This window comes from Protomyctophum parallelum (genome assembly GCF_964188405.1).
Source record: "Protomyctophum parallelum genome assembly, chromosome: 7".
NCBI lineage: Eukaryota > Metazoa > Chordata > Actinopteri > Myctophiformes > Myctophidae > Protomyctophum > Protomyctophum parallelum.
The window spans coordinates 18,921,820-18,993,908 of record NC_139705.1 but is presented as its reverse complement, the minus strand read 5'-3'; the positions used below and the strand labels follow the sequence as shown (position 1 = coordinate 18,993,908).

Genomic DNA, 72,089 nt, shown 5'->3' with positions numbered 1-72,089 from the left:
CTTCACCAGTAGAAATGACCGTGACCAGTATATGACTGTGACCAGTATACATGACCTTCATGAGACTAGTAAATGACCTTGACCAGTATAAATGACCTTTATAAGACTAGTAAATGATCTTCACCAGTATAAATGACCTTGACCAGTATGCGGTCCGTGACCATGGACTATAGCCTTTTGCTTTTCCTTGATTTTCACCTTTAAAAAATCCTCAACAATGATGAAGAATCGCGCACTATAGCGCGCCGCTCAATGACCTGAGACCATGGACCAATGAATGAAATACAACACATTGAGCAGGGCACTGCAGGGAGTTGAACCCCGTTCCGGTAAACCAGAAGTCCGACACCAGTGCCTTAGTTTTTGTGTTGTTGTTCATTTAAAGGTCCAGGTGTGCATACGCATGTGCGCCTGTGCGTGTGTAGGTGCATGTGTGCATGTGTGTGTGCACGCTTCAATGACCACTGTTGGACCCAATGGCGATCAAGGACCTCAGGGAGCCACCCATAATTCACAACGGTCACAGCAAACTGTTGCATCACAACTGGTGGCCAACAGTCGTAACCAACACCGCCGCCGACCCACAGGAGAATACCATCGCACAGTGGTATCAGACCAACCACAATCAGCCAGCCCTCAAACCAAACCATTCGACCTAGAAGAACTCGAAACCCGGAAAAGCAGCAGGGATTGATGACATACTGGCAAAAATTATACAGCACCTGGAACCTAACGCAAAGACCTGGCTCGTGGGGATGCTGAACACATGCATGGCACAGAAAACCATCCCTTCTGTCTGGAGAAAGGTCAAAGTGGTTGCAATCCCCAAACCTGGCAAAGACCCATCATCCTCAAAGAGCTACCGACCCATTTCCCTCCTCTGCATCACCTACAAGAGAGGCTGCTACTCCAACGCCTCATACCACTCATAGACACCAAGCTGACTAAAGACCAAGCTGGTTTCCGTCCCGTCCTGTGCTGGACAGAGCTCAACCTCACCCAACACATTGAGGATGGGTTTGAGGGAAAACAAATAACTGGAGCAGCAACTGGAGGGCGAAGCAAGCACGCAGGCAGCTTGTGCCTGCCTGCGTGCCTGCCTGCCTTCCTTTCTCATGTGGAAACTGCATAGTTGACTTTGTGTGTGTCTTTCTTTTTCTGTCTGTCTTTCTTAGGATGAAGATCAAGGTAGACGCCGTTGGAAGGCTCAACACAAGCCGATGCCCCTAGAGATCCATCCCAAAGCTTCCCTCAGGGAGCCCAGCAAGCCAGCTAGCCAGCAAGCCTGCCCAGTCAGCCAACGCAGCCAGCCAGCTCCGCCAGTCAGCCAGTGTAGAAAGTCAGGCTGACAAGCCAGAGCATATCAGCCCTTGCAGTCCGCCATTGCAGCCATACCAGCCTTGCTCAGTCAGCTCAGCCAGGCCTCTCTCGAGGCCTGGCTCTCTGTCTGCCTGGCCCGGTCTGCCCTGCCCTGCCTTGCAGCAACAGAACCAGCCTTGCTAGCAAGCCAGCCAGCTCAGAATACGAGCTCAGCAAGCCAACGCAGCTGGCAAGCACGCAGTTAGTCTAAACCAGTTTCAGACAGGCAGGCCAAGGCAGACAGACAGGAAGACCGAGGCGCCTAGGCAGGCAGACAGGCCAGGAAGGCAACAAAGTGCAGGCAGGGGGACTATCCGGCCTAAGGCTGCGCTGCAAGGGTTGGAGCCTGGCCAGCTCCTGCTGGTCTTGGCTGAGTGGCTGTGGCTGCACAGTAAGGCTGCGGTAACCTAGTCTGGGCTTGCTGCTGCACTGGCTTGCTCAGCTCGCATTCTGAGCTGGCTGGCTTGCCAGAAAGGCTGGTTCTGTTGCTGCAAGGCAGGGCAGGGCAGACCGGGCCAGGCAGACAGAGAGCCAGGCCTCGAGAGAGGCCTGGCTGAGCTGACTGAGCAAGGCTGGTATGGCTGCAGTGGCTGACTGCAACGGCTGATATGCTCTGGCTTGGCAGCCTGACTTTCTACACTGGCTGACTGGCGGAGCCGACTGGCTGCGTTCGCTGACTGGGCAGGGTTGCTGGCTAGCTGGCTTGCTGAACTCCCTGAGGGAAGCTTTGGGATGGATCTCTAGGGGCATCGGCTTGTGTTGAGCCTTCCAACGGCGTCTACCTTGATCTCCGTCCTAAGAAAGAAAGACAGAAAAAGAAAGACACACACAAACCCAACTATGCAGCTTGCACCTGAGGAACCGAGACGCGAAAAACCGCCACCGACCCACAGGAGAATACCATCGCACAGTGGTATCAGACCAACCTCAATCAGCCAGCCCTCAAACCAAACCCTTCGACCTAGAAGAACTCGAAACTGCAAAGTTGAAACCCGGAAAAGCAGCAGGGATTGATGACATACTGGCAGAAATGATACAGCACCTGGGACCTAACGCAAAGACCTGGCTCGTGGGGATACTGAATACATGCATGGCACAGAAAACCATCCCTTCTGTCTGGAGAAAGGCCAAAGTGGTTGCAATCCCCAAACCTGGCAAAGACCCATCATCCCCAAAGAGCTACCGACCCATTTCCCTCCTCTGCATCACCTACAAGAGAGGCTGCTACTCCTGTTTACATTCGAGGGTTGCCGGTCCTCTCGAACGGAACAGTTTAACGTCATGCCCAGGACGAAAAGATATAGAGAACACCAACATGACAAATAACAGCAGGAAGGCATGAGCCACAATCCACCGTCTTGGCAAAGACCACACCACCCATAATTCACAACGGTCACAGCAAACTCTGTTGCATCACAACTGGTGTAGGTATTGGATGGAGCCCGCACATCACAGGTGTAAAAAAAACGTTCTGTATTGAAATACTGACAACGTTTCGATCTATTTGATCTTCATCAGGTCATGTGTACACAAAACATACACTTTTATACTAAGGGAGTGCCCCCATCAACCAATCAAAACACCACATTTTGGTGCCCCTCCCACCACTGCAGGTGTGACACGTCAACCCTGAGTGAGTATGTGGGGACCCAGACATATTGATGTAAATATAGTCTGTTCAGAAATGTTAGTGCCTCTCATAGAGCTTGTAGGTGATGCAGAGGAAGGAAATGGGTCGGTAGCTCTTCGGGGATAATGGGTCTTTGCCAGGTTTAGGGATTGCAACCACTTTGGCCTTTCTCCAGACAGAAGGGATGGTTTCTGTGCCATGCACGTGTTCAGCATCCCCACAAGCCAGGTCTTTGCGCTAGGTCCCAGGTGCTGTATCATTTCTTCCAGCATGTCATCAATCCCTGCTGCTTTTCCGGGTTTCAACTTTCCCATTGCAGTTTCAAGTTCTTCTAGGTCGAAGGGTTTGGTTTGAGGACTGGCTGATTGTGGTTGGTCTGATACCACTGTACGATGGTATTCTATGTGGGTCGGTGGCGGTGTTGGTTACGACTGTTGGCCACCAGTTGTGACCAACACCGCCACCGACCCACAGGAGAATACCATCACACAGTGGTATCAGACCAACCTCAATCAGCCAGCCCTCAAACCAAACCCTTCGACCTAGAAGAACTCGAAACTGCAATGGGAAAGTTGAAACCCGGAAAAGCAGCAGGGATTGATGACATACTGGCAGAAATGATACAGCACCTGGGACCTAACGCAAAGACCTGGCTCGTGGGGATACTGAATAAATGCATGGCACAGAAAACCATCCCTTCTGTCTGGAGAAAGGCCAAAGTGGTTGCAATCCCCAAACCTGGCAAAGACCCATCACCCCCAAAGAGCTACCGACCCATTTCCCTCCTCTGCATCACCTACAAGAGAGGCTGCTACTCCAACGCCTCATACCACTCATAGACACCAAGCTGACTAAAGACCAAGCTGGTTTCCGTCCCGTCCTGTGCTGGACAGAGCTCAACCTCACCCAACACATTGAGGATGGGTTTGAGGGAAAACAAATAACTGGAGCAGCATTCAGAGATCTCTCTGCTGCCTACGACACTGTCCAACACCGCACAATGGTCAGGAAAAGCCTCCTCAACAACAGGCGCTTCTATGTCCAGTTAAATGACCAGAGGAGTAAATGGAAAGCCCAAAAGAACGGCCTACCACAAGGTAGCCTGCTCGCCCCCTCCTTTTCAATATCTACACAAACGTCCAGCCACTACCCAAAGTAGTAGTACTGGAATGAAATGATAGAACACCTCACACTGTCACACACACATAGTTTCCTTTCGTGGCTGTTTACATTCGAGGGTCGCCGGTCCTCTCGAACGGAACAGTTTAACGTCATGCCCAGGACGAAAAGATATAGAGAACACCAACATGACAAATAACAGCAGGAAGGCATGGGCCACAATCCACCGTCTTGGCAAAGACCACACCACCCATAATTCACAACGGTCACAGCAAACTCTATTGCATCACAACTGGTGTAGTTATTGGATGGAGCCCGCACACCACCAAAAAAAGAAAAACAACATACTATAGTATGCCCTCCGTGACCATGGACTTTAGCCTTTCGCTTTTCTGCGATTTAACCTTTTTTCAAATCCTCAACAATGATGAAGAATCGTGCACTATAGCGTGCCACTTAATGACCTTGACCAATATCAATGACCTTGAGCAGTATAAATTACCTTCAATAAGACTAGTAAATTACCTTGACCAGTATAAATGACCTTGACAAGTACAAATGACCTTGACCAGTATAAATGACCTTCACCAGTAGAAATGACCGTGACCAGTATATGACTGTGACCAGTATACATGACCTTCATGAGACTAGTAAATGACCGTGACCAGTATAAATGACCTTTATAAGACTAGTAAATGATCTTCACCAGTATAAATGACCTTGACCAGTATGCGGTCCGTGACCATGGACTATAGCCTTTTGCTTTTCCTTGATTTTCACCTTTAAAAAATCCTCAACAATGATGAAGAATCGCGCACTATAGCGCGCCGCTCAATGACCTGAGACCATGGACCAATGAATGAAATACAACACATTGAGCAGGGCACTGCAGGGAGTTGAACCCCGTTCCGGTAAACCAGAAGTCCGACACCAGTGCCTTAGTTTTTGTGTTGTTGTTCATTTAAAGGTCCAGGTGTGCATACGCATGTGCGCCTGTGCGTGTGTAGGTGCATGTGTGCATGTGTGTGTGCACGCTTCAATGACCACTGTTGGACCCAATGGCGATCAAGGACCTCAGGGAGCCACCCATAATTCACAACGGTCACAGCAAACTGTTGCATCACAACTGGTGGCCAACAGTCGTAACCAACACCGCCGCCGACCCACAGGAGAATACCATCGCACAGTGGTATCAGACCAACCACAATCAGCCAGCCCTCAAACCAAACCATTCGACCTAGAAGAACTCGAAACCCGGAAAAGCAGCAGGGATTGATGACATACTGGCAAAAATTATACAGCACCTGGAACCTAACGCAAAGACCTGGCTCGTGGGGATGCTGAACACATGCATGGCACAGAAAACCATCCCTTCTGTCTGGAGAAAGGTCAAAGTGGTTGCAATCCCCAAACCTGGCAAAGACCCATCATCCTCAAAGAGCTACCGACCCATTTCCCTCCTCTGCATCACCTACAAGAGAGGCTGCTACTCCAACGCCTCATACCACTCATAGACACCAAGCTGACTAAAGACCAAGCTGGTTTCCGTCCCGTCCTGTGCTGGACAGAGCTCAACCTCACCCAACACATTGAGGATGGGTTTGAGGGAAAACAAATAACTGGAGCAGCAACTGGAGGGCGAAGCAAGCACGCAGGCAGCTTGTGCCTGCCTGCGTGCCTGCCTGCCTTCCTGCCTGCCTTCCTCATGTGGAAACTGCATAGTTGACTTTGTGTGTGTCTTTCTTTTTCTGTCTGTCTTTCTTAGGATGAAGATCAAGGTAGACGCCGTTGGAAGGCTCAACACAAGCCGATGCCCCTAGAGATCCATCCCAAAGCTTCCCTCAGGGAGCCCAGCAAGCCAGCTAGCCAGCAAGCCCGCCCAGTCAGCCAACGCAGCCAGCCAGCTCCGCCAGTCAGCCAGTGTAGAAAGTCAGGCTGACAAGCCAGAGCATATCAGCCCTTGCAGTCCGCCATTGCAGCCATACCAGCCTTGCTCAGTCAGCTCAGCCAGGCCTCTCTCGAGGCCTGGCTCTCTGTCTGCCTGGCCCGGTCTGCCCTGCCCTGCCTTGCAGCAACAGAACCAGCCTTGCTAGCAAGCCAGCCAGCTCAGAATACGAGCTCAGCAAGCCAACGCAGCTGGCAAGCACGCAGTTAGTCTAAACCAGTTTCAGACAGGCAGGCCAAGGCAGACAGACAGGAAGACCGAGGCGCCTAGGCAGGCAGACAGGCCAGGAAGGCAACAAAGTGCAGGCAGGGGGACTATCCGGCCTAAGGCTGCGCTGCAAGGGTTGGAGCCTGGCCAGCTCCTGCTGGTCTTGGCTGAGTGGCTGTGGCTGCACAGTAAGGCTGCGGTAACCTAGTCTGGGCTTGCTGCTGCACTGGCTTGCTCAGCTCGCATTCTGAGCTGGCTGGCTTGCCAGAAAGGCTGGTTCTGTTGCTGCAAGGCAGGGCAGGGCAGACCGGGCCAGGCAGACAGAGAGCCAGGCCTCGAGAGAGGCCTGGCTGAGCTGACTGAGCAAGGCTGGTATGGCTGCAGTGGCTGACTGCAACGGCTGATATGCTCTGGCTTGGCAGCCTGACTTTCTACACTGGCTGACTGGCGGAGCCGACTGGCTGCGTTCGCTGACTGGGCAGGGTTGCTGGCTAGCTGGCTTGCTGAACTCCCTGAGGGAAGCTTTGGGATGGATCTCTAGGGGCATCGGCTTGTGTTGAGCCTTCCAACGGCGTCTACCTTGATCTCCGTCCTAAGAAAGAAAGACAGAAAAAGAAAGACACACACAAACCCAACTATGCAGCTTGCACCTGAGGAACCGAGACGCGAAAAACCGCCACCGACCCACAGGAGAATACCATCGCACAGTGGTATCAGACCAACCTCAATCAGCCAGCCCTCAAACCAAACCCTTCGACCTAGAAGAACTCGAAACTGCAATGGGAAAGTTGAAACCCGGAAAAGCAGCAGGGATTGATGACATACTGGCAGAAATGATACAGCACCTGGGACCTAACGCAAAGACCTGGCTCGTGGGGATACTGAATACATGCATGGCACAGAAAACCATCCCTTCTGTCTGGAGAAAGGCCAAAGTGGTTGCAATCCCCAAACCTGGCAAAGACCCATCATCCCCAAAGAGCTACCGACCCATTTCCCTCCTCTGCATCACCTACAAGAGAGGCTGCTACTCCTGTTTACATTCGAGGGTTGCCGGTCCTCTCGAACGGAACAGTTTAACGTCATGCCCAGGACGAAAAGATATAGAGAACACCAACATGACAAATAACAGCAGGAAGGCATGAGCCACAATCCACCGTCTTGGCAAAGACCACACCACCCATAATTCACAACGGTCACAGCAAACTCTGTTGCATCACAACTGGTGTAGGTATTGGATGGAGCCCGCACATCACAGGTGTAAAAAAAACGTTCTGTATTGAAATACTGACAACGTTTCGATCTATTTGATCTTCATCAGGTCATGTGTACACAAAACATACACTTTTATACTAAGGGAGTGCCCCCATCAACCAATCAAAACACCACATTTTGGTGCCCCTCCCACCACTGCAGGTGTGACACGTCAACCCTGAGTGAGTATGTGGGGACCCAGACATATTGATGTAAATATAGTCTGTTCAGAAATGTTAGTGCCTCTCATAGAGCTTGTAGGTGATGCAGAGGAAGGAAATGGGTCGGTAGCTCTTCGGGGATAATGGGTCTTTGCCAGGTTTAGGGATTGCAACCACTTTGGCCTTTCTCCAGACAGAAGGGATGGTTTTCTGTGCCATGCACGTGTTCAGCATCCCCACAAGCCAGGTCTTTGCGCTAGGTCCCAGGTGCTGTATCATTTCTTCCAGCATGTCATCAATCCCTGCTGCTTTTCCGGGTTTCAACTTTCCCATTGAAGTTTCAAGTTCTTCTAGGTCGAAGGGTTTGGTTTGAGGACTGGCTGATTGTGGTTGGTCTGATACCACTGTACGATGGTATTCTATGTGGGTCGGTGGCGGTGTTGGTTACGACTGTTGGCCACCAGTTGTGACCAACACCGCCACCGACCCACAGGAGAATACCATCACACAGTGGTATCAGACCAACCTCAATCAGCCAGCCCTCAAACCAAACCCTTCGACCTAGAAGAACTCGAAACTGCAATGGGAAAGTTGAAACCCGGAAAAGCAGCAGGGATTGATGACATACTGGCAGAAATGATACAGCACCTGGGACCTAACGCAAAGACCTGGCTCGTGGGGATACTGAATAAATGCATGGCACAGAAAACCATCCCTTCTGTCTGGAGAAAGGCCAAAGTGGTTGCAATCCCCAAACCTGGCAAAGACCCATCACCCCCAAAGAGCTACCGACCCATTTCCCTCCTCTGCATCACCTACAAGAGAGGCTGCTACTCCAACGCCTCATACCACTCATAGACACCAAGCTGACTAAAGACCAAGCTGGTTTCCGTCCCGTCCTGTGCTGGACAGAGCTCAACCTCACCCAACACATTGAGGATGGGTTTGAGGGAAAACAAATAACTGGAGCAGCATTCAGAGATCTCTCTGCTGCCTACGACACTGTCCAACACCGCACAATGGTCAGGAAAAGCCTCCTCAACAACAGGCGCTTCTATGTCCAGTTAAATGACCAGAGGAGTAAATGGAAAGCCCAAAAGAACGGCCTACCACAAGGTAGCCTGCTCGCCCCCTCCTTTTCAATATCTACACAAACGTCCAGCCACTACCCAAAGTAGTAGTACTGGAATGAAATGATAGAACACCTCACACACACATAGTTTCCTTTCGTGGCTGTTTACATTCGAGGGTCGCCGGTCCTCTCGAACGGAACAGTTTAACGTCATGCCCAGGACGAAAAGATATAGAGAACACCAACATGACAAATAACAGCAGGAAGGCATGGGCCACAATCCACCGTCTTGGCAAAGACCACACCACCCATAATTCACAACGGTCACAGCAAACACTATTGCATCACAACTGGTGTAGTTATTGGATGGAGCCCGCACACCACCAAAAAAAGAAAAACAACATACTATAGTATGCCCTCCGTGACCATGGACTTTAGCCTTTCGCTTTTCTGCGATTTAACCTTTTTTCAAATCCTCAACAATGATGAAGAATCGTGCACTATAGCGTGCCACTTAATGACCTTGACCAATATCAATGACCTTGAGCAGTATAAATTACCTTCAATAAGACTAGTAAATGACCTTGACCAGTATAAATGACCTTGACAAGTACAAATGACCTTGACCAGTATAAATGACCTTCACCAGTAGAAATGACCGTGACCAGTATAAATGACCTTTATAAGACTAGTAAATGATCTTCACCAGTATAAATGACCTTGACCAGTATGCGGTCCGTGACCATGGACTATAGCCTTTTGCTTTTCCTTGATTTTCACCTTTAAAAAATCCTCAACAATGATGAAGAATCGCGCACTATAGCGCGCCGCTCAATGACCTGAGACCATGGACCAATGAATGAAATACAACACATTGAGCAGGGCACTGCAGGGAGTTGAACCCCGTTCCGGTAAACCAGAAGTCCGACACCAGTGCCTTAGTTTTTGTGTTGTTGTTCATTTAAAGGTCCAGGTGTGCATACGCATGTGCGCCTGTGCGTGTGTAGGTGCATGTGTGCGTGCACGCTTCAATGACCACTGTTGGACCCAATGGCGATCAAGGACCTCAGGGAGCCACCCATAATTCACAACGGTCACAGCAAACTGTTGCATCACAACTGGTGGCCAACAGTCGTAACCAACACCACCGCCGACCCACAGGAGAATACCATCGCACAGTGGTATCAGACCAACCACAATCAGCCAGCCCTCAAACCAAACCATTCGACCTAGAAGAACTCGAAACCCGGAAAAGCAGCAGGGATTGATGACATACTGGCAAATATTATACAGCACCTGGAACCTAACGCAAAGACCTGGCTCGTGGGGATGCTGAACACATGCATGGCACAGAAAACCATCCCTTCTGTCTGGAGAAAGGTCAAAGTGGTTGCAATCCCCAAACCTGGCAAAGACCCATCATCCTCAAAGAGCTACCGACCCATTTCCCTCCTCTGCATCACCTACAAGAGAGGCTGCTACTCCAACGCCTCATACCACTCATAGACACCAAGCTGACTAAAGACCAAGCTGGTTTCCGTCCCGTCCTGTGCTGGACAGAGCTCAACCTCACCCAACACATTGAGGATGGGTTTGAGGGAAAACAAATAACTGGAGCAGCAACTGGAGGGCGAAGCAAGCACGCAGGCAGCTTGTGCCTGCCTGCGTGCCTGCCTGCCTTCCTGCCTGCCTTCCTCATGTGGAAACTGCATAGTTGACTTTGTGTGTGTCTTTCTTTTTCTGTCTGTCTTTCTTAGGATGAAGATCAAGGTAGACGCCGTTGGAAGGCTCAACACAAGCCGATGCCCCTAGAGATCCATCCCAAAGCTTCCCTCAGGGAGCCCAGCAAGCCAGCTAGCCAGCAAGCCCGCCCAGTCAGCCAACGCAGCCAGCCAGCTCCGCCAATCAGCCAGTGTAGAAAGTCAGGCTGACAAGCCAGAGCATATCAGCCCTTGCAGTCCGCCATTGCAGCCATACCAGCCTTGCTCAGTCAGCTCAGCCAGGCCTCTCTCGAGGCCTGGCTCTCTGTCTGCCTGGCCCGGTCTGCCCTGCCCTGCCTTGCAGCAACAGAACCAGCCTTGCTAGCAAGCCAGCCAGCTCAGAATACGAGCTCAGCAAGCCAACGCAGCTGGCAAGCACGCAGTTAGTCTAAACCAGTTTCAGACAGGCAGGCCAAGGCAGACAGACAGGAAGACCGAGGCGCCTAGGCAGGCAGACAGGCCAGGAAGGCAACAAAGTGCAGGCAGGGGGACTATCCGGCCTAAGGCTGCGCTGCAAGGGTTGGAGCCTGGCCAGCTCCTGCTGGTCTTGGCTGAGTGGCTGTGGCTGCACAGTAAGGCTGCGGTAACCTAGTCTGGGCTTGCTGCTGCACTGGCTTGCTCAGCTCGCATTCTGAGCTGGCTGGCTTGCCAGAAAGGCTGGTTCTGTTGCTGCAAGGCAGGGCAGGGCAGACCGGGCCAGGCAGACAGAGAGCCAGGCCTCGAGAGAGGCCTGGCTGAGCTGACTGAGCAAGGCTGGTATGGCTGCAGTGGCTGACTGCAACGGCTGATATGCTCTGGCTTGGCAGCCTGACTTTCTACACTGGCTGACTGGCGGAGCCGACTGGCTGCGTTCGCTGACTGGGCAGGCTTGTTGGCTAGCTGGCTTGCTGAACTCCCTGAGGGAAGCTTTGGGATGTATCTCTAGGGGCATCGGCTTGTGTTGAGCCTTCCAACGGCGTCTACCTTGATCTCCGTCCTAAGAAAGAAAGACAGAAAAAGAAAGACACACACAAACCCAACTATGCAGCTTGCACCTGAGGAACCGAGACGCGAAAAACCGCCACCGACCCACAGGAGAATACCATCGCACAGTGGTATCAGACCAACCTCAATCAGCCAGCCCTCAAACCAAACCCTTCGACCTAGAAGAACTCGAAACTGCAATGGGAAAGTTGAAACCCGGAAAAGCAGCAGGGATTGATGACATACTGGCAGAAATGATACAGCACCTGGGACCTAACGCAAAGACCTGGCTCGTGGGGATACTGAATACATGCATGGCACAGAAAACCATCCCTTCTGTCTGGAGAAAGGCCAAAGTGGTTGCAATCCCCAAACCTGGCAAAGACCCATCATCCCCAAAGAGCTACCGACCCATTTCCCTCCTCTGCATCACCTACAAGAGAGGCTGCTACTCCTGTTTACATTCGAGGGTTGCCGGTCCTCTCGAACGGAACAGTTTAACGTCATGCCCAGGACGAAAAGATATAGAGAACACCAACATGACAAATAACAGCAGGAAGGCATGAGCCACAATCCACCGTCTTGGCAAAGACCACACCACCCATAATTCACAACGGTCACAGCAAACTCTGTTGCATCACAACTGGTGTAGGTATTGGATGGAGCCCGCACATCACAGGTGTAAAAAAAACGTTCTGTATTGAAATACTGACAACGTTTCGATCTATTTGATCTTCATCAGGTCATGTGTACACAAAACATACACTTTTATACTAAGGGAGTGCCCCCATCAACCAATCAAAACACCACATTTTGGTGCCCCTCCCACCACTGCAGGTGTGACACGTCAACCCTGAGTGAGTATGTGGGGACCCAGACATATTGATGTAAATATAGTCTGTTCAGAAATGTTAGTGCCTCTCATAGAGCTTGTAGGTGATGCAGAGGAAGGAAATGGGTCGGTAGCTCTTCGGGGATAATGGGTCTTTGCCAGGTTTAGGGATTGCAACCACTTTGGCCTTTCTCCAGACAGAAGGGATGGTTTTCTGTGCCATGCACGTGTTCAGCATCCCCACAAGCCAGGTCTTTGCGCTAGGTCCCAGGTGCTGTATCATTTCTTCCAGCATGTCATCAATCCCTGCTGCTTTTCCGGGTTTCAACTTTCCCATTGCAGTTTCAAGTTCTTCTAGGTCGAAGGGTTTGGTTTGAGGACTGGCTGATTGTGGTTGGTCTGATACCACTGTACGATGGTATTCTATGTGGGTCGGTGGCGGTGTTGGTTACGACTGTTGGCCACCAGTTGTGACCAACACCGCCACCGACCCACAGGAGAATACCATCACACAGTGGTATCAGACCAACCTCAATCAGCCAGCCCTCAAACCAAACCCTTCGACCTAGAAGAACTCGAAACTGCAATGGGAAAGTTGAAACCCGGAAAAGCAGCAGGGATTGATGACATACTGGCAGAAATGATACAGCACCTGGGACCTAACGCAAAGACCTGGCTCGTGGGGATACTGAATAAATGCATGGCACAGAAAACCATCCCTTCTGTCTGGAGAAAGGCCAAAGTGGTTGCAATCCCCAAACCTGGCAAAGACCCATCACCCCCAAAGAGCTACCGACCCATTTCCCTCCTCTGCATCACCTACAAGAGAGGCTGCTACTCCAACGCCTCATACCACTCACAGACACCAAGCTGACTAAAGACCAAGCTGGTTTCCGTCCTGGCCGCTCCTGTGCTGGACAGAGCTCAACCTCACCCAACACATGGAGGATGGGTTTGAGGGAAAACAAATAACTGGAGCAGCATTCAGAGATCTCTCTGCTGCCTATGACACTGTCCAACACCGCACAATGGTCGGGAAAAGCCTCCTCAACAACAGGCGCTTCTATGTCCAGTTAAATGACCAGAGGAGTAAATGGAAAGCCCAAAAGAACGGCCTACCACAAGGTAGCCTGCTCGCCCCCTCCTTTTCAATATCTACACAAACGTCCAGCCACTACCCAAAGTAGTAGTACTGGAATGAAATGATAGAACACCTCACACACACATAGTTTCCTTTCGTGGCTGTTTACATTCGAGGGTCGCCGGTCCTCTCGAACGGAACAGTTTAACGTCATGCCCAGGACGAAAAGATATAGAGAACACAAACATGACAAATAACAGCAGGAAGGCATGGGCCACAATCCACCGTCTTGGGGGGGAAAAAATAGCTGATCAATAAGCCCCAAACGCGTTGCACTGTGACCCGTTTTGAGCTTGTACATCGGCTATTTTTGCTACAACAGCAATATGCAACGTGGCCCTCTGGAGTGAGAGTGGAAATATAGTGGAAATATAGTCTCCATCGTCAAAGTTGCCCACCCCCATTCTAAACACTACAACATGCAGAGGAGAAGTCATAACAGAACCATCTAAACACTACAACATGCAGAGGAGAAGTCATAACAGAACCATCTAAACACTACAGCATGCAGAAGAGAAGTCATAACAGAACCATCTAAACACTACAACATGCAGAGGAGAAGTCATAACAGAACCATCTAAACACTACAGCATGCAGAGGAGAAGTCATAACAGAACCATCTAAACACTACAACATGCAGAGGAGAAGTCATAACAGAACCATCTAAACACTACAACATGCAGAGGAGAAGTCATAACAGAACCATCTAAACACTACAGCATGCAGACGAGAAGTCATAACAGAACCATCTAAACACTACAGCATGCAGAGGAGAAGTCATAACAGAACCATCTAAACACTACAACATGCAGAGGAGAAGTCATAGCAGAACCACCTAAACACTACAGCATGCAGAGGAGAAGTCATAACAGAACCATCTAAATACTACGACATGCAGTGGAGAAGTCATAACAGAACCATCTAAATACTACAACATGCAGTCATAACAGAACCATCTAAACACTACAGCATGCAGAGGAGAAGTCATAACAGAACCATCTAAACACTACAGCATGCAGAGGGGAAGTCATAACAGAACCATCTAAACACTACAACATGCAGAGGAGAAGTCATAACAGAACCATCTAAACCCTACAACATGCAGAGGAGAAGTCATAACAGAACCATCTAAACACTACAGCATGCAGAAGAGAAGTCATAACAGAACCATCTAAACACTACAACATGCAGAGGAGAAGTCATAACAGAACCATCTAAACACTACAGCATGCAGAGGAGAAGTCATAACAGAACCATCTAAACACTACAGCATGCAGAGGAGAAGTCATAACAGAACCATCTAAACACTACAGCAAGCAGAGGAGAAGTCATAACAGAACCATCTATTCACTACAGCATGCAGAGGGGAAGTCATAACAGAACTATCTAAACACTACAGCATGCAGAGGAGAAGTCATAACAGAACCATCTAAACACTACAGCATGCAGAGGATAAGTCATAACAGAACCATCTAAACACTACAGCATGCAGAGGGGAAGTCATAACAGAACCATCTAAACACTACAACATGCAGAGGAGAAGTCATAACAGAACCATCTAAATACTACAACATGCAGTCATAACAGAACCATCTAAACACTACAGCATGCAGTCATAACAGAACCATCTAAACACTACTCTGTTCACCTCTAGTCGATTATTTATTCAGCCACGGACCACCATTTGAGGCCATTTAGCCTCTCAGACCCATTTGAGCCACTGACCACCATTGTGAGCATAGAGTATATTATGAATAGAGAAAAGGCACCCAGAGGAAACCCTGAGGCCAAATGGACATAGTGGCCGAATGAAGGTATTGCAGCCTGGCCCCAAACACATGAACGCGCTGGTCCGTTGACTATCATTGTGCACGTACACGACGGCAGCACGCTAGCTTGCTAACGAACACGCTAGTTCGTTAGCTAGCTAGCGTGCTGCCGTCGTGAACCAGAATGCTCTGTTCCTACTGTGTTGTGTTCATATATGTTACTAACTACATTATAATACCATGATCCAGTAGCCCAATGGATACCGTCGATGGTCATAATGTGAACAACCGGGCCCGGGTTCACTTCCCAGTCGATGACCGAGTTTATTTTCTTCTTAACAAACACAACTATTTGTTTGCATCAAGTCGAGGTCCTTTATTCATTCGGTATCTGAGCCACGGGACCACCATTTTTAGGCTCAAATACTGAATGAATAATGGACCTCGACGAGAAAAGCTAAAACAATTGTGTTAGAAATGAAGCTAAACTCTCAGTCCTCGATGGGGACTCGAACCCGGGCCCTGGCCGTTGTCTACTAGGCGCCGACGGTAACCATTCGGCTATTGGAACAGGGTTTTACAGAGTGGCACGAACATAATATATAAACATCACAACAAAGTTATCATATAAAGCGATCACAGATGTTTGAACAACAACAACGTTAAGTATTAAATAACATTTAACGTACCTGCTTGCTGCGGACACGACGACGCCACGGCGGACATGGTGACGTGGCAAAATCAAAACAACACTGAGCAAAACCCCCCTCCACGCGTCTCTTCCGTATTTGAGGGGTTGGCGTCACTTCCTTCCGGGTGTGACGTGAGGCCACGCCCGCGAGTCTTTTGCCGCGTTTGTCTTGTAGTCATATATTATTGTAGTCCTCCTACGTTACATCCGGATCCCGTCTGCTTCTATAGCTACATATTATTATGATTCTGAACGCGTGAATCTTTTTATTTTTTACAATAACGTTATTTTTCAGAAAGGAAGCCATTGAGGGTTAAAATGTGTCTTAATGCTTCCAACTCGAGTATAATTATTATTAATGTAAACTGTAAAGTGTCCACGACAAAGAAAATGTATGACGTGGAGCTTTCTTGAGTAAGACCCGGAAGCGGGTTACGTCACGGCTTAAATAGTCAATACAGACATGAGTCCCTTTCCTGGCAGCGTCCTCAGTGGTCTAGCGGTCTAGACGCCCGACTTCTTAATACAACTTTATAGAACTTCACGGGTTCAAACCCCTTTGATGTTTTTCTCAATCATTGATTCACAATATACCAGAATGCACGTTTAATCATAATACATAAAGCAGACAGCCCTGTGATTAAACCTTCAGCATTACATTACACTGCAACCCCACTGTGGCTAATACCTTTTTATTCACAATGCCAAGTTATTGTACTCCTAATAATATATCATGGTGTAGTCTAGCTCTGGTTTGATTGATTGATTTAAATATTTTATTAATAGTTTGTAGAATTACAGTACATTTCAAGCACAAACTCAATACAAAGACTGTTAACTGTGAGTGGACGACCCAATTAAGCATTACACTTGTTTTAGAGGGTCCACATTGTTCAATTCATCAAAAGTCCACATTGTTCAATTCATCAAAAAACAACATTGTTACAAACCTACATTATGTGGGATCCTTTAGCTTACAAACGGAGTGACATTTCTGGCCACAACGTGGGTGTCGCTGGGCTGTGGCGCTGCCAACTGACTTTTGTGTTTCCCTCTGTATGATCACCTTTTAGTTCCTTTATTACAGCGAATCAAAGGTGTGTGAAATACTTCTGTAATTAATGACTTGCTGACTATCTCGCGATTTTAGCCTGGATTTAGTGTTCACGCCACATAGGCTATACATTGAAGACCACATAGGCTATAGCCTACATGAAGACCCGACTCCAGCAGCAGAACTGACAGGTAGACTACAGTAGCCTACCAAAAAAAAGCCCTATCTTGACCACAGAAACGCCCCTAAAAGACACGGTATCCTACCGTCGGTATAGACCGATTCCGTACCGGTTTCATGGTCGCAGCCTACGTATTTCCTGTAGGCGGACTCGACGTAGCTGCGGGGGTAAAACCCTCACCAGGCGCACCTCTTCCACTACAGTGAACGCGGCAGAGTGACTGATGTTAGTTTGCCTCAAACTTTACTCCTTTACCTGCTTTTTTACTAACACTAACATTACAAAGATGCCCAGAACATCGAGATGAACCTGTGTAGTTTATGGCTGCTCCAACAGTAGTGGCAACATAACAAATAAAATAAAACGGAATGTCTAATATCCACCGCGATGGCTGAGACCAGAGCCATTGAGTAATGGTTGAGACAAAGCAGTGAAGAATCCTGCAAGATACATAATTTCAGTCTTACCCAATACCCAATCTTTCTGTTTTATGAACACAAGGCTGCTGTATTTTATACCTCATACTAAGCATTTAAAGTATGAGGTATAAAGTACAGCAGCCTTGTGTTAATAAAACAGAAATATTTGGTATTGGGTAAGACTGGCGTTATGTATCTTTCACTGCTTTGTCTCAACCATTACTCAATGGCTCTGGTCTCCGCCATCGCGGTGGATATTAGACATTCCGTTTTTATTTTATTTGTTATGTTGCCACTACTGTTGGAGCAGCCATAAACTACAAAGGTTCATCTCGATGTTCTGGCCATCTTTGTAATGTTAGTGTTAGTAAAAAATCAGGTAAAGGAGTAAAGTTTGAGGCAAACTAACATCAGTCACTCTGCCGTTCACTGTAGTGGAAGAGGTGCGCCTGGTGAGGGTTTTGCTCCCGCAGCTATGTCGAGTCCGCCTACAGGAAACACGTAGGCTGCGACCATGAAACCGGTACGGAATCGGTCTATACGTGTAACATAGTGTGTATAAATTGGCAGATTTTATTTTTTATTTTGCACGTCACTTTCTGACTTTCCAAAGGAAACGTTTTAATGCCTTATTGCTGTGTTGTTGGTGATTTGTGGATTCGTTTTAGATCAATCAGGGATCTGTTAATAACTTAATACTGTAGGCCTACTGCAGTCTGCAGTTGTTCCCAAATCCACATTTGTTGAGCCCCCATTAGACCCCCATTAGACACTACTTGATATGTATCAAACAAATTTGGCTAATAATAAATTAATTAACATAATTTCAAACATTAAACCATTTAAACTTCTTCACCTGAACTGACCAGCTCGGTGAAATAACTCAGTACTCAAAACATGTTAATTTATATCAATTTTATTTATAACTGCCAATGTCATGTAAATGTACAACGCACAAAATGTATGTCACCATAACCAAACATGTATTTCTACTTGATAAACCTTATTTATTGGAAGACGGAGCACTTGCAGCATGTATAGATTTTGAGTCTATAATTTTGTTCTAAATACCTGCAAATTGACAAATTGTACATAACTCCTGTACTGGACGCTTTATCGTATAAAGTAAAGAAAATAAAGAACCAGACCACGTGATTAGACAAAAAGTCTCTGCAAAAAAAAAACTGTTTCTTACCCAAACTTACAAGTGAAACTTCAGTAGTATTTAACCCATTCTGACCTGAGATCAGATTCATACGAGGTTTCCACATGGACACACACTGGTCTGATTAACCCATTCTGACCTGAGATCAGATTCATACGAGGTTTCCACATGGACACACACTGGTCTGATTAACACGGTTCTGAATGTGAAAATCTGACATAACATTTCTATGTTCCGCATCTAGAGCCATACTGTAAAATAGATTCCAGCCTCACAAGAACTATGCATACATTTCACCTGGGCTGGTGGTGATTCACATTAAATGCCGGCAAAGCCATCCATCCTTTAATCACTTGAAACATGTGAAATTATCCTTTACAAATGTTCAAAAACAGCCTCACAATGCTGTGTTGTGAGTTTGTAGATCAGCCATTTTTACAATTGAACATTGTTGTGCGACTAAGTGTATATATTATGTAGGACTTAAGAGGTTAATTACAAAATGATGTAACAATAACTGAACGACTTCTACAAACATCTGTCAAAGGCATCACAAATTTTTAAAAATTGCAGAGTGTGGTTGCCGCAGTGGCTTACATATGCCCCTCCCACTAGTATTGCCAGCCAATTACAATTTCAAGTCACGCCTTAGATCATGCGTAAGTAATTCGGAGGGGATTTAACCCCCGAAATTCATGTTTTTGCGACAAACGGTTACATTTCTCGCATTTGCGGCGCCCCCTATGGATGAAAATGGTTGATTGAACCACCCCGGACATGTGATTGAAATGTGGGATGGATTGGACATTCCGTTCGTGATTTATGGCATTTTTTGTGATATAACCTACTAACTTCGGAAGACGATTACGGCCGAACGATACGCACTTTCAAAATTCTGCAGTTCAGTTCATATTTTTTATTTTACGACCTATGGTTCAAGAGTTATAAGCCAAAAGGTAAAGTGGGCTGTTATAGCGCCACCATGAGGCCGACCGATAAAAATTTAAGGTTAAATAATTTTAGGGATAATGTTGAATTATCCCTAAAAGTTTTGTAACTATAGTGATTACAGTCTCCGAGGAACAAATACTTGAATGTGAATTTTTGCCTTTTCCCATTCATGTCAATGGGGAAATTTAATTCACTAATAAATTCATATCAATTAAACTATACAACATTTCTCTTAACAAAATACAAGCACACGATTCCCGATTTTTCCGGTCAATTTGACATATGGCTCAAGTGCGTACAGCGTACAGTGTGGGAGGTATAAAGCGTCAAAATAAAGACTACTCCAGTGAAATAATAAAGTGTCACAGTTACAAGAGTCTGGTTGCCCATTCGGTCAACCACACTAACTAAAAGTGAAGTAATACACACAAACCCTTAGATTAACACATTTTCTATCAAAAATGTAATGTCCATGCACCAATTGGATGGAATTTAAAGCGCAGTTCATCAGAGTACTTGCATTTCTCATCCTCTCTCTCCTGACTCTATTTTGTGGTTCTCTTCATCTGGGTTGGTCTCAAGCTCTCAATCCCTTTCTCTATTTCTTCCTCTCCACATCTGTCTGAATTTAAATCTACTCTCTTTACCGCCTCTATCCATCTCTACTCTCCCTCTGCTTCAGATATATTGCAGACACACTGTCGCCCCCTGCCATGTATTTTTCTCATCTATGCTCTTACCACCAACACCAACCAATCACTCACAAGTCAAGTAGCCTAGGCTTATAGACTTGATTTCAGAAAATGTGCTTATTTAAAGTGCTGAAGGCAAATTGTGTTAATTTATTACATACATGTTTTCTAGGGGTATTAAGGGCTGCTGCACGCACGCACGCACGCACGGACACACACACACACACACACACACACACACACACACACACACACACACACACACACACACACACACACACACACACACACACACACACACACACACACACACACACACACACACACACACACACACACACACACAGTGCTTATCACTCTAGATGACTTACAAAGGAACATTGGGATCAACTTTGACCTTATTTACCATACTTACTGTGTAAAAATGAAACTAAACTGCTTTTCATTCATGTGATTAAAAAGAAAAAGAAAAAGAAAACAATATATATATAGATAAGGTTTCACCCTGCTATCCGTTCAGAGTGATGGGAGGTCAGGAGACTCAGGACACCACATCATGAAACTGAAAGTGTTTGTTATCTTTTAACTCTAAAACGAAAGAAAGCAGCAAATTAAAAAAATGTAACACTCATATTTTACTTTCTCTGATAACAACCTAAAACATGAACCTTGGTTGAAAAAAACTAAAGTTGTCCTTTAAGCACACTGCCAACATCCGAAGATTTGTTCGGACAGCTAAGGGTAGGCAATAACTACAAAATGGCATCATTCGCAACTTCCACAGTGCCTCATTGAACTTTGTTTGGCTATGCTTGCACCTCCCGAAGATGTTCTCACATTATCTGATAAATTCAGATTATTACACAGCCTGCGAGCTAAACCAGTTTGTCCAGGTCAGGTAACTTGCAAATTAGCATTAAGTGCATTGTTTAATTAATAAGCAACAAAATAATGACTGCTGTAAATGGGAGTTATAGTGATGACAACTAGAGAAGCTTGTGAAAATGTAATCATAACATTTATATTAGGCTACATTAGCTCCACTACACTTAATCGTGTATAGGATGGATTTGTTTTTACATCCGGATACCCCGTCTAGGACAGGCTTCAGACACGCCTCACATATTATGCCAATTATACAAATTGCTCAACATATGCAAGTTAGCATCTGGCAGTTTCTAGATGCTGGGTACCCATATACTCAACATTTCTAACATAAAACCTGAGGGTACTCAAAATCAAAATGACAGGGTTCATATTCTGGCAAGAGCACTAATAGGCTGTCTTGGGTTTAAAATCCTCTTAGCAGACTTGTATCAAAACTCTGATGCTGGCATTCAAAGCAACCAAAGCTATGGCACCCCCATATCTTGCAAGTCTGATCGAACCCTACAAACCCTCCCGCGCACTCAGATCAGCCAATGCAGGGAAGCTGGAAGTACCTTCATGCCAGCAAGGACAGCGCTCCACACGTCCCAAACTCTTCTCCCTTCTGGCTCCAAAACTATGGAATGCACTTTCCATTACATTCAGAACTGCAGACTCACTCCCAATCTTCCGCCGTAGTCTGAAAACCCACCTCTTCAGACTCCATCTTGGCCCGTACGTAGCACTTGCCCTAGCCCCGATGACCTTACAGGCGTATGCAAAGGCTCAACTTTTGTAACTTAGATAGCATTTTATGTAGACATAGCACTATATAGTATATGCATATTTCATTATATAAATTTTCCACTGTTATGTTCTTAGCTTACGTATGATTCATGATAACTACTTTTTTATGTATATGATGTATTGCCATGTTTTTTGTTCTGCTTGCTCGGGATAAATTAAATCTCGACCCTCAGGTAAGATTCCTAAGGTAAGTGTCCTAGGTGAGACATGACCTCTTTGACACAAGCTGAATGTCTCAATAGAAGTGCAGGGAGACCAAATATTAAAATTGTCTTAACCTACTCATAAAATAAAAGTTACATAGTTCAGTTTGAATGTATTTAAATGTAATTAATACGCGCACACACACACACACACACACACACACACACACACACACACACACACACACACACACACACACACACACACACACACACACACACACACACACACACACACACACACACACACACACACACACACACTGGTTTCTACTGACTGCCATCTGGAAGCATATTTGACATCCTCTGGTTCCTTCTGCCATAGTGGCTGGTAGCAGTGTTGATTTCATGACTAATAGGCCTACTAGGCCTTTTTTCACTGTCGAAAACTCAATGGAAAATAAATGAAAACTAAGCTATGACGACTAAAACTGAGACTAAATATTTTGACAATTTCATCAACAAATAAAAACTAGACTAAAATTTTAGGATTAAGTGACCAGTAGTGGACAAGAGATCCAGTAAAATAGCAGATCTACAAGCTCACAATGTGTCGCAGTTTAAGTGTCATTACGATGGCATCAAGGCCCACCAAAAATACGACTATAAATCAACTGTAGATTTAGTCGACTAAAGTCATAAACTAAAACTAGACTAACACTAAAACATTCCAGGTGACTAAAATGTGACTAAAACTACATGAAAACTATTCAAGAGACTATGACTAAAACGAATTTAAATTTGCTGTCACAAGTTACATCAACACTGGTTGGTAGGCTATACATATCATATGCCTCAACTTCCATACAAATTGTTTTTGGAAAAGAATGAGGACTCCTGGAGGATGGAATTAAGAGACTAAAGAATAAAAAATAAATATAAAAAATAAATGAAAACAGTAAATGATAAAAACAAGCCCCCTCACGTATTGGAAGGAAAATAGCAGTCACCAGAAAAACTACCTGGGTGTTTTTGATGAATCTATCATGGTTAAAATGAAACGATATGTCATTAAAAAAGAATCCAACACCGCCATCCTGTGGTAGCCTACTTCTAAATTGCAGTATTGCTACTTTTACTTACTTTTTCCACCACTGCTGCAATCTGCAGCACCATGCTGGGCTTCAGCAGCACCACAGGTGAACCTGATCAATCTAATCAGTGCCCATTGAAAAAAGACACTGGCCTTTTAGCCACAAAAAAATACACACAGCCGTCAGCCACAGGTGACACGTACCGACGCACGGTGCTTTCAAGGTGGCTTGAAGTTGTAAAACGTTAATCGTTTATTATAGAGAATTGCCTGTCTTTGAAGAACTTAATTGCAGCAGCGAGGTAGGCAGCCAAGCCTGCTATGTTGTTTATGTATTATGTTTATTCTAGCGTCTTTGAGTGATATGAGATTATGAGTGCGTCAGTGCGTGATTATTGTGTTGTGTTTGAACAGCTTGAGTGATGACGACGTTGGTAACAAGACTACTCGCCCAGTTTCTGTTTTCCTCCCAGAATTTTCCCCAGTGAGGGGTGGGAGAGACAGCAGACGGCTGGACTTTGAATTTCTCTAGGCAAAGGAACACAATTTGGTCAGAGCTTGGTGTCCACTGACTGAAGAGCACCTACGTACCATCTTCTGAGGAGCACCATCAACGCTCCTCGCTACCATGTTGATGCCAGTGATCAAGTTACACAGACTAGGCCTAGGTATGTCTAAACGTGGGGTCCGGGAGGAGTCTTTGAGGAGGGGGATTTTAATTTATGAAAAATAATTTATTGTAGGCCTAATTGTGTAATTGGAAGTCATGCCAAATACTATACCATACCAGACACAAACTTTTTATTTTGCATCTGAGCCACGGACCACCATTTGATGAGATTTAGCCTCTCAGACCCAAAACTAAAGAATATTTTGTTGTTGGGTATTTTATCCACAATTCCATGCTGTTGGCAAACGTTGATTAAAAAATAATAATCTACATTATCTAATTGCGTAGACTTCTTATAAATGAAGTAATGCAGATGTTTAACAATAATGTAACTCTTGAGAGCGTAAAATGAAGTATGGGTCCACTCCATTTGGTCCAAATGTACCCATACGGGTCCATTTGGTTTCATTTTACGATCTCAAGAGTTGGGCCTCACTCACACCTTTCGATCTAGCATACAACTTTGATGCATGCTAGATGTAAGCAAGATGTAAGTGTCATGGCCGCCCTAATGCATTTCCAATGGTTTGATACAACATTTTGGACTACAAGCTGTTGTATGGTTTTCGGCTGTTTCGACTGCCCCCCTCCCGCTCATGCAACATAGATGTTGTGTCAAACCACCATGTGACTCCCATTGGAAATGCATTGCGAGCTTTCATCAGCTATACATCTCATACAACAAGCATACATCAGTCTGTTGTAAAGGTGTGAGTGAGGCCTTAACCCATTTTGGTGTTTTAAACATGTTATAATTTAGCTATTGAAAAATAGCAGATCTACAAGCTCATAGCCCGCCACGCCACTGATGTCAGGCCTGAAAGGGTTAAAGATCTAGAACGGTCCATTTTGTTACCAACTCTGCATCATTTAGCTGGGGACCACGTGGAACCCCCTCAAGGACCACTGGTTGAAAACCACTGAGCTATAGGATACCATTTTATTACAATACCATTTTGAGTACGCGAAGGCCTACAAGTACTTAATTTTTAGTACTTTACGAGTACTTTATTTTTGTGGGAGTAACCACTTATTTTACCCCTTCTTCTCATAGATGCAGATGGATCTCTGATCTACACTTGTCAATTGTCATTTATGCTCGTAGATCGGCGATTTGCTGCAGTGTTGGGTCAGACGTTGCATTCGTTCAGCCTAGTGTCAATTGGATGTTTTGGTACTCGGCTCAAAGTATCGGAGCCGGTACAGAGTACGAGTACTTGAGGGTGCTATCGGCCCGAGTAACCGATACCATTCGGGACAACTCTATAAATTGCATAATAAATAAAAGGCAGAGACCCAGAGCTTATTTGTTGCAAATAAAATGACTACGGTATATATAAATGCATGTCATTTTACATATTTATAATTCATCTGTTATTGTTTTGTATTCTCAGATAACTCTTTGGCACCGCCCCCGGTGAAACCAAATCATCCCGCTCGCGGTAGGTGCGGGAGGAGCTTCGATGCATGTTCTGACCAGCAAACGGTGTGTAACCTGGAATACCACGGAATAGGTATGTCTACAGTTTGATCAGTATTAAGTTATCTTACTTGAGGGGGATTTTGGTTTATTGATTGGTTTATTAATTTATTAACAAATGAATGTGTAATTGGAAGTGATGACACAAGGAAATGAGCAGACAACATTGGAACTTACTTGGCCACTAAATTAAGCTGATAAATGAGTAGGCCTACTCTGTCCTGATTGGCTGAAATTGTGCAACCCACCTCGAAAATGTTTTTTTGTTAATAGGAAATCTTGCTAGGTTTAACCCAGGGCTGATTTTGGCAGCACATTTTGATGTTAGTTTTAGTCATCGTTTCTTGAATAGTTTAATTTAGTTTTATGTCCCCAAGGGCCCCCCCTGATGCCCGGGGGCCCTTAGGCATCAGGTGTGAATGTGCCCATATGGTAGATCCGGACCTGTAGAGCAGAGCTTCTCAAAGTGGGGACCGTGCTGAAAGCTTGTACATCTGCTATTTGTTTGCTAAGGTGTTTGAAAAGGTTTTGCATTTTCTTTTGTCACAAATCTTCTCTTCTGGGGGGGGGGGGGGGGGGGGCTCATACAAAGCATTTTCAGATGGTGGTCTGCGGCCAAATGCATAATACCATTTTGGCGTCCTTGACACGAACAAAGTTTGAGAACTGCTGATTTAGAAGGAATTTGTAGTGAAATACCTCTCAGCTAGGATGCTCATTAGCTGACAAAACAAACGTATGCGTACAGTATAATACCATGAATAAATTGCATAATAATTAAAAGGCAGAGACCCAGAGTTTATTTGTTGCAAATGAAATGACTATAGAAATGCATGTCATTTGACATATTTATAATTCATCTGTTATTATTTTGTTTTCTCAGATAACTCATCGGTACCGCCCCCGGTGAAACCAAAACATCCCTCTTGTGGTCGACGTGGGAAGAGCTTCAGCGCATGTTCTGACCCGAGAATTCACACTGGAGAAGAGAAGCGCGGCCATGCTGGAGAGGGGCCTTACAGCTGTGATCAGTGTGGTAAAAGCTTCTGCCATGAGAAAAACCTTGTAGTGCACAACACGATACACACAGGGAAGAAACCCTTTGCCTGCGATCAATGTTTTCGTCATACGGGAGATTTAAAGAGACATCAGCGCATCCATACTGGAGAGAGGCCTTACAGCTGTGAACAGTGTGGTACGAGTTTTCGTCATACTGGAGATTTAAAGAAACATCAGCGCATCCATACTGGAGAGAGGCCTTACAGCTGTGATCAGTGTGGTACGAGTTTTCGTCATACTGGAGATTTAAAGAAACATCAGCGCATCCATACTGGAGAGAAGCCTTACGTCTGTGATCAGTGTAGTAAAAGTTTTGCGGCCATTGGTACATTAAAGACTCATCTGCTACTCCATACTGGAGAGAGGCCTTACAGCTGTGATCAGTGTGGTACGAGTTTTCGTCATACTAGAGATTTAAAGAGACATCAGCGCATCCATACTGGAGAGAAGCCTTACGTCTGTGATCAGTGTAGTAAAGGTTTTGCGGCCAGTAGTACATTGAAGACTCATCTGCTACTCCATACTGGAGAGAAGCCTTACGGCTGTGATCAGTGCAGCAGCAGTTTCCGTACTTCAGGTAAATTATTGCTTCATAAGCGCATCCATACCGGAGAGAAGCCTTACGTCTGTGATCAGTGTAGTAAAGGTTTTGCGGCCATTGGTACATTAAAGACTCATCTGCTACTCCATACTGGAGAGAGGCCTTACAGCTGTGATCAGTGTGGTACGAGTTTTCGTCATACTGGAGATTTAAAGAGACATCAGCGCATCCATACTGGAGAGAAGCCTTACGTCTGTGATCAGTGTAGTAAAAGTTTTGCGGCCATTAGTACATTAAAGACTCATCTGCTACTCCATACTGGAGAGAGGCCTTACAGCTGTGATCAGTGTGGTACGAGTTTTCGTCATACTGGAGATTTAAAGAAACATCAGCGCATCCATACTGGAGAGAAGCCTTACGTCTGTGATCAGTGTAGTAAAGGTTTTGCGGCCAGTAGTACATTGAAGACTCATCTGCTACTCCATACTGGAGAGAAGCCTTACGGCTGTGATCAGTGCAGCAGCAGTTTCCGTACTTCAGGTAAATTATTGCTTCATAAGCGCATCCATACCGGAGAGAAGCCTTACGCTTGTGGCCAGTGTGAGAAAAGATTCACCAATAGGACTCCACTTGAGAGACACCAGATGGTACACACTGACACTGCAGTGAAGAATTACCCCTGCGAGCACTGTGGCAAGGGCTTTCGTTATGCACAGGGATTAAAGTATCATCTGCTACTACATACTGGAGAGAGGCCTTACAGCTGTGATCAGTGTGGTACGAGTTTTCGTTACCCGGGAAATTTAAAGAAACATCAGCACATCCATACCGGAGAGAAGCCTTACGCTTGTGACCAGTGAGAAAAGATGCATTTTTCGTTCAAGTCACACATTTTGTTTCTGTTCTTATAATGCCTTTTCTTTAGTATTCTTAGTATTCCTGTACAGAAGGGCAAGTGACATCTACATTTATTTGTTTTTATTTTGGAAATGTAACTAGAGAGAAATCTAGAGATGCAACATCCCATTTTCAAGGGGTTTGAGAGTTAATGCATTGTCTTTATTTTATCTTTATGTTTGTACACATTGCTGTTCAAAAATAAAAGCATTTCATCACATTAATCTTCTTGATAATAAGTGGTCATTTAATATTGAAGGCAAACTCGATGTAGAAAACTATCATGAATCCTGTACAGCAGGGGTAGGCAACTAACTTTGTCCTTGGGCCAATATCTCTCCAGGACTTTATATGAGAGGCGGCATGAAATATTTGACTTTTTTTTTTAATATCTCAATTTAAATTAACATAAGACTGCTTTACCACACCCCTCCGGCTTTTAGGGATTTTAGCTGTTTTTGACAGGGGCGGGGGCATTCGAGCATGGGGCTAAATATGTGTTTCTTTACAAAATGTTATAGCGATTTTCTTTTTTATCATTTACTATACCCTAAGAAATTACATCTGTCCACAAAAGATCACAGGATCAGTAAATCCTGTGATCTTTTGTGGACAGATGTAATTTAGTGGGGTCTAGTAGGACTATAGTAAATAATAAAACAATAAATCGCTATAAAATGCATATTTAGCCCCATGTTCGAATGCCCCCGCCCTCCTGTAAAAAACAGCTACAATTTAGGCATTTAGCAGACGCTCTTAATCCAGAGCGATTTACAATAATCAGGAACAAAAGTATGGGAATAAATCACAAAAGCATTTATCATAAAACATGCGTAAGCTAAGAAAGTAACAGTGGAATATCTATATTATGAGACTATACATATAAGCTATATATATACTACTATGCTATACAGTACATATGTACTATGGCGTGCTATAGTACATATGTACTGTATAGCATAGTAGTATATTCTACTACAGCTAAATTCCCTAAAACGAAAGAAAGCAGCAAATTTAAAAATAATTAACACTCGTCTTTTACTTTCTCTAACAACCTAAACATGAACCTTGGTTGAAAAAAACTAAAGTTGTCCTTTAATGTGTGTGTAAAGAACTTTGAATTGACTCGTTGAAATGGTAAATGGTGCATTTATATAGCGCCTTTATCCAAGACGCTTTACAGAGATTGTGCATTACATTCTCTCTCTCTCACACACACACACACGCGCGCATAAAGTTAACCTCTGTTGTACTTTCACAATTAGATCTGATAATCTGATCTGATCATAAAGTGAAGCAATTATTCATCATAACATAATAAACAAAACATGAATTACTAAAGAGGCCAATTTTCACAATATAAATATAAATGTGGTTCCTTCACAATTGATCTTAAATATGTCAAATATGTCAATGTATTCCCCATATATGAAAACATAAGAAATTACATTTCAGTCTAGTTTCTACCTTATTTAGTCAAACATATATAGTTTTATTATGTTTCAGCACGGTGCTGGCCACCATCTTTAAATGGTCCATTTTGAGGGCTTATTTTTGAGTTATACATACAGCAGATTTGAATTCAGCAGACCTTAATACTCCTAGAAAACATGTATGTAATAAATTAACACGATTTGCCTTCGGGGTTCATATGAATGAATATGAATGAATGATGATGACTAGACTTGACTATCATTATTGTAATAATATATTCAATATATTATTTCTTGAACACGAAACTCACCGGTTCCATCATCTGATGATCACATATTCAAATTCAAATTCACACAAAGGGTTTTTTGTTTGACACATGATTCTAATTTCTATTTAAAGTTATAGATTAAGATGGCATATAGTTCCAGTCACCCGTTTGTGACCTGCTGTGGATTCCAGCCTACAGCTGCAGTATGTCCACATCACTGTTTCCAAGAGTTCAAAAGTCTCTATGACCTGTGGGTTGCCCCTGAACCTGCCACACAGTCAAATTATCAGTGTTCCATTACCAAATGGATGGAATATTATTATAATATTAATCAGGCCCGGATGTAACCTTTCCCACTGGGGGGGGGGGGGGGAGGAGAAATGGTATGGGGGCTGCTTTGCGGCGTGGGCGGAACAAAATTGGGAGGTTGAATCCCCCAAAACCCCCGAAATGCATAAAAAACTGTGTATTTTACCACAGTTATACCTATAACACGCAATCATCTATCATCCATCTATTTTTTACCAGATTTTACCAGAAAGATAACGCCATAAATCACTCACAGTGATTTCAACAATTGTCAGTCACTTGGCATAGGCTAGCAGCACGCAGCAATGACAGCATGCATGCATTGTCAGGGAGCGTGTGAAATACACAACACAAATGTTAGCACATTTTTGTTTTATTTGTGTTTCTTGTTGAGACTTGTGTCTTGAAATGAGCAGGGAATTTATATTTTACGGCCTATATCTCACACAAGGTGGCAAATCTGCCTATGACAGGTGGGTCTTTCTTCAGATGCTATGAGAGAAATAACAAACTGACTGTCTCCCGTTCTCCACTGGACGCTGGTGCATGTTTTGAACAACAGTGGTCAACAGATCAACTCATTGCATTTCATGTAGTAGATGAATTCCCCATTTGTAATAGCAACTAAAATATTATCAACATATACCTGCAAATGATGCTTCAGGCTCTAAGCGTATTCTGTACTCTGAGCCAGGTCCTGATTGGTCCTGGCCCGCTATAGTGCTTTGTATGTAATGGTGAATGTGATTAGTAGTGAATATTAACGAGAGACCATGCTGGAAATAAAAACGCCTGGGTTTCCGAGGCTATGTTGGTGTGACTGACTGGATCCACACACTCACGTATGTATTCTATGGGCCTTCACCATGCTCCTCTGAGGTCCAGTATGGCTCCTTCACCATGCTCCTCTGATGTCCTGTATGGCCTGGGTCCACATCGGTGACACACTCACTATGTATTCTTCTATTGGCCTTCACCATGCTCCTCTGAGGTCCTGTATGGCTCAGTCAGGATCAGTGCCATGCAGTGACTTGACTCCTCTATTTTGTTCTGCAGAGGCCATCATGCACCAGCGTTACAAAATGTATGTATTAAAGACCAAAAAGGTGCTAAAGCAATGGCTTATTTTGCCTAACCTTTTCACATTTAACTCAAAAAACAACCGTAAAGAAAATACTACTACTACTATTAAAACAACAAAAAACAAAACATCAAATGTGATCACTTTAGAATTAGATTAACAAATGAGAAAAATAACTGAAAAGACTTACACATTTCTCGATAGGCTATCAACATTCATATATCATAGTGTGCTATAAAGTATAATATTATATGTTCCTTCTGCCTTGATGATATATAATATGCTTTAACTATAATACTAATTTGAATATTACCCATTATTATTGTTGTCTAACCATTGTAAAATGCAATAGACGTTATATTCCACTAGAGGTCAATGGTCTACAACATAAATCAAATGGAACCAGTTGAACGGTAACCTCGCGGCACCTCTTTGCTTTAGAGAAGTGATTTGACCGTGAAAAGGAGTATGCTATTTTATTGCACAAAACGTGTATATTGGTGCACTTATTATTTTATTAATAATCTATTTGTATTACTTTCTGCAACTCGACATGCATGATGCATTTATTCTTTTGTCATATTTATACATAGCGTTGTGAGTTTGTGACTTGTGAGTTGATCTTATTGGACAAGAAATGGGGGCCAGACAGGCGCGGGTGCTATTGGGACGCTGCCATAGGGGGACGCTGCATGCTGGAACTGGAAGTGTAGTTCCCATGGGCCAAGGGGGTTGTTGCATTGTAACCTCGCCTCACCAGGCTTTCAAATTCTCATGGTGATACCGTTGTCCGAATTATTCTGTACCGCGCCCGCGCGTAACTAGCCTGTTTGTTTTCAACATAGTATTTTCTCCTTGGTGGTTTTGATTGAATATTTTACAAACCACTGTTGCAGTGTTGCCATTCCTTGGCCCCTTGCCGCTTGCCCTTGTAGGCTACTAATTTGATTTCAATTGTGTTTTGATGCTATCTGGGAGGCGGGAGCACATGCATGTTGTTTTGTTGATTTTACTAATTTTATTTGAACTGTGCCTTTGATGCTATGTGGGTGCATTGGTTAATATATAGCCAGGCCTACTACTCTACTCTAAAGGTGGTACGATTGTTTAAAATGTGAAATAAAGCTTGATTTGATTTGAACCAACTAGCCAATCACAACACGGCGGTCCATCCACAGGATGGGATGTAATCCACTGGGCTACTACATGCACGTCTCTCTCCTTGTCCCTGCTGTCAATAGAAAAGGACTGGAGAGGAGGAGAAACCAGTGACCCAAACCACCGAGGACGTCCATAAACCTGCAGCACGAATGCTCTCTTCCTGTGGTCTTAAAAGCGTGCGCTTTGGTTGGTTTGGTTTCAAGTGCATTTCTCGTTTCCTGACTCTGTTAGCTTAGCCTGTTAGCCTGCACACTGTGACTACTGACTACAGTGCTTGCTTGTCCTGTGTGTGTGTGCAACACGCATAACTGGAAAAATAAACAGTCAGGTACTCGCCTGGAGGAGCTGCAAAACGGAATACGCTTTATTTGGTCAACAAAACGGCTGCAGTTGTAGGGATAAAGACTTTTTGATTTGAATGAATCAGTCATTTTATTTTATTCTTTAAATAAATTAAATGCATCGTTGTGGAGAGGACAGCATCTTAAAAAACAAGGAAGTGTGATTGAACTTAGTTACGAGCTTTATATCGGTGTAACCGCACCATCTGTCCCCGATCTGTTGTCCCGCTTTACGACGGTCACGTCTTCTGACAACAGCCTGGTTCTTATTGTTCTATTGATCGATTTCAATAGGCTCATTTTGAACTCGTCCTCTCGCCACAGATCAGGTATCTACACATTTATCTGAAAAGACTCAGTCAGTGTCTGAATACGAGTCGACTGTCGAGATGATTCCCGATAAAGCGCCCAAGGAGGACGTTTTCCACGCATCGGAGGACCTGAAAAAGGAGGCTCACGTCCCCAACTTTGACAAATACAAAGAACTCTATGTCAAATCCATTGACAGCCCAGATGGTGAGTGCTGATTGGCTCCGTGTTATTACACTGTACATGTAACTCTGTAAGACATGGATGATTAATGTATACATGATTATGAGTATTAATGTATTACTATTACTGTATAGTGAAGTAAAGAGGATCTGGGAAATCTCATTGAATCCAGAACTGCCAGCAGCCAGGTTATTGCAATGCAAGGCACCTGCCACAAGTTGTGTGTGTGTGTGTGTGTGTGTGTGTGTGTGTGTGTGTGTGTGTGTGTGTGTGTGTGTGTGTGTGTGTGTGTGTGTGTGTGTGTGTGTGTGATAAACGTTTTGTTTATTGGATTTTTTACTCTAATGTCAATGCATATACCGAAGCAGACAAACAAGACATCTTCAAAATAGTTAGTCACGGGTGGGGAAGGATCAACATATGGAATGTCAGAACAGGTCAGCTCATTATGGAGATCTAAGGGTTTGAGAGGTTTGAGGTCAGATGTAGAGTTCCTGGCCCGCTCCATTATGCAGATCTGGGTGCTGATCCAGTCTTCTCCATGTTTGGTTATCCAGGGTTTGATGATGTCAGATTGACATATGGAGCGTGTCACGAGGTGTGATGTCACGAAACGTGATGGACTGACGACCATATATGGAGATCTAAGGGTCTCCATGATGTCACGTGACGTCACTATGTCAGATCCATATATGGAGATCTAAGAATCTCCATGATGTTATACGAGATGTCACGACTCGAGGCGTGATGGATTGGCAGTGACCAACGGACGTATTGACCTTCGGTCGCAACTCGCACTTCGCACTAACTATGTGCATGGTTCCATTTGATTATTTGTATGCTCTGATTTATAAATGTGCAAAATTATGAACATTATGTTGCCACTACTGTTGGAGCAGCCATAAACTACACAGGTTCATCCCGATGTTCTGGGCATCTTTGTAATGTTAGTGTTAGTAAAAAGCAGGTAAAAGAGTAACATTTGATGCAGACTAACATCAGTCACTCTACCGTTCACTGTAGTAGAAGAGGTGCAGGTTTACGCCGCAGCTATGTTGGCTCCGCCTACAGGAAAAACGTAAGCTGGGACCATGAGACCCGTTTCTGAATTCGTCTATACGGTAGATGACGTACTCTCTGAATTTATAAAGTGAGATTCTGTGACAGTGCGTTTTAACAGCGGGAGAACAACGGCAAGCGTCACTTGAATTTCATTGGCTATCGCCGGACGAAGTCAAGTCACCCAAAAGATGAATTATCAACTTCTGACACTGATTGTAGTACTCTTCTTCACAATACGAGTGTTTTGGGTGCGGAGTGGTTTGAGGCAAAGATTCTTTGGATTGTTTACAAAGATAACGTATTTAACTAAACACTTAGTTTAAGATAGAATCTGCAGGCTATGAATTAAACGGTGCAATTAGATATGTAATCCAACCTGTTTCCCTGTTTGTTGAGACGGCAAGGAAATCTTACTGTGTGTGTGTGTGTGTGTGTGTGTGTGTGTGTGTGTGAGTGATTGATATCAAGGTATTTATTATATTCTTATCCATACCGCCCACGCCCTGCCCAGCCCTATCTGTCACTATTGTACTAATTGTTGTGTGGTCAAGACTGGTTTCCTTACTGTATGTGTTGATACAATATATACTCTGTTCTGTTCTTTAATACTACTACTACTACTACTACTACTACTACAGCAGCATGATGACCTTAAATCTCTCTCCAGGACCAGTAGTTCGTTACCCATGCAAATATTCAGATGCATATACTGTATAGGTTCATGTTTTCTCTTAAATGTCCTCCGTTTCACAATTAAGCAATGGTTCTAGATCCTCATTTACGCTGTTCCCTCCTGTGCTCCAGAGTTCTGGGGAGACATCGCCAAAGACTTCTTCTGGAAGACGAAGCACACAGGCAGCGTGCTGGACTACAACTTTGACGTGACCAAAGGAGAGATCTTCATTAAGTGTATGGAGGGAGCCTGCACCAACATCTGCTACAACCTCCTGGACCGCAATGTCCACGACAGGAAACTGGGAGACAAAGTGGCCTTCTACTGGTTAGTGTGGGAGCTGTGGGTTAAAAATGGGGCCAGTACTGTGCTTGACCACTTCCCTCTCTGACCCTGTTGTTTAGTGCACGGCAATATCCTCAGTGTTCATTTATCCATGTGTAACTCTGTTTATAAATGGATAGTGTATACTCCCAGAGTTAAATTAACACTGAGGATTTTAATGTGTGTGGTGTGTATGCTTGCTTAAATGGGTCCCCACTCTCTGTCTCTGGTTGGTCTCATTGTGTTACTGTGTTCGGTGTGGGGGAGCCTCTGCAGAACAATGGGATGGAATGCCAACAGAGGAGAAGACTATGAATGGATGTACTGTCATCCTCTTGTCTTTCATTCTCACTCACATTCCCTCCTTTTCTTCACACTCAGTACCTGCCAAATGTAAGCTATTCCCAAGCCAAAACCAGTAACAGACGGGAGCGCTCGTTTCGTTTCACACACTGCTCTATGCATCTTTCCCTGTCTATGTCTCTCTCCCTCTTTCTTGCTCTCTATCTCTGCCTCTCTGTTTTTCTCTCTCTCTCCCTCTTTCTTGCTCTCTATCTCTGCCTCTCTGTTTTTCTCTCTCTCTCCCTCTTTCTTGCTCTCTATCTCTGCCTCTCTGTTTTTCTCTGAGACTCATATTCCCTTGTCGTCTCTCTCCAGACTCACACTCTCTCTTATTGCCCCCCCCCCAACCTCTCCATCTCTCTTTCTGTCTTTTCTCTCTGCCACCTCTCTAGTGTTGCTATTTTTCATCGCGTACACTCTCATCCCCATTAATTCTCCTACTCTCTCATCTGTTTTGCCAGTATTTCTCTTTTTACAGAGGGGCTCTCTAGGAGGTTGGGCCATTGGGCTATTTTATGGACACAAAAAACTAGTTATGTGTGCTTTAAATGCTTAAAAGTAATGTCAGTGTTATGCAATGTCTCTTCAATCAAGTTCTCTCATACAAAGTACGCGTTATAAGTTCTATATTTTATCCTTGAGAACATTGCTGTCAAAGTAAAAGCTTTTATGTAATGCCTCCCTTCTCCTCTTGTGTGGGTTAACCTTCGGTCCCCAGTTCTACACTTCTAGCCTGTTACTTTAGTTGTCTGCTCCTGGCAAGATTACTTCTAATGGAAAGTGGCTCTTATTCCTAACTCCACATTACTCCTTAGTAAGTCTTTATGTCCTCAGGGTCTTTGTGGCTGCATGAGAGACTGTCCGTGGCGTTTTTGTTCCATCTATCCCTGGCCTAAGTGCTAACAGAGCAGTGCTCTATTAATGGGTCACTTTTTATAGAGTGTGCGCATGTGCATGTGTGTGTGTTGCAGCCATTGACATGAGCAGTTTGTGATTGCCTGGGTCAAGTAAAATAAATATTCTGAGGGTATTGGAGTTAGCTCTCTGTTTACCCAAACAGGCAACTTCTTTATTTTTTTAGTGTTGTTAGAGACTAGGAAGCAAAAATCCTTTTGTTTGCTATTCACACAATAGGAGATAAAGGCCCAACTTTTCATAATAAACACTTGAATGTCCTCTGCTCAGAGTGCTTGTTCTTTCTCTCGCTTGTAAGCGAATGAGGCATTGCTATGGAGATAGTAGATATGTATTTTAACCACCTCAACAAATGTAGTTGTGCATAGGAGATGTAGTGTGTTCCAGCACAGTGAATGTAGGCAAACAACAGATTATGGATGGATAGTGTGGTGCATGTCTGCATGAACATTTGCATTTTTAAGTGTTTTAAATGTGTTGTTTTTTCCAATATAGGGCTATTTGATTCTGAATATTTTTTTCAATACTCATTTGCTGCAACCAGCCGCACATTCTCTTATGACTTTTCACAGGAGAGACACGCGCACGCACACACACACACACACACACACACACACACACACACACACACACACACACACACACACACACACACACACACACACACACACACACACGTCTATGTGGGGATGTATAAAATCCTCCTTATCATGCATTGCAACTGTCATGTCATCAACTCACTCAGGTAAATTCACCGGCTATCACCTTGTCCATTCACACATTGCGCTGTTCAAAACATTTATTATTATTATTATTATTATTAAAACAAGGGAGCTGGAAGCTTGAAGTCTGTTACTCTGTTTCATGTCAGGTCCTAGTAAGTTTGACATTTGCTTTCATACATACAGCCCCAGCAGTTAATGTCTGAATAACTTCAAGATTATCAGTGCTTGTGTGAAAGCCACTTCACCGTGATGAACTCGGCTCTCCTCACTTGACTTGACTGCTCCAGTTAACTATCTGTCACAGTGTTATAGTTTGCAGGTGTTTGCTTGATAAAGATGTGCGCACAGACTCTACGAATGGTTTTCAGCAACTGACAAATACGGCATGAAGCACTCTCTAGACAAAGGTTAAATGATTGCTCCTCCTCATTCCATCTGTTCCCCTAGCATGATTTGGCTCAACGTTTCTTCACCTCGGCCAGAAAACATCTCTTCCTAGCATGATTTGGCTTCACTTTTGTTCAAAACAGCCGGAAAATGGCATGAGTGCTGTTAGGAAATTAATTGTGGTTACATAACGTTTGGCTCCGGAGACCACGGGCGTTTTGTTTTAAAGGAGAAAAAAAACGTGTGGGCGAGACATGCATGAGAACTTGCATACGAGCGGAGTGAACCTTGATTTTCGCTAGCCAATAAGAGTGTAGAGGGGCGTCGCCGTCACGCCAAATGTGGTGACGTCAGTGTTCTCCACTGTGTGGAGTCGGGAGCAGAGGGGGGGCGTGGGGGTGGGGAGGCGAGCATATAGGTTGGTGAACCAATAGGAAGTCTCTGGCTGTCTCGGCCGAGAGATGGTCCGCCGCTCTATGTCCAGAAACCATAGGTCTCTTTCAGGCTACATAACGGGTGGTGTCTAATTCAATTAAATCTTTATTTATTCTCGGAAGAGTGAGGTTGCCCTCATTTATTATTGCAGTGTCGTCGAGATATTGACTGGGTCAATGGTGGTGGACCTCAGTTTTTTCAAGCTTAGATAGATATTATTTAAGACCTAAAGTGGATGAACGCTCGTGTGTGTGTGTGTGTGTGTGTGTGTGTGTGTTTGTGTTTGTGTGTGTGTGAGACACAATTTGGTACACATGCTGTCTCTGCTGAGAGGAGTGCATACTCATGCTGTGAGGCAAACACACAAAAATGCACAAGTATTCCAACTGGGACACAAACACACTGCCTGGAGAGAGAGAGAGAGAGAGACACTCACTTTCTCTTATCGAGGGTGTTGACTGGTGTTCTTGGACAGGGCTGTAGAAAGTGGCAAGGATTGGCTAACTGTTGCTGCTGAAATCAACATTTGTTACTTTTTATGACTACTTTTTTATTGGAACCTGAACAAATTAGTTTGAGGAGACTGTGTCTGCACACGCCACTGTAGGCCTTGCACAACAACACCACACATGCACATTTAACAAGGCAGTCTCACAGTTGAGCTGTGCTCTTTACATGCAATGATCATTGATCATGCAATGATCATTGGATCCTCTCCAAATTAGTTTGTCATTTTTTTCTCTCTCACTCACTCACTCACTCAATCACTAATACTCTCTCTCTAGCTTTATTTCTCTGTCTCTATCTCTCTGCACTTCCTTTCACTTCCACCCTCTCATCTCTTTTCATCTCTCTGTCTCTAGACAGAGCGAGACAGGGAGACGGTGCTGTATATAATAAGAAGAGACAGCGTCACAGCGTATCTACGACAGTGTCTGCTCAGGACACGGTCATTAGCAAGTGTCTTGTGTGCCTGTACTTAAGTGAGATTTTTCCATGTCTGTGTGCGTGCATGCATGTCTTTGAGTCCATTGAAGAGACAGACATTGTGATGTTTGCTTGTCTGTGTGTGCGCATGGGTGTCCAACTGTCCATGTAATGTACATCTACATTTTAACATGAGGCCACCGATGTTACTACTTGGCTTAACCATACAAGTTAGGAAAGTGTCTCTTTGGTTGTGCAGTGAACATCTGAACAAATTGGTTTGAGGACATATGCTGTATAATTTGTGTTTGTGTGCGTTAGCCAAGTACATGGACGCAATTGATGGTTTTGCAACTTCAGCCTTCCTTTTAAAAACCTCTGTACTAATTTTCTATTCTGACAAAGGGGAAAGTTTGGAATGCAGCCTGTATTTCACAACTGTGCAAAATTATTATCCCGTCTTTGATTGATTGATTGTGGCTGCCACCGTGTGTGCGCGTTTGTTTTAATGTGGTTGTTTAATGCTCAAACTGCTCATTGTGGTTAAAGAGACTGTGTGTGTGGTGGGCGCATGCCTGTTGTATAGTTAAACGATGTGGTGAAGTAGTTGGAGGGGTGTGTGTGTGTACACACAAGCTCTTACTGGGTCTGGAAGGAAAGTCACTTTGGATGAAAGCTTCAGATATACCTAGAATACATTTTTGATTCCCAGAGGGAAAGTGTGTTTAAATGTACAGTAAATGTTTTCTCGAAGGTACCTGGCTTAAGGGGGCTCATAAAATGTCTGTGTTTGTGTGTTTACTTTGAAGGGAAGGTAATGAGCCTGGAGATGAACTCACAGTCACCTACAGAGAGCTACTCCACAGGGTCTGTAAATTTGCCAACGTCCTGAAGTCACAAGGTACTTCTGTCATATGATACTGCAATATTACACACATTAATGCCTAAATGAACACTTGAGGTTTTTACAGTGTATAGTGCATGGGCAAAACTGCTTTAATTTCAATAAAAACGTCTGTTACTGTTGTCGTTCAAGCTATAACAAATCTACGTTATTTTAGTATTGTCTGTCCCTCTGCTCATTGTATGTCTTCAGGAGTGAAGAAGGGAGACCGTGTGTCCATCTACATGCCCATGGTGGTAGAGCTCGTGGTAGCCATGTTGGCCTGTGTCCGCATCGGAGCCGTGCACTCCATAGTGGTCAGCTAAATGTGAAATATAATGAACCATCTGAAAATCATCCTTACGGGCTTTTCACAAGGGAAGCGACTAAACGTACCTAATAGTGCTTTGAAATGAACCGAAAATGTCTCAGAACATCTCACTGACTTAATCTCGCTCACTTTGGACAATTCAGTTAATGATTTCCACAATGCTTGCATTCAGGAACTGTGCCGTGACGTGTCATGATTTATGTAATTTTAATCAAATCACTATTGCGCAGACATCCATTGTCAAGTTGTTGAATTCAGTGTGTAGGAATAATAACCTCCACCCCAATTTATTTTCTGATCGTCCTCATTGCTGGCGCTATAACAGGCCGCTTCACATTATGGCCTAGAACTCCTGAACTGTAGGTTGTAGAGTAAAAAAAAAATCTGCCTGATAAGACTTTCTGCCATTTTGTGTTTTTTTTGCACGGGAACCAAGTGGGTGTGACGTCGCTCCACATGTGAAAAGCCCTTTAGTTATTGTACTGCAGTCATTGTATTTACCTTGTAGCAACAGACCTTGTATCATAAATGAATTACTCACTAAGTTGGTCACCTATACTGGACCAGACATGGAAACATCCAGTCATTCATTTTATTTTGTGTGTGTGTCCACCATTTCCAAAAATGGTGGACATAGCAGATCTACAAGCTCACAAGACATGAACTCAACACAGTGTGAACCTTTAGATCTGCTATTTGCTAAACATTTTGATTTGAAAGTTTAACATTATTAAATTTGGCCTATTTTGGGTACATTATTATTTGTATTATTGGTACCAGACATTGTCAGTTATTTGTTATATCTTCCCTGTGCAATTTTTGTTTTTTATGAAAGCCTAAATGCCAAACATTCAGTGCAGAAAAAACCCATTAATTCAACACAATTTCATGATCGTGACAGTCCTATGTGCGCTTTCATGTCTCCAGTTCGCAGGCTTCTCTGCTGAATCTCTCTGTGAGAGGATCATGGACTCCCAGTGTTCACTGCTAATCACAGCAGGTGAGACACACAAACACACACACACACACACACACACACACACACACACACACACACACACACACTCTCAATTCCATTGTGGTGCTTGGTCTGGGACAAACAATATCGCAACAAAATACATGCATGCAAACCGTACATCAATAAATTAAACGAAGAAGAGCTACACTACCTACGGCATAAATACATGATCACATTACTAATATAGTTGAACATACTAGTCTGCAACATTTTCTAAAAGTCATATTTTGACCCTTATCTTAAAAAAGGAGATGGCTGCTGATGCTCTTTATGTTCTGCGGCAGTGAGCTTTAGCTTGCTGCTCCTCCAAACCATCTGATCCTGCCCACTGGCCTCCCACAAAGCATGTGGTGGCCAGTGTTTTCATAAATGAAGAGAAAAGTTTTTAGAAACTGGTTTGTATGCACTGTATGTCCCTTCTAAAGATCACAACTCATGCCACTATTTGTATGATGTCACAGAAATTATTATTATCATCATTCTTATTAGTCTTATGTTTTTAATCTATTTGTTACACCCACATTGTTCTTGTGAAGCACTTTTGTTATGATTGGCACACAGATTACATTTAGTCTGTTTCTTCTGATCATGTGTGTACAATGCTTTCAACCAAATGTTATTAGTAAAATAATTACTGTTGGTGTGTGGTTGAGCACAGAATCCCTGCAGGAACTGTCGCTGAACCAAATGGCACACATTACAATACCCACTTGGTGTTTCTTCAGAAATGGACTATTTCCCTATGTCTAATTAATATGTTGTCACAGAACAGTCACCAAAAATAGCTCATCTTCAAGTTCACAATGCGTCGCAAACTTTTAGGTTGACTATTTGTGCGCAGCATCCAACATCATCAACAAAGTATAATTACATTTGTCTATACATGTACCTGTATAGAATCATGGTACTCAAGTTGAAGTTTCACTTAAGGTAGCTTCACACCGCACCGACATCGGCCGCGGAAGGAGTTGGATAGTCTCCTGCCAACAACTTATCGTCGGCACAGCGTTATCGACAGGTCGGGAACTGGTCGGGACTTCAGACGTCGATCACCAACCGGACTTGTTTGGTCGGGGCCGACAGGCTAAGCCGGGCGTTAGCCCTGGGATGGTTAAAAGTGTTTTAACCAGCACTGCAGACTGCACGTTACTTGGCATGCACAAAAACAATGTTTCATTGACCCGACTGGTTTGTGCTGAACTTAAATGCTAGTTTGTTGCACTCTGTTGGAGTTGGAAACAGTCTCTTTGGTGGAGAAACACCTTTAGTCAAGTTCAGCTTATATGCCGCTGCGCTGACATCATAGATGTACAGTACACTGGAAAGACAGGAATGGATGACGTTGCAGCCATATACTGTATCTGAGTCACGACACCAGATACACTGAGGTCAGGTTGAAAGACTGTGTGTGCTCCTGGCTGCCTGTCACTACATCAGTTTGCCATAATAAACCTCCGACTGGGAAGTGATTGTGACTGAGCCCGAGGCTGGTTGAGGCGTGTAACATGAGGTGCTGACTGAGTTGTAAGCAGTAATAAACGTGTGATTAGCAGGCTTATAGTGGGTGAGCCAACCACTAGGCCTGGACCACTTAATCCTCTGCTACTAAGGCTAGGAAGGCTGTTTTACAAATCGCATTTTTACGGTTAAAGTACCAGTTTTAACCATAAATTCTGAGTTATACTTCAATGCATTGTGAGCTTGTAGATCAGCTCCAATCCTAACCCCTAAGCCTAACCATTTAAATGCTTAGTCCTAAACCCAACTATGAATTGTTAACCTAACGCACAAAAAAGGGTTATCCATTAAACAATCATTTCTCATTTGAGGACCCAGGCAAATGGGGATATTTGGCCCCCACAAGTATAGACACACACACACACACACACACACACACACACACACACAGTGTTGTCCAGTCATGGAGGTGCAGTGAGCTGATAGTGATCACCATGAGTCTAGCTGGGTCCATTCATTGCGACTGGTCTCCTGACAGCCAGACTTTAGTACCTTGTAAAGAAGCTTATGAGAGCATGGATTGTGATACAGACCTGGAATCTCACTAGGATCTCGTTCTTTTTATCAATTTTTATAACCTTAACAGGTTATAAAAACAGCAGGGTCAGTCAGTTAAACATCTTGACTGAAGAGTCTTACTTACAACCAATGATAATAAACTTTTATATCCACGATATAATTTATATAGCTGTTTTTTGCCAGGTGCTTTAAAAGCGTCTGGACTACATTTGCACGCACCACTACTGACGACTGTAATGGACACCTTTTCATGATTGGCTGCTCTAGGCTGCCTCTAAGCCCATAGTGTGAACGACATAAAAAAACAACACAGAAGCTGATGTTATGAGATAACTGGAGCCATAAAACAGTGCGTGAACCAACAAAAGAACGTTGGAAACGAACGAAAACGGGCGCTACACCTGGCAGTTATGAGTCTGACTGAGTCATTCTTGTTTTAATGGTGGTTGCATTTTAAATTACAACTGGAGTAAGATGGAGGACAGATAGAAGGAACAGTTAAGAAAAAATTTCCCTTCCCTTTATGTTAATGAAATGTCATATCTTTTTATTGATTTCAAGGCCACTTGAAACTAAGACATATAATATTGTCTGCTGTGTTGCTTTTCGATGTGTACACTGTACGTTTTACAAACACAGGATTATGACGTTATTATCCAAAGTGCCTTGTCCTCTGCATGGCAGGGGCGTCCTCCTCCCTGAGCCAAGCTTGCGCCTAACCGCATACCTGCTAGCAGTATCTAGAGGTATCTAAAGAGCACAAAGTACCTCTGTTTAGATCTTAGCAAGTTATTAGAAAACAAACTGTGAAATATTATTTATAACTTTTCATATTATTTTATATTATATTATATGACTACAGGGCGCAATTGTTCAGAAATGATGTTTTTTTTTCACGAGCTGGTCCAGCCATACATGGAACTTCCGGTTCCTAGGTTTGCCACCCATGTCCCTTTTATGCCCATATATGGAGATAGCTGATATCATCAGTATAATTTATGGCCATCAGGCCATGCCCCTTTTTGTGTCCATATATGGAGCTGACTGACTGTGGTTGTGGTCCCGCCCAATAGCCAATTTGTAATCTAGGATGAATACGTGTCATTGGATTACAAAATGGTCCACCGGGTCCGGACGGTGCTGAAAACACAAAACAACTTGAACTTGGACTGAAACACACTGCCACTCAGACACCACACATGAAAGTCGAAGGCTCAACTATGCACACCAGTTAGGTTGCCATGTTCACTAGGGATGGATAATTAATCGGTTATAAAAATGGCCCTAATAATAAATCAAGGTTAACTTGATCTTGCATCTTCTGTATGGGGTTGCCGTAAGGTACTTGTTTTTCATGATTTTAAACATTCTATATAAATGTGTATCAATACAGAGAACCGCATATATCCACAATGTTTAGGATTTATGCACAGAGCGATTAGCTCCATACATGGAGAGACAAAGAGAGAGGAATGACTACTTAGGGCCGATTCATACTCTTATTTTAGAGCCGGATAAAAGTCAATGTGACGTCATTTGAGGTTCGGGGGGGGGGGGGGGGGGGGGTTAGGAGTATGAATCGGCCCTAAGGCTGATTCAGTGGCCCTGTGGCAGTGCTCTGTGTCTTTCTTCTGTCCACTCTCTTTTCTTTTCTGCACTCCCCCATTTCTCATGTGTGTGTGTGTGTGTGTTTGTCTCTCTCTCTCTCTCAGATGGTTTCTATAGAGGAGATAAGCTGATCACTCTGAAGCTGATAGCTGACGAGGCACTGCAGAAATGCAAAGACAAGTAAGCTGGCTGCGCGGGCACACCGAGACACTAGACAGACATGTAATGATCTTAACTGTATTATGTACATGTAGGCTATTTGGGCTAATGGCCATGCTTTTGATGTGCTTTACACTAGTGCTTATATATGCTATACACTATCCTTGCCTGAGCATATACAAGCAATCAGCCTGAGTGAAGCAGCTGTGCCCAAGTCTTATCACATGCCTATAGCTGTTCTATTTACAAATACAACAAGACGATTTGAGAAATAAACTTGAATTAAATAAATAGATTAACATCACTGTCAACAACAACTAACTAACAGCGAAATAAATGGTATAGATGGGATTCTCCAACAGAGTGGGAGGTATAGCTGGGGGGAGTGGGGGGAGACTCGGAACATGATGTGAACATTCTTTGAACCGTCAGAACTGAAGGTTGCTGTTTTACGCTGTATGGTTTGGTTTGTTTGTTGCCCGGATAAACTCAGAGAATCCTACACTATATCTGAACGGTTTTTGGCAGCTACATTTTGTCATACTTTGTCATACTTGACATGGTGAGTTCTTTGAGCACCGAGGTGTGCTCATTGGTCATCTGGGTCCTCGTTCACAACGGAAATACAGTATACGACGAGGTGTAAATGAAATGCGTAATGATTGCGTATTTATCCATCCGATCAAGCTGCGACGAGCTCACGTGTCCTTCAGCGAAGGTGGCGTAATCGGTTAATTTGTGCGGATCGCCCGTGTATCTCATTCCGCCTCTTTGCCCGTACGCTCGCCCTCCACTCATGATATGAGCGTAAACGCCGTTGTGAATGAGGTCCCTGGTGTGGAACTCCTGGAGGAGAGACAGCTTTTGCTTGAGTCGATTGCCCCAGGGGTTATACGGCAGCTGACCAATCGGAACAAGTATATCACGGGGCACGGTGGCACAGTCGGTAGTGCTGTCGCCTCACAGCTAGAAGGTCCTGGGTTCGATTCCCGCTGGGGACGCTGTGGGTGCTGGGGTCGTATTCTCTCCTCCGCGTCATCAGTGCCCATACCCGAGGCGGGGTTGGTGAAAGGGCCCTTCTGTGTGGAGTTTGCATGTTCTCACCGTATCCAATAGGGTAGGTACCCTCACAAAAACATGCAGTAATCCTGGTCACTAAACTGCCTCCCCCTGGCCAGCCTGGGCGCCTGATGGAGGGGAAAGGAACTGGTTGGATTAACGTGTTCCTTCCACACGCTACGTCCGGCCGGTGGAAACTCTTCCCTGTCAGGTGAAAAGAAAAAGCTTGGACTCCTCATGCATAGGAGGAAGCATGAGGTCAGTCCGCTGTCCCCCGAGGTTGGCAGAGGAAGTGTAGTGCCCAGGATTACATTAGATAATTGACACTGGGTGAAAAAATGGGTTGCAAAATCGTGGGATAAAAATGTAATTTAAAAAAAGCATATTAACAAGCAGTTATTTTATCAGGATGGGTATATATACTGTATATCTTTGGGAAGAAACCACCTAACTCCAAAATGTTAAAAATTCAGAAAATGAAAAGTACCGGTATTCATTTTTCAGGAAATGAAGAAAACCTTACATTTTGAAAACAAAGCAATACGGCCTCATCAAAGTTGGTGCACTTTTGACTACTTTTTCATTTGTTCAATATTGTTTTAATCAACACATGTTCACATGTTCAATCAATAGCACTGATTTATGCAAAAAAAATAACTTCAAAAATTGAGTTAAGTGGTTTCCTTCCGACAGCAACAAATATATTTCATAATATCTCAATCTTCCTGGCCCTCTCTCACTAGTATTTCTCCATCTCTCTGCTCCGCCAGGGGTTTCCCAGTGGAGAGGTGCATTATGTTGAAGCACCTCTCTAAAGAACCAGAAGAGAGTCCACAGGGCTCCCAATCTCCACCTGCTAAGAGATCTTGCCCAGACATGCAGGTAAATGAACACGGTGAACTGTAAATCTCTTAGCGTTAATTGAACTCTTGAGAGTGTAAAAAAATGTCCCATACAGGATTTTACAGTGTAAACAGAGAGCCTAGGACCTGTCGACCTGTGTGTGTGATGTGGAGGGACAGACAACATAACCTAGTAAACCTACCACACAGTATTACGCCCACTGTCCGAGGAGCTAGACCACTGGTTTTCAATGTGGGAACCCCCAGGGGTCTATAATTGATAGATGGGAAACAAATGGGTTAGTAACTCAAGAGGGTCTAGAAATGGAATGTTCCTTTTTTTTTTACACGGCTTCTTACCCAACCTAAATCAACACTGTTGATTTTACAGTGTTGCTTGGGTTCCCAGAGATAAACATAATATCAAATGGGGGTCCGTGGCCTAACGCGCGTCAAACTGCGGCTGCTTGGAAATAAAAAAGGTTGAGAACCAGTGATCTTCTAGACTATTGAGGGAACCAAACAACCATGTCATTTCATACCAGGCCAGACTACATTAAAAGAAGGCTGAACTAAACCAGCTACCAGTCTATAAAAAGTACTAACAACCTTATATGTGAATGTGTAGCGAAGGTGTTATGTAAAGATCAACAGTCAGTGCATGAAGACCTCTTTACCCTGACAATGGAACTATTCCCCTTTTCATCACATATTATTTTGCTTTCATCTTTATCCCCAAATAATTCACCATTGCTTTGCTCCCATAAATGGTCGATTAATGTAACTTGTTTTCCTCTTGAGTTCCCAGTCATTCACTGGAACCCCTTTTCACTTCAGAACAATCCTGAAGCTGTTTAATCTTAGTATTGGGAAATTTTGTATTGAATGTCTTCGATCAGGCTGTATCCATGCCTGATCAAATCTCTCATGTTGCACATTGATTAGCCAAAAGTGTCTTCAAACTACTGAAAAATCGCCTTTTGTAAGGCACAAAGACTTTGCAAATAAGCATGCTTGTGCCCTGAAGCTTTTTTCAGAGGGATTCTAAATGTACAAACGTGATAGCTGAAGAGTTCTGACTTTAGCCTAACCCCCAGAGATTGAGAAACTCCACTTGATTAATATATTTAAGTTGCACTTCTAAAACCTTGTTTCATTGTGGCCCTGCTTCTTTCTCTTTGGGTTCATTCATGATTTTTGGTTTCTGACATTTTCCTCTCCTATTAACTGCTCCTTCCTCCCCTCCATCCATCCATCCATCCATCCCTGTAGCAGGAGAAGCACAAAGTAAAGAAAACACGCCCTGTCCCCCAGGTATTGTCACTCTTCTCCCCTGCATAGAACCTACTAACTCATTTATCTTATTTATTTAAGAGTCAAAATCCACTCCAGAAAGCAGAATTCATTACTCCTGTAAGTATGCTTCAGAAAACTGAATCATGACATCTTGAGAAAAGTACAAATGTTTGCCTAAAAAAAAAAAAATAATAATAATTTCTATTGATTGAAAAAAAAAAAAAACCTTGATCTTTTCCAAATTTCAATTGCTGATTGATGGAATAAAGTGTGAATTCTGTTTGTTACGGTGGGTTTTGGGAGCTAACGCCTGTCTTTCTTTGCCCTTGCTTAACAGTCTTTTATGTTCATGTTCTCCTCGGTAGAGTTTAAAAAATATGCTTAGGCGGGTTTGATTTTCACCTGTGCTTGTCCCAGGTGTTACATGCACACTATGTAACGCAACCTGTGACCAGCTGTCTCTCAAGGGTGGAGCTGTGTGTGTCTTTGCTAACTATCTAGCTATCTGGTCATTTCTCTCCTTACACAAACACACACGTGCACACAGTGAATCAGGGGTCTGTCATGTTTGTCTTGGCTTGTTAAGAATATAATTCGATTACCATCATATTTGATTACCATCATGCCTGGATACAATTGAATTTGAGTCACTGGTCCCACTGGATTTATTCAACACCTGGTGGGATGGCCAAGAATATATCATAGACTAGAGAAAATATAATATTAGTGTTTGTACAAAAGAAAATAAATCAAGTGCCGATTCACATTTGTATACATTACTATTTCTGTGTTCATACAAAGGCTTACTCTTTACACAATTTTCACTTAATCTTGTATCAAGAAACGGGTGACTGACCCCTGATTCTCACTGTTTGTCAGGAAACTACCGGGTAGGTCATTACACCATTTGTGTCGGGGACCAGAGGTGTTCTGTGTTCTCCTTCAGCAGCCAGATAATCTGTCTGTTGAATGTGGCGTCTTGTCTGACCTCCCTGGCATGTAATAAACTCTCTCTGGCACAGGGTGTTTATCTCATAGACTGTAAAATATATGGGGTAAGGGATCCCTGACGTCACACCCATTGGTTTCTCTACAGACTCATTTTGAAGCCACTAGTTCAGTGATAAAAAGGGCAGCGAGTGCAAAGAAAAGTAAATAAAAAGAAAAACAACCCCATTTGAAATGAGAGAAAGTATACTTGTTGTTTTAGTTGAATGAAAGAACACGGGGCTCCATCACACTTTAAGGTGTATATCATTAGTTGGCTCTGTTACATTTTAGCCTCTAACCCTGAGACCAGCATTATGGCAAATGTATTTCTGTGTGAACGATGGCGAATTGGGATCAGAACTGGGGCGAGCTGCTAACCAAACGGAAGCCACTCGGCTCTCTGCGTTTGAACAATATTGTCTGGCACATATAAAGTACCAATTGGATTAAACAAGCATCCACTTAAAGTAATTGTAGTTTTGAACTCATTTGTTTCTTATAGTGATCTCAGTGATGTGCTGTCCTTGGTATCTCATCCCCTGAATGTATTTCTCTCATGTTTAATTTACTGTATACTCTCATCATATGATGGTGTCACTCGCAAAAAAACGGGTCATACGATGAAATATAAATTGGGCTTTGGTCACCCCCTGATTTCACAACATGTTTGCCCCCGTTCTGATGATGTGACATGGAATAAGTTACCATGACCTGCTTGTATGTCTGTAACTTTTCTACAGTCCAACCTAATTCGCTCTCATGCACAACCACTGTGATTAGATGCTTTAGTCACACTTTCTTCACTTGTTGTTGTTTTGTTCACTTCTTCTTAGTGACAGTAGCTAGAGAAGCATGCCTATTTTCAAACTGACGTTTTCTCTCTCACTCTTGGTTTGTGTTTTTTCCACAAGGTAGAGACATTTAGTTGTTTTGCATTCTCTACGGTTGATGATTGGTCCTTCATGGTCTTATTGAGAATGATCTTTTTGGGGGTACTTCTCTGATGCTTATATTGTTTGTATTTCTGCCACTTGTCTGTTTGTACATTTTTTTTGTACCAATTGCAAATATTTGTACAAATATTTCTGTGTGTGTGTGCGTGTGCATTTTGTGTCATTGCATGGGTTTGTGTGTGTGTGTGCGCATGAATCTGTGTTTGTTTGTGATTGCATGTGTTTGTGTGTATTCTACCAGGTTCCATGGAACCCGGCGGTGGATGCGTGTTGGCACACCTTGCTGTGTGACGCATCTGACGAGTGTGAACCGGAGTGGTGTGACTCCGAAGACCCTCTGTTCATTCTCTATACCAGCGGCTCCACTGGAAAACCTAAGGTACATAACACGCTACACACACACAGGGATGGGCCGATAATCGTTTCTCGTGATAAGAAAACTCTCACAATAATCGTATCGTGAAGATTTTAGTTTATCATGAAACTGTCCTTCGTCATACACGAGAACTATCTTTTGAATTATCTTTTGTTGAGCTGCAAATTCAGTACCACTTAAACCCTCTATACTTGATAAAACGGACCAATAAAGAGTGCATATTTTTGGTGAACGTCCCCACCAAAATACAAATTCTGGTGGTTCATTACATGTGGTTTTTGTGCATTTTTTAAGTTTTAAGCATATTTAGATTATTGCGATATTATTGTTCATCGCAATTCTTTTTGGCGCAATAATCGTGACATGTCATTTTCATATCGTCCCATCTACAGAGTGCGCGCACACATGCACACACGAGCGCGCGCACACACACACACACACACACCAACACACACCCTAACCTTATCTGTTTGCTTTCAGGGTGTGCTCCACACAGTCAGTGGCTACATGCTCTACGCTGCCACCACCTTCAAGCTGGTGTTTGACTACCAGCCCGATGACATCTACTGGTGCACTGCAGACATTGGCTGGATCACTGGCCACTCCTACATCACCTACGGCCCATTGGCCAACGGGGCCACCAGTGTCCTGGTGAGTGGAGCCTGACACCATGCTGTAATCATCGGGATTTGATTATTATTATTTTGTTCTTGATGAATGAAACTTGTGAATTAAAGCCTCCATGAGTTTCTGCTGACTACTTCTATTCTATATCTAACTACTAGTATGAACCACTTAACCCACTTTGGGCGGGAACCCCTTTTGGTGTTTTAAACATTATTATGTTATAATTTAGCTATTGAAAAATAGCAGATCTACAAGCTCGTAGGTCTGCTATTTTTGAAAAATAGTGAAGAATTTTATTTCAGAAGACTGGAGCATTTAGAAGACTTTTTTATTTTATTTTGAGGTCAGGCCTAAAATTTCTCCTCCACACCAAATCTATCTATCTATAATGCCGTAAATAACCGATGTCCAAGCTCTCAAGTTACGTGTCGCAATGCATTGTGAGCTTGTAGGTCTGTTATTTTTGCCGAATGTTCGCCTCCAGAATAGGGAAGCTAGTGGTTGAAGGCATTACTGTATGTCATGAGTTCCAGATTTAGGTGATGATGATGAAACATTGGGAGTGGATAGTACTTTTCCACGTAGCTGGGAGATAAGGCTGCTACCCTCTTGAGCCCTCTGAAGTCATAATATCTCTTTTAATTAATGTCATTAAGACATTTATATTGCTCTGACATCATGGCTCTTTATGATCCTTTGCCAGCAGGTGGCTCCTGAGACCACCAAACCACTGCTTACGGCTTTTGTAAAACTACATTCCGAATGCCCCCTGTGGCTGTAACATAATGCACAACTATGCAGGCTGTAAATGATGCATCCCTTGCTGGTACTGGGGTGGCTGTACAATTAATCGAAACTAGCAATTCAAATGAGTTATTTTAGGTATCACGATTATGTAATGGTGAAATTATCCAATTACACAGTTGTTAGTAACCGGAAATATGTCTAACCAATCTCCCATCGCAATGAGCACTAACTATGAGACCCTGCAGATCATGTCTGTGTCTGTCCCGCTGTGACACCACCCGCCCGCCACCAGAGGGCGCAGCTGTAGCGCACACACACACACACACACACACACAGTAGAAAACTTAAAAAAATTACTAACTAAAAAGGAAAAAAAAGTACGTAATTTATTCTAATTGTTGTTATTGCAATTTACGAGCTGCGTTCGCTTCCCGCGTTTGCGCGTCTTACTTGTTTAATTAGTTGAGGCCCACAACACCTTCACATGACTCAGTCCTCTACCTCTGGTTCTCTACTCTAATAATCCACAGTTGATTTTCCACCTTTTATTAGTACTATACACATGGATCTTATTAGTCTATAAGCATGGAAGCCTAGATTGGACCAAAGAACTGCTGTTCAGTAGTTCATATACCTTGTCCTTTACTGTACGTATGTCAGCGAAGTCATCTTGAGTACCATGTTTGTTTTGCCAACACACACCCTCTTACATTTGTCATGAGAATAGCGTGTGTGTGTGTGTGTGTGTGTGTGTGTGTGTGTGTGTGTGTGTGTGTGTGTGTGTGTGTGTGTGTGTGTGTGTGTGTGTGTGTGTGTGTGTGTGTGTGTGTGTGTGTGTGTGTGTGTGTGTGTGTGTGTGTGTGTGTGTGTGTGTGTGTGTGTGCGCAGTTTGAGGGCCTGCCCACCTACCCTGATGTGAGTCGCATGTGGGAGATCGTGGACAAATATCATGTGACCAAATTCTACACCGCTCCTACTGCCATCAGAATGCTGATGAAGTATGGCAATGATCCTGTACACAAGTAAGACTGCCTGTTTGCCTGTCTGTCTTTCGAAGATCATCAAACTTGAACGTTGACTCAACGTTGAGTTGAGTAAATTTCGAGAGCTTCTCCAGTTATCAACATGATGTGCGTGCCAGCTCCTCTCTCCCTCGTATCGTCTCTCTCTACCTCATTCATTTCTCTCTCTTTCTGTCTCTCTCTATTCATGTCTCTTGTCCTCTCTCTCTAGGTATACGCGTGGCTCTCTGAAGGTGCTGGGTACAGTAGGAGAGCCCATCAACCCCGAGGCGTGGCAGTGGTACTATAACGTCGTGGGAGACGGCAGATGTCCCATAGTGGACACCTTCTGGCAGACTGAAACCGTTAGTTACTATTCTAGAGATAAAAAACCTTTATTGTTGTATTTAGTTGTTTCTTCTTGTAATCAGTCAGAGCCAGGTGTTCAATTGTCTCTGATGTCTTGTCTCGTTTCTCAGGGTGGACATGTGTTGACTCCTCTGCCTGCTGCCACGCCCATGAAGCCAGGCTCAGCTGTAAGTGTATTCTGTTTATTGGTACACTAATGACCCTGCTGTACAGTGAAGCGACTGCATTTTACTACAGGCTGGGGGTTCCAATAGAATAGAACCCTCAACCTGACTATGTTAGTGCCTTGCTCTAACCATTGATCTACGCTGCCAATAGAAGCCCCAACCTGGGCCTGGGCCACTATACCCATTGAGCCACTTTGAATAATGATTAGTTCAGAGTCTGTCTGCTACTATCAGTTTCTTTATGGTTTAGCTTTATTTACACAATGCTAAAGTGATGCTGTAAAACGGCAAAAGCACAGAAAGATAACGCCTCACCTCAAACACAGCCGACCAAGAAGTCTTTTAAGATCAGAACATGTCATAAAGGAGCAGACCGCGATGAATGAACGATAAAAATAATGGAACCGTTTCTTCCTCTTCTGCGTCAGACCTTCCCTTTCTTCGGCGTGGTGCCCGCCATCTTGAATGAGTCGGGGGAGGAGCTGGAGGGACCAAGCGAAGGATACCTGGTGAGGACAATTGTGTTGTAAACCTCAGCATTATGTTTGTCTATATATCTCGTCGTGTTAAGCCTGAGTTATAATTAGGTGCGCACAGAAAATGGCAGATCTACAAGCACACAACTAGTCCATATGCATACAGTATATACAACCTTGTGCCAAAGCAGTGCAGATCCATGTGTGTAATCCATGTGGAATAATTGTTTCCAGAATGTGACTATACTGTATGTGTTTTTGTCCAGGTATTCAAGCAGCCGTGGCCTGGTATAATGAGGACGGTGTACGGGAACCATGCCAGGTTTGAGACCACGTACTTCAAGAAGTTCCCTGGTTACTACGTCACTGGAGACGGTGAGTCGTTTTAAATAAAACAAAACACCACTGGAGCAGAGCCTGTGTGCGGACTTCTTTCTTCTTTCAAACACTGACTGAGTCAGAGACATTGGTGTGTAAACATACAACCTCTGTACTCTGTGGCATAGTGAGCTAGTCCAAGAGACTGCACGCACGGCCACATAAAACGGGTGCGGGACAAAGAATTAAACATTTGGGTACATTTTACATTTTTTTAACTAAAATCGAGGTTTTCTTTACTGGTTTCACCTTTAGCTAAGCCCCGCTCTCTCCCACTTAGACACGTTCCAGCTGGGCTCATTCATTCCAATGTAAATATCATTTTACACATTAAATACTGGTTCATATTTGGAACCAGACCTTCAAAATCTCTTCCAAATCTGTCAACAAGGCCTGCCATATGCACTGATAAAATATGTGCGTGTTATTTCTTTTTTAAAACAATGTTTAATCGTATAGGAAAGTTTTCATGGAGACGTCTGTCGAACCCATGTTATGCTTAGCTGTGATTGGACCATAGCAGTTTGGGGAGGGGCTTAGCTATGGGTCACTCCGACATGCGGGAACAACAGTCGGACTCTAACATGCACTGCTCCAGTGCTTGCGGTAAGGTTAGTGTTTGAGGTAGGTTAGGTTAGGGTTTGAGGTAGGTTAGGTAGGTTAGGTTAGGGTTTGAGGTAGGTTAGGTAGGTTAGGTTAGGGTTTGAGCTAGGTTAGGTTAGGTTAAGGTTTGAGGTAGGTTAGGTTAAGGTTTGAGGTAGGTTAGGTTAAGGTTTGAGGTAGGTTAGGTTAAGGTTTGAGGTAGGTTGTCGGTCTAATGACTGTCGGACCAATAATAGTGTCGGAACTAAAGCCTGTACCCGATCTAATTCACTCTGTCCATTCTCATCCAAGAACAATGCAACAACGCATTTTGTCATGGAAATCGTTTTAGGACAGAATGGAAGTTGAATCCTTGTGTCTATTGATGATTAATGTCTACTGTTGCTTGTTTGATCCCGCAGGTTGCCGTAGAGACAAGGATGGCTATTATTGGATCACAGGGAGGATTGACGACATGTTGAACGTCTCAGGTAAGCTTCTGATTGGACAGACCGGACCTACATACTGTATGCGTTTGTCTGGACCACACCTTTCCATGCCATGCACCCCCAAAAAGCCATAGGAACTGGCTGTGTCACTCCCTTTCTGCAAGATAGGACGTTTATTTCTAATGAGATACTGCGTATGAATGTTCTCATCAACATAATTCCTAATAATTAAAAAAAAAGTTGAGAAAGGGTTTTCTTTTTTTTTATGTTTTTCTTTTGTGGCTTTCGCCTTTTTTTTCATGGAGGGACAGACAGGAAATTGGGAGAGAGATGGGGGGGTGACATGCAGTAAAGGCCGTCGAGATTGGGAGTCCATTGTGTCTGGACCGCTGAGCCATGGCCCAGGCATTCCCGCATCAGCTTATGCAGGGTTTTTTGTTAGGTTAACAAGCATTGAGGATAGTAAGTGACAGTTCTTCCTAGTGTTATTAATGTATCCATTTTGTAACTTGAGAGTGTACAAATGTACTCAGAAAGGTAGGGGTTAATTTGGTTAAATTTGTCTCGGAGTTAACACTGAGGATTTCATTGTGTACTCTGTATTCTCTCTCTCTCTCTGTATACTCTATCTATCTCTCTCTCTCTCTCTCTCTCTTCAGGTCATTTGTTGAGTACAGCGGAGGTAGAGTCGTCGCTGGTAGAACACGAGGCTGTAGCAGAAGCGGCGGTGGTGGGCAGACCTCACCCGGTCAAAGGAGAGAGTCTGTACTGCTTTGTGACGCTCACTGCAGGAGTCACCTACAACATCACACTGGAGGCAGAGCTGAAGAGACAAGGTGCGTGTGTGTGTGTGAATGTAGTCTGTTTACACACAATGAGCATAGCAAAAACCAAACCACTGCATAAGGTTGGTAAATGTGCGTGATCGAACCATTTTTCATGGTCTTTTTCCAGTGAGGGAAAAGATCGGTGCCATTGCCACACCGGACTACATCCAGAATGCACCGAACCTCCCCAAGACCAGATCAGGTCAGATTACAGTACAGTCTGTCAGCACATCGGGAACGTTCCCGTGCAAATTATACACATCAAATAACTCTCTCTCTCTCTCTCCGTCTCCCGCCCTGCTTCCTCCAGGTAAAATCATGCGCAGGGTGCTGCGTAAGATTGCGTGCGGGGAGCGGGACCTTGGCGACATCTCCACGCTGGCCGACGACTCTGTCGTAGAGCAGCTCTTCCAGAACCGCCGCTGTTGACCTGGGCGCACCACAGCACCAGTGGCCACACACACACACACACACACACACACACACACACACACACACACACACACACACACACACACGCAGGGAAGAATATGAGGAATGGGTAGAAAGGCAGGATGAGTGTTAAACAAACTTTGGGGGGGGGGGGTTCAGGCATTGGGTACAGAAAGCAGCCCTTAGCTCTGGTCCTGGGTATTACTGCTGGTCTCCTATTCCATCAGGGATTTAATGACATTCACCTGGTGTACCACCAGGTCTGCATCAGCCATTTCAGCTGGTAGTACAGAAGATCAGCAGTATTATATTATCCACCAGGAGTTCAAGAAAGATCAACTGTATTGGTATTGTTGGAGCCTTAAACGGTCATCCATAGACTGCTCCAGAAGTTTAAATGGACGGGGTAGGACACACCGGTGTTCATTCACGTTTCCTCTTTCACACAATTTCACAGTTCAGGATTTAAACTGGTGATTTGAAGGTCATGAGGTCAGACTTTTCAAACCTGTAAGCCACTGCCATACAATTCCATCCAAATCCAATAAATAGAGATCAAACGCAGATATTTCCTGACCACAGGGACGGGGACAAAAGTTAACCACTTTAACCCGAAAAAAAACTAAAACCATCAAATATTTCAATATTAGCCAATCTACAAGCTCACAACCAACACTTCCCATCACGCCGCGTTGTGATCTCAAGATCGACAATTTTGGTGGTGGGGGGGGGGGGGGGGGGGGGGGGGGAGAGCTGACGCAGAATCAGTTTAACAATTCACTGTGTTTTCATTTCACTGCCTTTTCATTTATCGGAAGGAAGTTCTCGTTCATGGCCAACCGTGGCGGACGGTTCAGTGTGTCATTCATGGACACTGACCTCTCTGTTTCAGTTTGGTGCCGCGCTGTGACCCCTGTGCCCTCATTAAATGAGGATCAGAGGGTTGTTTCTGAATAGGGATGTCACGTAGCTCAACCGGCCCACTTGTATTAAGGAAATTACCCTGTAGTTAATTTACTTCCTTTTTTTTCTTCTTTTTTTTTTTTAATAACTGGTTTATTGTGTAGAAAGAGTCTGAACAAGCAGTTTTAGAAGACAAACATTTATATTATATACACATGCATACAAACAGTCAAGACTGGAACAGTGTGAGTGTAAATAAAACTATACAGTAAAATACAAAATACTACACATTAGGCCCATGACCCCACATAGCATACGGTGTATACAGAAACGCTGATGGAATCAATCGTAGTCCCCCTCCCTCCCCTCCCCATTTACATCGTTTGCAGTGGAAGATATATGAATATGAATATGATGATACCAAGGTGAATTCAAACATGGATATTAAGGTCGTAGGCACGTTGCGGAACCGAGGAGGAGATGACTTTGGCTTTACTTTACTTTTAGTTAAAAATGCCATTATTTAATTAAAAGGGGAAAAAAGTAGACTAATTGGGCTCAATGGTCGCTAATGGTGGAGTTCAGGACAGCTGGCTTGCTGTTGGTGCCGTGTTTTATTGGGAGTGCAGCTGTTGAGCGGTCTCCTCTGGTGGGCGTCGGCTTCATGGTCCTGTAGAGCATCTCCATCTGCTTGTTTTTCTTCAGAAAGCTTCTCTTTCTCCATGCGGTGGAGCTCCCACTGCTCTGCCACGTACTGGAGAAACATCTGGAACTTAACGCCCCTGCACGCTTTCCCAGGCGTCCATCTCAGCTTTCAGTTTTTTTTCTCCAGCTTGGACAGGCTTTTATGCAGTTCTGTCCTCTTGTTTCTCCTCCTTGAGCAGATTCCCTCCTTTTGTTGTTAAACCTTCGCTGGATCAGTGGCTTTTCTTTCCAGCTCCAGGAAGAGTCTCCAGTTGTCCTCCCGTCGAATCTTGAGGTCGACAAACTCTTCGTGCCTTCGTTCCTTCTCTGCCGCCTGGCTTTGCGATGTGACGGCGTAAAGGCCTGTAGTTACTCCAGTGATGGCACGGAGGACGCGTCGATGGCGTAGGGCTCTGGACACAGGATTTCACAGAGCTGCTCCTCCTCCTCCAGAAGAGCTTTGAGCTGCTGCAGCCTCTGGCTTCTCTCCTTCACCCTGTCCTTCTCTTTCTGGAGGATAGTCAACCCGCCCTGGCTTTCACTCATGCAGTGAGTTTCTCTCTTCATTCATGCGGGCCACGGACTCGGCCGCGACCACCTCACTCTTCCTCATGAAGACGGCCCCAGACCATGGTTCTCTTCTAAGGTTTAGATGTATAACAGTACAACTAATATCTCACAATAGCAAACACTGCAGTCTCTCTCTCTCTCTCTCTCTCTCTCTCTCTCACTTATACAACCTTTAATAGACTACTCTACCTACTTCCCTCTTTGCTCGTTGCCTGTGGTGGCCAATCATGGCTCAGGGAGGGCTGAGTGCATTTTATTTGAATTAATTCCAACCGAGCGTTACACTGCCGATATTGGATTGAAATTACTTTGTGACCGTTAGGGTTGTCAAAAGGCAATACCATGCGTTTAAAATGATTCGATTCCATTAATAATAGATCTATTATCAAAAGTCCTAAGCTACAAAAAAATAACAGAGAAAAAGACCTACAATAAATTGTTCAATCCATGGCTGCACAGATGAAACGGTGAAGAAACACACCTGGTCCTCAATCTGTGGATGTTATGTAGCTTATCTGTATGAATTGAAATATGGTTTGCTTCAAAGTAAAGTATTAAAATAATACAGTAGTATCCAATCTGAGACAATATACAATTGAAATAAGTTCAGGATGTATTCCATCAAGTCATTATTATTGACTTTCTCATGTAAATGAAAAGAAAAATAATCATCCTATTTTGACCTTTTTTTTTACGTGGTATCGAAAGAAGTCTTTTTTAATTTAAAATTCTGGTATCGTGACAACCCTACTTTACATTACAGTTTAGCGTAATCCCCCCCCCCCCCCCCCCCATGTGTTCCCAGATTGCAGTTTAGCTAGTTTCATTGTATTAATAATTAGTTGTACTAAAGGGACTACACCATTATGCTCCTTCAGCCAGAATGAGACACACAAGCAGGGATGCAACGGTTAGATTTTAATCTATTTTGTGGGGAAATTTTGAAATTCCATTGGTGTCATATTTAATTTATTTAATGGGGAAAAAATAGCCAATATACAAGCTAAAAAAAGACTGTTGTGACAGTTTGTAGATTGACATTTTCATTATTTCTTGCGTGACACCATCGTATGACAAAGTGACGGGGCTTAAAAGGTTAATTAGACCAATCGATTTAGATGGTTATGTTGAGCCCTGCTCAGTGAAATGAGCCCCTGGTTGGAATGAAACTTCGCCTGCACTCAGCCGTCCATGATGTCACATGGCTGGACACTGCTGCTATGCCATAGTTCACTGACCATCAGTTACAGCCTGACAAAGCTTTTAGTTTTACTGATTATTATTATTATATTTTTTTATGTAGATTTGTTTTGGGGAGTCATCTCAATTTATTTATTTTAATAGTTTTTCAGCTTTGATGTAGGAATGTTTTGTGTCTCCTTGTCTTTTCGTCTCTGAAGCTTAATTCGTGATATATCGTACAATGGTGTGGCTTGCTGAAAAGAACCAATCTTCAGATCTTTTTGGCAAGCGACACCATAATGCTATTGGCCCTGATTTGTACCTGGTCACAGCAGCGGAATCGCTCACCAAAAATAGCCAATGTACACATCTACAATATGCTGTGAGCTTGCAGATCAGCTATTCCTTGTACACATCTACAATATCCTGTGAGCTTGATGTACACATCTACAATATGCTGTGAGCTTGTAGCCTGGTTAATAAACCAGACCGAATCAGCCGTTGGTGAGCTTGCAGATCAGCTATTCCTTGTACACATCTACAATATGCTGTGAGCTTGATGTACACATCTACAATATGCTGTGAGCTTGCAGATCAGCCATTCCTTGCGCACAACAAAGTATAAATCAACCCTTAGTTAAGAGACACTTAGACTGTATGTCCACTAGGCACTCTCGGATCACTATCGCCCCCTCGAACCATTAGCCCAATCTGTTTCCCCTTCCATGGAAAACGATTGCTAAAAACATTGCTTACTGCCCCAAGTCCACAACACGTTGCATCTCACATGTATCCATTGTCTCCCCCCCCCGAACGTTGTAAGCATCAGTATGAACTAAACAGACAAAAGAAAGCTAAATCTTTTTGTGTTGTCTATAGGTCTATAACCTATAACATATCCGAACTCTTATCCCTGTGAAAATAAACCCTCAAAAGCTATACTATCCAACATAATAAAAATAACTGTCAGATATGAATCACATACAGTACATTGTTGACCACATTTATTCCTATAGTTGAATTCAGTTTTCAACACATTTAACTTCCATCTTAATTCCAACTCCTGGTGCTTTAAGATGGGCAATATGAAAACGAGGAAATAAAAGAACTGCTTTAAATCCAAGTGGACATTAGATCTAAGACGGGGTTCCCTAGCCGCAGCACTTCCACTTCCAGAGGTGCGCAGCATAAGTACTATGCCATCAACCGGTAATTAAACATTAATGCTGGGAATATGGTAAAACTTTAACACTAGAGTTTGCACTGGGGCCTAGTTGTGGTGTTGACGGAATTGTTCCATTGGGATAAATTCATGCACAGCCCTGTCAGACCACCTCGCAACAAGGGCTGGGATCCGTTAGGATTTTAACGATTCCGGTTTCTCAACGATTCCCTCTTGACTGTCCGAATCCTAACAGTTCCTTTAACGATTCCTGTATATTTAAAAATATATAATTTTGACTAATGGTAATAGTCCTTGAAATAAAAAAGTTGGAGAACCACTGACTGTGTAATTAACCGATTTCGGTAGCAGTTTAAAAAGTGCCCCCCCCCCCCCTGATTTGTCCGATTCCGGATCCCAACCCTATACTCGCAACACACTTTTAAGTCCCAAGCCACAGGTTGAGGAACACTGCTGCATACATCTATTCCTCTGCCTACTGGGAGTTGATTTGGTGCATTTCTAAACTTTTGTTTTGTTTTAGTTTGTCTATTTTTATGTGTGTATTAGAAGGAAAAAAAAGACAAATAATAGTAATAATCTGAGCAGAAATGAGTGACCTTGCAGAGGTTTATCTTCATCTTTTTATCATTTTCTTATTTTTATCTGTTGCCGTTTGTGTTTATATGTGCCAACCTAACAATGAAACTGGTTGTAATTAAGCTTGTAATGGATGTGCGATATATTATATGTGTTGTGATAAGTAACTCTGAGGAAGGAAAGATATTTTTGATTTGTTTTGTCTTGGCTTGTAGTTTTGCTGTTCATCTTCCGTTTGAAATGGTTTCAGTTGATCCCTTTGTATCAAAGTGTAATGCAAAAGACAGTAAAAAGACATGACTACTACCTCCACTGCAACTGTGTCACTTCTGGTGTCAACTTCATTTTTCTAATTTGCTTTTGTGTCAACATGCTGTCCTTCAGTATGAGGGGGGGGGGAGGGAAGGGTCAAATGATTAGGCCTACATGAGTGCTTTGAACAAGGTGGACCCGCTTGTGTGTAATGCTTTATTGGGTCGTCCGCTCACAGTTAACGGTCTTTGTATTGAGTTGTGCTTGAAATGTACTGTAATTCTGCAAACTGTTAATAAATATTTCAATCAAAAAAATCTATTACCGAGGACTGGCCACAAGGTGGCAGCAATGTAACATGGAAGACAAAGACAGTTCTTTAAGGTCATCACAGGATCCAATTGAACATATGTAGACCGCGGCCATCTTGCAAGCAAAGTGCTAACTAGATGCAAGTTCCCTTTAACGGCCCATACATCCAACAGAAAAGTCCTGTTTGTATAAAATTTGGCATTTAAAAAAAAAATCACTTTCACTTTAACGCCATTCACATTTCACACTTTATAATTCGGCTTACTGTGGACACATGCATGCTGGAACTTTTTACATTGAAATGTTTTGTAGTTTTTGAATTATTTAACTTAAACGCCCAATGCATTGTCAATGGCAATAGCACAAACTTTGGCACACTACTAGTCCTACATCCCATTCAAACTTTAAAATGTTCATCTTACGGTTTGCCTGAAAAAGTATCATTGAAATGTTTTATAGTTGGCACCTCAAACTCAAAGAAACACTTTCACCTAGAAACTCCATTCACACTTTTTGAGTGGTGCCTAAGTGTTGGATTATCCAGTCGTCAAATTATAATGGATGTTGGGTTTGATTGATTGACATTTTTATTCAGTTTGTAGAATGGAGACATTTCAAACGAAGTTATAAAGAGGGAAGTCCGCACACAGGCTCAGCTCCACAGTGTTTCATTTATTTTAAAACACCGACATCCACAAACAGAAACAACGTTTCGGCCATAGACCCATAGTAGGCCGTCATCAGGTGATATGGCTGGCTGGCCAAGCCCCTGTTTGATGGAGAGGTTTATTATGTGGGTGGTGATTGGAGCTATGGAGATGGCTGAGTATCTGAGAAATTTGGAGCGAATATTGTCATGGCCAGTGGCCTTGTTGGGTTGCAGGGCACAACGTTTTTTGAGTATAGAGTACCTCATCAGTTGTTACCATTATCAGTTTAAAATTGCATACTACAGCGTGAGTGTCACACAAAAGCATAAAAAGTAGCAGATCCATAAGCTCGAAACGCGTCGTGAAGCGACAAGTTTTGAGCTTGTCGAACTGCTATTTTTACTATTGTTCGAGGGGTGCTAGCCCCTCCTATGTCCAGCTTTGTGTAAACACAAACATTGTCCTAACGAGTATTGAATGCCATTGACAATGAATGGCCAGTTTTGAGTGTTTGTGCAAACACAAACATTGTGTAAACACAAACATCGAAGACAAAAGTGAGTACCGCAAATTGTGATTGGCCGGAATGAGGTGATGTATGATGATAAGAGCGCCCCTCATTTCCCACGGGTGTGATTTTTTAAATATTTAATTTACATATTTTTTTGTGGTCTACCTGCACAACCTTATAGTGATCTACTGCTAGACTGCGATCTACCTTTTGGGCACCCCTGAACCAGAGGAACCAGGCCTCGTAGGTTACATATCCCGACACAATCTCCAGGGACACAGCAGTGACGTTCCAAAAACTGGGAGCAGCAGTGGCTGACAGGACCCTATGGAAAGATGTGGCATCGAGCACCTCGACGACAGTCGAAGGATGATGATGATGATGATGATGATGAGGTATCTACTTTATACTTCTACTACATTATCTCAGAGACGTTGTACTTTATATTTCTATTACTATTAGTATACATATTTTGAAAAATCTGCTCAGGTCAGCTTGCTCTCGACAGCCCAATATTGCTGATTTGTCTTTTGGGTGTTTATGTTCCAAAACTCAACTTGAACACGACTTACTGTGCTGTGCTGGAACCAATAATCTACATTCTGCATCGTGGCTGTTTAGCCCATAGTGCCAGAAAGAATGTCTATCTTTCCAGTGGATGCTGTCTGTCTGTGGCTTATTTTAATAATAAAACATCCTTCTCAGGTTGGGTCTGACTGTCAGTGTGGGTGGGTGGGAGCACATGAATTATACATTAAGACCAACTGGAAGAAGAGCTCTGACAGAACATTGCTGTATCTCAGTGGTTCTCAACCAGTGGTCCAGGGACCACTGGTTGAGAACGGACCCTTTGGGTGCATTCAGTTTCATCTTACACTCTCAAGAGTCAAGTTATCGTTAAACAGCTGCATGACAGCATTACTTAATTTAAATGAAGTAGTCTACACATCAACGTCAATACAGCATGGAATTATGGTAACGATAACAAAATAATCCAAAGTTTTGGGTCTGAGAGGCTAAATCTCTCCTTTCTTTCTTTCTTTCTTTCTTTCTTTCTTTCTTTCTTTCCCACATATGCACACTCTACGTCTACACTAGTCTACCCCAATCTCTCTCTCCTAGAAGCAGTAGGCCTACTATACCTTTCTACCTTTCTATTTATACAGTACATGATTCCTCACATTAACTAGATACCATGTTAAACATTTAAAGTATAGAGAGGTTTTCAGTGTGTCACTCTCTGACGGAGAGAGAGAGGGTGTGTCAGCTGTGTCCCCTAGAGACCCCTGTTTTAAGTGTACACACGCATGTCACACGCAAATCGTGTGTGTGTGTGTGTGTGTGTGTGTGTGTGGGTGGGGGGGGGTTGATAGGCAGAGTGGTGCTGAGCTGGACATTTTTCTTTCAGTCAGGCTGGCTATATATGGTCTCTGATCTGGTGGCCTTCAATCTATGTTCATTACACTGAATCAATGTTGAACTCTCTCTCTCCCCCCCCCCTCTCTCTCTCTCTCTCTCTCTCTCTCTCTCTCTCTCTTTCTCTCTCTCCCCCCCTCTCTGTCCTTCACTCCGCTGCTGTCACGATTTAGTTTCTCCCGTGTTTCCTCTCAATCAATTCCTCACCTCACCCCCCCTTTCTCTCTTATCTTGCAGAGAGAGAGGAATACAGATGGGTTTGTTTTGAGATAGGAGTTCTGCCTGCCTTCTCTAAGAGTATAAACCACTGTACATCAAAACTAAAACAAATATGGATTGATGGATTCAGAATCATGAAAACCACCTAGTTTAACACGTCAAATGCTACTTAAAGCGTAATTTTTTTTTTAAACATTTTTGCCTTATAGGATGTTAATAGTATGGTCACATTATTAACCCCTATAAAAATAAATGCTCAATACCAACATCTGGTCAGCAAGTGGATTCATGAATGTATGTATATCCTGAAAAGGAATCTTTGAAATGTTTAATAGTTTTAGAAATATAGTGCTTTCAAATTTTAGACATTTACAATGGGGCTCAATGGCAGAAATTGGCACGTCAAAAAAGCACGTTCACCTAGAAACTCCATTCACACTTTTTATTATTCAGCTTACTGTGGAGACACATGCTGGAACTTTTTACTTTGAAATGTTTTGTAGTTTCTGAGTTATTTACCTTAAACGCCCAATGCATTCTCTATCGCAATAGCACGAACGTTGGCATGCTACTAGTCCTACATACTTACACCTAGCAACCCCATTCTAGCCTACTTAGGTTCATCTTACGGTGGACATGTTTGCCTGAAAAGGAATCTTTGAAATGTTTCATAGTTTTAGAAATATAGTGCTTTCAAATTTGAGACATTTAACATGGGGCTCAATGGCAGCTCTATAGGCACGTCAAAAGTCACTTTCACCTAGAAACTCCATTCACACTTTTTATTATTCAGCTTACTGTGGAGACACATGCTGGAACTTTTTTTTATTTTTATGTTTTGTAGTTTATGAGTTATTTAACTTAAACGCCCAATGCATTCTCTATGGCAATAGCACAACATTTGGCATGCTACTAGTCCTACATACTTACACCTAGCAACCCCATTCTAGCCTACTTAGGTTCATCTTACGGTGGACATGTTTGCCTGAAAAGGAATCTTTGAAATGTTTCATAGTTTTAGAAATATAGTGCTTTCAAATTTGAGACATTTAACATGGGGCTCAATGGCAGCTCTATAGGCACGTCAAAAGTCACTTTCACCTAGAAACTCCATTCACACTTTTTATTATTCAGCTTACTGTGGAGACACATGCTGGAACTTTTTTTTATTTTTATGTTTTGTAGTTTATGAGTTATTTAACTTAAACGCCCAATGCATTCTCTATGGCAATAGCACAAAATTTGGCATGCTACTAGTCCTACATACTTACACCTAGCAACCCCATTCTAGCCTACTTAGGTTCATCTTACGGTGGACATGTTTGCCTGAAAAGGAATCTTTGAAATGTTTCATAGTTTTAGAAATATAGTGCTTTCAAATTTGAGACATTTAACATGGGGCTCAATGGCAGCTCTATAGGCAAGTCAAAAGTCACTTTCACCTAGAAACTCCATTCACACTTTTTATTATTCAGCTTACTGTGGAGACACATGCTGGAACTTTTTTTCTTTTTTTATGTTTTGTAGTTTATGAGTTATTTAACTTAAACGCCCAATGCATTCTCTATGGCAATAGCACAAACTTTGGCATGCTACTAGTCCTACATACTTACACCTAGCAACCCCATTCTAGCCTACTTAGGTTCATCTTACGGTGGACATGTTTGCCTGAAAAGGAATCTTTGAAATGTTTCATAGTTTTAGAAATATAGTGCTTTCAAATTTGAGACATTTAACATGGGGCTCAATGGCAGCTCTATAGGCACGTCAAAAGTCACTTTCACCTAGAAACTCCATTCACACTTTTTATTATTCAGCTTACTGTGGAGACACATGCTGGAACTTTTTTTTTTTTAATGTTTTGTAGTTTATGAGTTATTTAACTTAAACGCCCAATGCATTCTCTATGGCAATAGCACAAAATTTGGCATGCTACTAGTCCTACATACTTACACCTAGCAACCCCATTCTAGCCTACTTAGGTTCATCTTACGGTGGACATGTTTGCCTGAAAAGGAATCTTTGAAATGTTTCATAGTTTTAGAAATATAGTGCTTTCAAATTTGAGACATTTAACATGGGGCTCAATGGCAGCTCTATAGGCAAGTCAAGAGTCACTTTCACCTAGAAACTCCATTCACACTTTTTATTATTCAGCTTACTGTGGAGACACATGCTGGAACTTTTTTTTATTTTTATGTTTTGTAGTTTATGAGTTATTTAACTTAAACGCCCAATGCATTCTCTATGGCAATAGCACAAAATTTGGCATGCTACTAGTCCTACATACTTACACCTAGCAACCCCATTCTAGCCTACTTAGGTTCATCTTACGGTGGACATGTTTGCCTGAAAAGGAATCTTTGAAATGTTTCATAGTTTTAGAAATATAGTGCTTTCAAATTTGAGACATTTAACATGGGGCTCAATGGCAGCTCTATAGGCAAGTCAAGAGTCACTTTCACCTAGAAACTCCATTCACACTTTTTATTATTCAGCTTACTGTGGAGACACATGCTGGAACTTTTTTTTATTTTTATGTTTTGTAGTTTATGAGTTATTTAACTTAAACGCCCAATGCATTCTCTATGGCAATAGCACAAAATTTGGCATGCTACTAGTCCTACATACTTACACCTAGCAACCCCATTCTAGCCTACTTAGGTTCATCTTACGGTGGACATGTTTGCCTGAAAAGGAATCTTTGAAATGTTTCATAGTTTTAGAAATATAGTGCTTTCAAATTTGAGACATTTAACATGGGGCTCAATGGCAGCTCTATAGGCACGTCAAAAGTCACTTTCACCTAGAAACTCCATTCACACTTTTTATTATTCAGCTTACTGTGGAGACACATGCTGGAACTTTTTTTTATTTTTATGTTTTGTAGTTTATGAGTTATTTAACTTAAACGCCCAATGCATTCTCTATGGCAATAGCACAAAATTTGGCATGCTACTAGTCCTACATACTTACACCTAGCAACCCCATTCTAGCCTACTTAGGTTCATCTTACGGTGGACATGTTTGCCTGAAAAGGAATCTTTGAAATGTTTCATAGTTTTAGAAATATAGTGCTTTCAAATTTGAGACATTTAACATGGGGCTCAATGGCAGCTCTATAGGCACGTCAAAAGTCACTTTCACCTAGAAACTCCATTCACACTTTTTATTATTCAGCTTACTGTGGAGACACATGCTGGAACTTTTTTTTATTTTTATGTTTTGTAGTTTATGAGTTATTTAACTTAAACGCCCAATGCATTCTCTATGGCAATAGCACAACATTTGGCATGCTACTAGTCCTACATACTTACACCTAGCAACCCCATTCTAGCCTACTTAGGTTCATCTTACGGTGGACATGTTTGCCTGAAAAGGAATCTTTGAAATGTTTCATAGTTTTAGAAATATAGTGCTTTCAAATTTGAGACATTTAACATGGGGCTCAATGGCAGCTCTATAGGCACGTCAAAAGTCACTTTCACCTAGAAACTCCATTCACACTTTTTATTATTCAGCTTACTGTGGAGACACATGCTGGAACTTTTTTTTATTTTTATGTTTTGTAGTTTATGAGTTATTTAACTTAAACGCCCAATGCATTCTCTATGGCAATAGCACAAAATTTGGCATGCTACTAGTCCTACATACTTACACCTAGCAACCCCATTCTAGCCTACTTAGGTTCATCTTACGGTGGACATGTTTGCCTGAAAAGGAATCTTTGAAATGTTTCATAGTTTTAGAAATATAGTGCTTTCAAATTTGAGACATTTAACATGGGGCTCAATGGCAGCTCTATAGGCAAGTCAAAAGTCACTTTCACCTAGAAACTCCATTCACACTTTTTATTATTCAGCTTACTGTGGAGACACATGCTGGAACTTTTTTTCTTTTTTTATGTTTTGTAGTTTATGAGTTATTTAACTTAAACGCCCAATGCATTCTCTATGGCAATAGCACAAACTTTGGCATGCTACTAGTCCTACATACTTACACCTAGCAACCCCATTCTAGCCTACTTAGGTTCATCTTACGGTGGACATGTTTGCCTGAAAAGGAATCTTTGAAATGTTTCATAGTTTTAGAAATATAGTGCTTTCAAATTTGAGACATTTAACATGGGGCTCAATGGCAGCTTCTATAGGCACGTCAAAAGTCACTTTCACCTAGAAACTCCATTCACACTTTTTATTATTCAGCTTACTGTGGAGACACATGCTGGAACTTTTTTTTTTTTTTATGTTTTGTAGTTTATGAGTTATTTAACTTAAACGCCCAATGCATTCTCTATGGCAATAGCACAAAATTTGGCATGCTACTAGTCCTACATACTTACACCTAGCAACCCCATTCTAGCCTACTTAGGTTCATCTTACGGTGGACATGTTTGCCTGAAAAGGAATCTTTGAAATGTTTCATAGTTTTAGAAATATAGTGCTTTCAAATTTGAGACATTTAACATGGGGCTCAATGGCAGCTCTATAGGCAAGTCAAGAGTCACTTTCACCTAGAAACTCCATTCACACTTTTTATTATTCAGCTTACTGTGGAGACACATGCTGGAACTTTTTTTTATTTTTATGTTTTGTAGTTTATGAGTTATTTAACTTAAACGCCCAATGCATTCTCTATGGCAATAGCACAAAATTTGGCATGCTACTAGTCCTACATACTTACACCTAGCAACCCCATTCTAGCCTACTTAGGTTCATCTTACGGTGGACATGTTTGCCTGAAAAGGAATCTTTGAAATGTTTCATAGTTTTAGAAATATAGTGCTTTCAAATTTGAGACATTTAACATGGGGCTCAATGGCAGCTCTATAGGCAAGTCAAGAGTCACTTTCACCTAGAAACTCCATTCACACTTTTTATTATTCAGCTTACTGTGGAGACACATGCTGGAACTTTTTTTTATTTTTATGTTTTGTAGTTTATGAGTTATTTAACTTAAACGCCCAATGCATTCTCTATGGCAATAGCACAAAATTTGGCATGCTACTAGTCCTACATACTTACACCTAGCAACCCCATTCTAGCCTACTTAGGTTCATCTTACGGTGGACATGTTTGCCTGAAAAGGAATCTTTGAAATGTTTCATAGTTTTAGAAATATAGTGCTTTCAAATTTGAGACATTTAACATGGGGCTCAATGGCAGCTCTATAGGCACGTCAAAAGTCACTTTCACCTAGAAACTCCATTCACACTTTTTATTATTCAGCTTACTGTGGAGACACATGCTGGAACTTTTTTTTATTTTTATGTTTTGTAGTTTATGAGTTATTTAACTTAAACGCCCAATGCATTCTCTATGGCAATAGCACAAAATTTGGCATGCTACTAGTCCTACATACTTACACCTAGCAACCCCATTCTAGCCTACTTAGGTTCATCTTACGGTGGACATGTTTGCCTGAAAAGGAATCTTTGAAATGTTTCATAGTTTTAGAAATATAGTGCTTTCAAATTTGAGACATTTAACATGGGGCTCAATGGCAGCTCTATAGGCACGTCAAAAGTCACTTTCACCTAGAAACTCCATTCACACTTTTTATTATTCAGCTTACTGTGGAGACACATGCTGGAACTTTTTTTTATTTTTATGTTTTGTAGTTTATGAGTTATTTAACTTAAACGCCCAATGCATTCTCTATGGCAATAGCACAAAATTTGGCATGCTACTAGTCCTACATACTTACACCTAGCAACCCCATTTTAGCCTACTTAGGTTCATCTTACGGTGGACATGTTTGCCTGAAAAGGAATCTTTGAAATGTTTCATAGTTTTAGAAATATAGTGCTTTCAAATTTGAGACATTTAACATGGGGCTCAATGGCAGCTCTATAGGCACGTCAAAAGTCACTTTCACCTAGAAACTCCATTCACACTTTTTATTATTCAGCTTACTGTGGAGACACATGCTGGAACTTTTTTTTATTTTTATGTTTTGTAGTTTATGAGTTATTGTGGGCTCGCCACAGCGAGCACACACTAGTTACTCTCAGTTTATATTTATTGTGGGCTCGCCACAGCGAGCACACACTAGATATTGCCAGTTTATATTTATTCCGCTTCTTTATTCCGCCGTTTTTTTGGCACCTAACTACTTCCGCATAGTTTATACTAGAAATTTAGTTCAAACTTCAAACTGTTCAGCTCTTTGCAGTTATTTATGCTCCAATTAGAATTTTTACAAAGTTTTATACTTTTTATACTTTTTAACTTTTTAACTTTTTTTTACATTCTTTATAGTGAGAGTCGATGGAAGAAAGGTCCCATTTTTCACAGTTAACTTTTTTGAGCTCTTATTACTCCATCATACTTTCACTTTGAAACTTCATTCAAACTTTATAATGTTCATCTATCTTTGAACTTTCATTGGTGAAAAAGTTGTTTTGAAAAAGTTTATACTTTTTAAAATATTTAACTTTATTTATGTTTTTTTCCTCCCATTGACAATGTATGGGATTTATCTCTAAATCAACCTCACTTTTGCAGCCTCATTACTCTGGCATACTTTGTCGTAGAAACGTGATTTAAACTTTAGAAAGCTCACACGACTCTGGACTTTTTCGTGGTTCAAACCGTATTCGAATACGTTAAACGTTTTTTCCGAAATCGCAGTTCAATCGCAGGCCGTTTCGCCTAATTAGTGCCAAGTTAGAGTGCAGTGCTTCTTTCACTAGAGTGCGGGAAGTGAAAATCTTTCCTTGAAAATTTACCAAACAAATTGCCGTCCCGGCCAAAATATTCACTTTACACGCATGTCCTTTGGTCATTTTGTAGCCACACATGTCCTCTTTCACACAATGTGACCACCAAAACACAGAGACATACAGAATGTGAACTACGGCCTTTTAAGTGACACAAATACAGTCAATCTGCTCATTGACCTCAATTGTAAAATCCTTACGAGGAAATTATCGCGATGACAATTCTTAACTCGCTCTTATAACCACATTTTCGATCGTACCAACACCAAAATCGCACATGGTGTACCTCAATATCTCAGGCCACTCACAGCGAAGAAATTATTTGCATTCGACTTTTACTTTTTGCGATAGAGCAATTTGTTCGGGCATAGTTTCCCCCCATTCAAGACCATTCAAGATCAAGACCTTCAAGTTGCGCGCCACTTGTTTGTCTTTTACACTTCCACAGCTGAGACATATAAGAGCTTAATTACAGGGCTGAAATTAAAGTTACAAGATCTCA

At 42.9% G+C, this 72,089-nt stretch overlaps 1 protein-coding gene across 2 annotated transcripts; it reads left to right on the top strand.

Moving 5' to 3' along the window:
- Positions 1 to 32,214: 32,214 nt before the first annotated feature.
- On the top strand, positions 32,215 to 56,456 carry acss2 (acyl-CoA synthetase short chain family member 2). 2 transcript variants are annotated; one of them, XM_083769353.1, is made up of 20 exons: positions 32,215 to 32,361; positions 32,841 to 33,032; positions 34,875 to 35,070; positions 39,608 to 39,699; positions 39,895 to 39,998; positions 40,940 to 41,012; positions 44,780 to 44,855; positions 46,664 to 46,775; positions 48,008 to 48,049; positions 50,216 to 50,353; positions 50,831 to 51,001; positions 52,613 to 52,746; positions 52,958 to 53,090; positions 53,205 to 53,261; positions 53,690 to 53,770; positions 54,004 to 54,112; positions 55,120 to 55,188; positions 55,806 to 55,982; positions 56,101 to 56,175; positions 56,284 to 56,456. In XM_083769353.1, exons 1-20 carry the CDS (start codon positions 32,325 to 32,327, stop codon positions 56,400 to 56,402), a joined length of 2,187 nt encoding a protein of 728 aa, XP_083625479.1. In that variant the 5' UTR covers positions 32,215 to 32,324; the 3' UTR covers positions 56,403 to 56,456. The 2 variants fall into 2 exon arrangements, with proteins under 2 accessions (XP_083625479.1, XP_083625480.1); XM_083769354.1 differs by lacking the exon at positions 48,008 to 48,049.
- Positions 56,457 to 72,089: the final 15,633 nt, after the last annotated feature.

Coding starts and splice junctions, on each gene's coding strand:
- acss2 (XM_083769353.1), top strand. CDS start 32,325: ATGCTCTCTTCCTGTGGTCTTAAAAGCGTGCGCTTTG. Junction 35,071..39,607: donor GACAAAGTGGCCTTCTACTG/GTTAGTGTGGGA, acceptor TTTACTTTGAAG/GGAAGGTAATGAGCCTGGAG. Junction 54,113..55,119: donor TTACTACGTCACTGGAGACG/GTGAGTCGTTTT, acceptor TTGATCCCGCAG/GTTGCCGTAGAGACAAGGAT.